The 72,089-nt window shown below is 44.2% G+C and overlaps 4 protein-coding genes across 4 annotated transcripts; 1 reads left to right on the top strand and 3 right to left on the bottom strand.

Annotated features, from left to right (window-relative positions):
* Positions 1-746: 746 nt before the first annotated feature.
* On the bottom strand, positions 747-2,672 carry LOC147967691 (uncharacterized). Its single transcript, XM_087522509.1, has 5 exons — positions 2,514-2,672; positions 1,989-2,144; positions 1,803-1,832; positions 1,644-1,713; positions 747-1,280 (listed from the first exon to the last, which is right to left on the bottom strand). Exons 1-5 carry the CDS (start codon positions 2,670-2,672, stop codon positions 1,141-1,143), a joined length of 555 nt encoding a protein of 184 aa, XP_087378635.1. The 3' UTR covers positions 747-1,140.
* Positions 2,673-33,609: 30,937 nt separating this feature from the next.
* On the bottom strand, positions 33,610-34,337 carry LOC147967690 (pectinesterase inhibitor 8-like). Its single transcript, XM_087522508.1, has one exon. The coding sequence runs from the start codon at positions 34,251-34,253 to the stop codon at positions 33,726-33,728; it is 528 nt and encodes a 175-aa protein (XP_087378634.1). The 5' UTR covers positions 34,254-34,337; the 3' UTR covers positions 33,610-33,725.
* A 581-nt stretch (positions 34,338-34,918) lies between these two features.
* Positions 34,919-36,233, top strand: LOC147967689 (glutathione S-transferase 4-like). The gene is made up of 3 exons (XM_087525350.1): positions 34,919-35,135; positions 35,286-35,334; positions 35,493-36,233. The coding sequence occupies exons 1-3, from the start codon at positions 34,986-34,988 to the stop codon at positions 35,960-35,962; spliced, it is 669 nt and encodes a 222-aa protein (XP_087381476.1). The 5' UTR covers positions 34,919-34,985; the 3' UTR covers positions 35,963-36,233.
* Positions 36,234-47,210: 10,977 nt separating this feature from the next.
* Positions 47,211-49,136, bottom strand: LOC147967688 (uncharacterized). Its single transcript, XM_087522507.1, has 5 exons — positions 48,978-49,136; positions 48,453-48,608; positions 48,267-48,296; positions 48,108-48,177; positions 47,211-47,744 (listed from the first exon to the last, which is right to left on the bottom strand). Exons 1-5 carry the CDS (start codon positions 49,134-49,136, stop codon positions 47,605-47,607), a joined length of 555 nt encoding a protein of 184 aa, XP_087378633.1. The 3' UTR covers positions 47,211-47,604.
* Between the last annotated feature and the right edge of the window lie 22,953 nt (positions 49,137-72,089).

Below are 72,089 nucleotides of genomic sequence, written 5' to 3'. Positions count from 1 at the left end.
AAGATGTTAGAAGATATTACAAACCTCATGTACTGCATTATCAAGAAGTTAAGATATAGTTGCACGACAATAGAGAAGTTATTAGATAAATATTTTGCATGGTGGCATACATATCTTGAAGACCAAACAGAAAGAAGAAAAGTCATGAGTACATCATACCTTTACTGGATTGATATTCATAATTATTTCAGTGATGAACTAAGCTTTAATTAAATATTATATATTTTTGTCTTTCGCCAAAACCTAAAATAATATAACCTTCGTAAAAGGTACCCTAAACCTCTACCATATATACCAACCCAAAGTAATAGAAGTGCCTATGAAATAGTTTTGACCAACAGAATCAAACAATAGCAACCGAGGCCTGACCCACCGGCAAAGATGAGAGGACGGAAACATGGACAGAATAAAAGCGAACGGTTACAAGGTGGGAACTGGGTGCTACCTGCTCGGATGGGGAGCGATTTGGCACTGCGGCTGCAGACGAAGAGGAGGCATGTGGACGGCGAGCTTGGCGCGCCTGACGCTGACTCGGATCGGCATAGTAAACTAACCCTACATCCAGTTTATAGAAAAGAAAAGGCATCATGCATGTATTGACCAGAGCAAATTGGGTCAAGATTAAATTTAGGTAAATATATAAATTTGGCAATGCTGAATACCTCGAAGGAAAAATGACTTGGCAAATCTGATCAATAGAATAAAGCAAAATCATAAGAAAATTTGCTGGATAGAGCTGTTGTATGCAGTGTTGACACGCTCGGCTACGTATGTTGCATGTTCCCCTTGCTTATCATGTATGGCTTTGCTACCCTACACGAATTATGACTCCTCTGGCAGTATAGAACTTGCAAGCTAATTATTTCTACCATTATGTGCCTCCTAATGATCCATGAACCAATGAAATATATATAGCCCTCCGGTGGCACTTGGAGATTCAAAGATACACATGTGGCCACTCCAAAGAGTAATAGGTTTGTGATTCAAAATAATTGTTGATCGATTGAAGCATAAACTTGGTACAGAAAAGAAAAATGATTAAATTGTCTATCTGAACCATATGATCATTGCAACTCAAAAGGATGCAGCATTGCCGATGAAAATAAAATACACAAACCTGATTGATAATCAGCTGTTGAGTCATTGGCGCTCAGATCGCTCGCCGCCGCTAGCACGCTTGATTTCGCAGCTTGTGAAGAACGATGCAAATGTTATAACAACAATTGAAACTATTGGCCTAAGAACAGTCACAGTCACGACCTTTGAGCTCCTCAATGAAGCTGTTACAGAAGAAGTCAATCGTACTGGATAGTGTTCCTTTCTTTTCAGAAAATAAAATAAGCTGACTGTTCCTATCAGTAATCAAATACTTGAACAATCTATCTGGCATAAGATCATTTTCTGTGGTAGCACTCCAGGGAATCTGAGGATTCCACGGCAACCCTTCTGGATGGGCAGCCTACAAAGCTCCAGAGTTTCGACATGCCTGCATCATTTGAAATGCACCAGAGCACAATCTGATCCAGTACAATTGTGGACTTGTGGTACAAGCTAATAGATACCACTCATTCATATTTATAACATCTGCTGACATCATAAAGGACACAAAAAGTGGAATGAGATGAGGCCAGAGTTAAGCTTACAGCTGCTTTCGAAGGTCCAAGGACGCCGACATTCAGGATCTCCCCGTGAAAGAAGTTGGTGGAGAGGTTCCTACATTTGTCAGGTAAAGATTTACATTAGATTCGTGCCAACGGAAAGCTGTATGCAATGCCAAGGGAATCACACCAGCGACAGCTTACAGGAACCAGATGAGTTAGGCTTAGTTGTACCTGCATAGATTATAAATTAAGGGCCACATGTTCAGTACAGGGGTTATGTTTTTTAGCACAACATTCTAATTTGTAACTGAAAAAAATATTCATCAATCATTCATGAAACCTTAACACTACAGCAACTCCACGACTATCCTTTTAGAAAAGATACACCTTGCGCAATTGAAGCGTCAGATTCTCAAGAACCGGTGAATGTTCAAACATAGAAACAAGTGGACGGAGGTCTGGTTGCACACACCACTCATTCAGCAACAGTCTTGAACTTACTATAATGTCGGGCACCATCTCAAATCCCTTTCTAAAAATAAACTGAACAAAGTGCACATCAGTAGCGGTTCAGGGTACAGTGTAGAGAGCTAGAAGGGGCGGTGGATCTGAAAATTTGAAGAATAGATGTAGAGACCTGTACATAGTTTCTGAAGCTGAAGAAATTGTACAGAGAAAGGTATGAAACAGTGAAGCAGACGGCAAGCCACCATGTGAGGCCACGCCTTGTTCCTTTCCCCGTTGGTCTCGCTCCCTTGAGGATCAGAGGTTATTCAAAAAAATAAGAAAGGAACCACAACACTTACACAATACTGCATAGATGGGCAGAAAGAGAAAGAGTGATAGAGATCAGGGGCAAGGGGGAGAAGGATTCAGAGAAATTTACGTTGGCATCACGGACGAACCTGCCACCTCGACCCGGCTCCCCCGTCCGCCCTCAGCAGCAACAACAGACCGAGCGGATCCCTGCACCACCGCCTCAGCCCGTCGCCTTGAAGCATTGCCTGCCCCACCGCCATCGCCAGGAGATGCCGCTGCCACGTTCTCCTCTGGCCAAATGCGTTGTCGCATCCCACGCTGAACAAGTTTCAACCAAAAAAGGAAATGAAGATAGCGAATGTATCTTTCCAACTCACAGCCACCCAATTATATATATGGTTTCATGGTTCGTTCTTATACTCTCTTCAGTAGTTCTGCTTAATGCTTTTGTAACTCAAAGTCTCTCTGACTCTTCAAAATCAAGCAAGAACCGGAAGATGCTAGCAGAGAATTTCATCCAACATTATGCTCTACTTAGCCTGACATACACTGCTGAAATTTGGAACAATAATTCAAACACAAGTCTGCAGCATGAAGAGTTCAACTTGTACTCAAGCGAGAAGGTTAATTCTACCACAGACCAAATGTTCACTGCAGCTCCCAGAGCCCCACGATCAACTAAACCAGCCAATCATACAGAAACTGGGTAGGGTTATGTAGCAATCTCCTAAGAAATTCTACTCACTAACTGAGGAGATAACTTGGCCTAGGAGAATCTAGCGGCTAATTCAGTAACGAGAGGCGGACCTGGAATTAGGTAGTTGCTACGCGGAGGGTCTTGACGTACTCCTCGTTGTCGGAGTCGAACAAATCTCTCGCCTCCTCTTCCTCCTGGTCCCTGTACCGCCACGGGCACGACGCCGAACGAGTTCGTACTCCCCGCCGCCCCTGTCGGCGGTGCCGTCCTCGTCCTCATCGCTGCCGGCGGGGCTGCTGTTGCGGCCGCTGGAGGGGCGCTGGAGGAGGAGACGGCGGCGGAGGACGAGGAGGATGAGGATGGGGAGGAGGAGCCGGACGAGGCGCCACCTCCACCCTCGGCCTGGCTTCGGCGCCGTTGGATCTGGAGGGATGGGAGGAAGGAGCGGGGCGTGGGGAGATCGTTGATCTGCCACCCGCCGCCGGTGCTCGCCGGAATCGGCCGTCGTGAGTGGTGATGGCGGCGGCGGCGAGCCGCGGTGGGAGAGAAGAGAGGAGACTTGCGTTTGCGTATGAGAGCACGAATTGACGAGAGGAGCCACATTTTTTATTTTTTTTCCTTCGGCACAGTAAAATCTACGTGGCATAGGTGAGGAGGCGCCCTTACTGCGACTGTTAAAGGGTTTAATTGGAGGCACACATGAGGTGACCAATTGATTTGGTACTTTTTTGTATCCCCATATTATTATCTGTACCTATGTCATGTTTTATCTATTATGTTGGATCATTGAGCATTGAGTTTACATTCTATATTTATTGAGAATTTTAACTTTATTTTGTTTGTTTTGCATGTGGTATTTTTCCAAAAATGTTATGAGATATTCCGGGTAGTTATAATACCCAAAAAATCCATGTTACCAAGAAAAATTTGGCCCGGGATTTTCTCTTTTTCTGGCTCCGCCACTGAGCTTAGGTGTGGTGTTCATGCTACGCTTGTTGTTCGCGGCGAGTAGTAGTCTTCTTATACTTACAATTCTGCCTTCTTTAAAGCTAAGATGCACATAGACGTACTCCTAAAAAAAATTGCGCGCGGTAAAGGGCCTTGAGGGCCAGCCCGATAAGCAAATGCAATAAAAGGCTAGGGTGCAGCGTCCATGGACGGCAATGGTTCTTGACCCGGCGTTCTCAAGGGCATGAGTGCCCACACAAAGGTACAACTGAGTTTACTCTGATGCCAAAATGTCAGTGCTCAATCTCAAGAATAACCTAATATAAAAAATCAAGAATAATTTGGAATTAAACCTTCGACAAGGAAGAAAACTGTTGTGATTTTATCATGAAAATGAAACGTTGCGATGACTAGCACCATAAAAATATACTAGCATAGCCTGTGCGGCAGCACGCCGCACCCGTCAATATATTGTATTTATACATATCATAAAGGGCATTGTTATATTTGTAACGATAGAATCGTCCGTGGTTAGAACACAGAAATAGTACATACGATGAGTCCATCAATAAAAACGGAAAAGGGGTACATTTATTGCAGCTATACATGATACATATTGATGAACGGAAAGGTACACGCTGATACAGTATTAATAAGGTCTACTTATTGGCACCCTATACAGTCTGTTCTATGGAACATACCGTATAGGGCGATGCAACTACATGAAAGTAAATGATTGCAGACCACCCTAGTTAAATCATCCTAGTGTAGCCCCTGCAGGATTAGTGCATGTAATGAAGTGGTAAATGGCTTTTGCAAATTCATGCACCCGTCCAACGGGTGGCTTTGCTCCTGTGTATGTAACGATGGGATCCTTGCTGTGAGAATGTTGGGGGTACATTAGGTACCACATTGCGGAAATGTTGCATATTTTCACTAAGATCATTGTTTGTCTCGCAAATTCATGTTGCTGGGTACATACTTGCTGGCGAGCCATGTTGAACTGCCATTGCTTGGTTCATGCTTTTTTTGTGTTGTAAAAAGCCTTTCCTTCACCACTTAAGTGTGTAGTAGTTGTAGCCACGCCATATTGATATGTTATGATGTAATTTTTTGTATAACCAAAGGTTCTCAAATAAATTGTTTTCTTCAAAACAGTTTAGAGAAAAATAAATTGTTTTCTTCAAAACAATTAATGTAAATGAAATGATTAAAAGGTAGGACTTTATCGCATGGGCCGGCTAGGGTGATCTTTCAGAAAAATATCCATATTGATGGTGATCCATTATTCATTGCCAGGCTAAGTTGGCTTACGTGAAATATTGACAGGAGGCGAGACCCACTTCTTTAGTGTGAACTTACTGTTATTTTCCTTATGTAATTTTTTTGTTTCGTTTATAGGAATATTATGTTGCTATCTGTAAGAAACGGAAAGATCAGTTACCTTTTTACGTTCTTCTCATGTAACGACGATCGTCTTCCACCTGGACGAAATAAAAACATTCCATGTCTCAAGTATGGAAAAATGACATACAAACTTTATGTCCTAATCGCTGGCAGACCAATCTGTGTAAAATAGTATGGCCAACATAAGCCTACAGGGATAAATATCAGATTGCCAAACCAAGAAGGTAACTTGAAAGTAACAAAAAGAAGCACTCACCAGCAAGTCGTGGATTTCAGCGGTCTCTGAAAATCTGCACTATCTGCAAAGCATGATAACAGATGACAGTTTCAGAATCTGTAGATGTTCACTCTAACATTTCGTTGCCCTTATACTTAGCCTGTAACACTGGTATTTTCTTAGAGATTTGGTATCTTTATGTCACAAACAGTAATGATATGTCAATTTTCTTTCAGAATATCTGATCGCCAATTGATCTCCAAAGATCATTCATTGTACACTCATCATTAGGGCAACCTACCTCTGATGAATGCATGTGCCAAATACCAAGAGCAACAGTATACAACAACTCGGTTGGGATCCCTGCAATGCAGCTGCTTTTCAAGAAATGCCCAATAAATGGAAAACCAAACTGGTTTCTTCAGGCAAATTGCCACAAGATGCTCTATGTCTCCAAAAGCAAAATCATATGGTGAACAAAATATGGGCCGTATGCATCTTTTGGATGCAGAGGCTGGGTGATAACCTCCTTTTCGAAAAAAATATGGTGACAAAAATATAACACCAACTACCTTCACATAACAGAGATCACTGAACTTTGTTTCTCTAGAAGCTTTGATTCAACATATAGAGGTGGAAAATGTTCAGAATAACTTACACAGTTGTCTTGAAAAAGGTCCCTTGGGGATTCTTGATTAGAGCTGAGCTAACCATAGCCCAAAGTCGTATCTCTTTGGTTAATAAAATCCAAAAGGTTTATCAGTACAGTAACAAATAACAATAGTTCAACTGGAAAGGAGGTATAAACTTCCACGTCTTATAACTTACGTCAGCAATGAAGATGGTGGACTTCTTTTACCGGCTACTCATAATCAAAGAGAACAGCTCAACTTGTTAATGGTAGTGGATCAAGTGATAAAAATTTAACCATAAAAACAAAGGTGAGTGAATTGGACAGCATAAAATTCAGATACCTGCACGCTGAATCCATGGTGAGGAAGATTCAGAGAATGTTGATCTAAAACTGGAGCTCAACTCTACGAAAATTAACAACTTGTGTTGAACCTGAAAGTAAACAAAAGACATAACACATAGTCAGTGCCACAGCGATCGAATATGTAATTCCTACAGGCCAACACTTCTGCTTGATTATCCAGAGCTTGGTTCAACACCTCCACACCTGTGGTGATACATGTCGTTATTTTCTGGAGGGAACGCTGTACTCCCAACTGACCATGCAAGCAAAATAACAATACGTACGATAGGTTATTACAGTACTACCTCAGACCTCTAGGTAGGTGTAGATGAAACATTCTGTAAAAATCATCAAACTGTCGATGGGCATTCAACATTAAATATAAATGAGTCCCAAGCCTGAGGGATTAAAGATGGATAACAAAAAGTAATACTATAATATAGCAGGGAAAAGACAAATGGCTAAACCAACAAATTCCACAGCGAGCTTAGAAGATAACCGCTACACTTCCGACAATTCATGCAGCATCAATACGCTGAATGTCTGGCGTAAGAAAAACTGATCAACAAAGCAAACCAGCCAGACGAATAAACATGAAGGCTCATTGTAAGTGCATCTAGTGCCACCCCTAGTTGGTTTTGGAGTATTGACGACAAACCTAGTTGAGGGACTAATGTGTTTGTGAGAATTGCAGGACAACACAGGTAGAAGTCCCTCATTGATTCGGTTTTCCTACCAGAGATGACCCCTAAAAATGTATGAAGACATTGAAGTCAAAGGTGGTATGTGAAGACATTCACATTGAAGACTATGACAAGAGAAGACATCGCGTGAAGACTATGGAGCACGAAGACTTAGCAGTTTCGTCGTTCTGTGTTTTTCTTTGTTGAGTCATAGGAACCACCGTACTGTTAAGTGGGGTCCAAGAGAACCAGTCAGAATGACTGAAGTGATGCTTAACCAAAATCCTATGTCTTCTAGTGAAGACTATGAGAGCAAATCTTGTCCAGAGTTGGATAAGTCAGCTTTGCTTGTAGCCCAAGTAAAGTTGTCGTGTGTGTTTGAAATCTGACCATTGGAACATGTGTCAGTTCCTTAGTGACCCAGGGTCATTTCGGACAAATCAGGTCGGGTTGCCTAGTGGCTATAAATAGCCCACCCCCTACAACCATAAACGGTTGGCTGCTCAGAGTTAAAGCACGGCTTTTGTCGTTTGAGAGCAACCCACCTCGAAGCCTTTGAGAGAGAATTCCTTGAGAAGATAAAGCCCTAACCATCCAGAGCCAAAGAGTGTTAGGCATCACTTAAGTCTTCCTGTCTGTGTGATCTGAAGACTTATTACACTTGAGGACTGTGAATCCTCCAGCCGGTTAGGCATCGCGTTCTGAGCATCCAAGATTCATTGTGGATCGCCGGTGAACGAAGTCTGTGAAGGTTTGGAAGTCTACCTTGAAGACTTACCAGAGTGATTGGGCGAGGTCTGTGTGACCTTAACTCATGGGGAATACGGTGAGGACTAAGTGTCCTGAGCTGCGGTTCAGGACTAGGTGTCCGGGACTGTGTGTCCTCAGCTTTAAATACGTATCCGCCCTAACCAGACGTACAACTGTCATCGCAGTTGGAACTGGTCTACCAAACCTTTGTCTTCATCCCGCACACTGGTTCTATCCTTCCCATCTCTTTATTTACAGTTGGCTCTTGTGAAGTCAGTGCCTATTTGCATTATCCATTTGTCTTCACTGTGTACCTGATCTTTACTGCCTAGCTGCTATTAGTCATTGTGCTTTCACTTCATCGAATACTTGACTATGGTCTGCCTAGTGTAGTCTACCTTCCGCTGCATGGTAATAGGTTCATTTCTATCATTTGTCTTCAAAACTTCCATGTTTTGAAGACTTCCATAAAAATCGCCTATTCACCCCCCTCTAGTCGATATAACACATTTTCAATTGGTATCAGAGCGAGGTACTCCCTTATTCTGTGTGATTTTGGTTTAGCCGCATGGAGTTTTAGTTATGTCGACCACAGGAATGAAGACTGTGTCATGCCCCATCTTTGACGGTCATGAGTATCCCAAGTGGAAGGCCATGATGAAGAAGCGCCTCATGGCGACAAACAGCGAGCTGTGGACCGTCACTGAGATTGGCCTGACCGATCTGTGCAAGATGGTGGAAGCTGATGACATTCGCAAGTACACTCTTCTCAACCTCACGGCGAAGGACGTCATCTGCTCCTGTCTGTCTCAAAATCAGTTTAGGAATATCATGCATCTCGATCATGCGAAGCTTATCTGGGACCGTCTCTCTGAGGTCTATGAAGGTCATCGAACTCGTCATGATCCTTGGTTGAGGACTTTAAGGAATCTCTCAAAGCGATGACATTCGAACCAGAATCATCATCTTCTGCATCATGCCTTATGGCAAAAGATGCTAAGGTAATTGAATGCTATCTATCTGAATCCAGTGATGATGAATCTGGTGATGAATTTGAACCCAGCTATGCAAAACTTGCTTCCCTTGCCACTAAACAACAGAAAGCTATGGAATATATTCTAAAACTGTTAGACAAAAGCGATGACCTGTTGGACGCTGAAATGACTCGATCTCAGTCCTTAATTGAAGACATAAAAAATCTTCATGTTAAGTATGAGGAACTTGAAAGGCGTCATGAAACGCTCTCAACAACTCATGAAAAGCTTTCCTATGATTATCTTCAAAGGAAACAAGATCTTGAGAAATTGAGAGCGGTTCATGAAGATCTTCAAAAGGAAAACGAGTCACTTCGCGCCAAACAGATCAGTTCAGCTCAGGAAGGATTTGAACCACCATGTCTTAAATGCATTGAGCGTGATAACGCTACTTCTGTTGCTGAATGTTCTACTATTGCTACTATTGCAATATCTTCAACTGTTGATGTGGTAACTAACCCCTCTGCTGAGGATACCACTGCTATTGCTGATGAGAATGGTAGGTTGAAGACACTGCTTGAAACAGGGATTTACAAAAGTCTCAAAGGGCATCAGACACTATGTGATGTCCTCAAAAGGCAGATTCTGAACCGAAACCCTAGGAAAGAGGGTGTTGGGTTTGAAAGGAAAATGAATGCTGATGGCTCTTACTGGAAACCTGAGCAGTACCCCAAAATCACATGGGTTGCTGCAAAGGAACCTTCAGCGGATCCATCCACCCTATCTGGCTTCATTTGTGCTAATCCCATTGTTATTGATGAATCCTTTGATGCAAACTATAAACTGTTTAAGAATCAGAATGGTGAAGTGTTTGCCAGGTATATTGGTACTAACTGCAGGAATGGACCGCCTATGAAGAAGATCTGGGTGCCGAAAAGGTGTTTGGAGAATCTTCCTGTGAATGTCATCATGACACCACAGGTGAAGAAGACAAACCCCAGACCACAGGCTTCATATGGTCCAAAGGCTTCATACAGACAGAGGACTCACCTGAGTCGCACTAACGCAAATATTTTGCAGGGAAACCATACTCAGGCCTGTGAATATGAGCATGTTTCATCAAACGCCATGTTCATAAGACCAAGAACTATTCTGCTTATTCTTATGAGTACTATTGTCCACCTGCAAGACTTTTTGTTAGGGCTCCAAAGCTAAAGTTCTCAGATGCTGCACTTAGACTCATTGCTTCGAAGCCACCCTTGAAGATGTGGGTGGCTAAGAAAGCTTAACTCTCTTTTGCAGGGAAAGGTCTCCAGCCGAAAACCAAAATCGTCTGACACTATTGCTGGGGACCATAAACATCTTGTAGGGCGCAAGATCAAATGCCCAAATGGTCTTATTATGTACTTTGTTCCTGAACCGCTTGCTACTTGCCCTATCAGTCCCAATCTCGATCTAAGCTTTAATAATCCACTGGTTCGTCAAATGTTTTTGCTTCACAATTCTCTTCGTAAAGCCTATCCCCCTAACTGCACTGTAGGGTACGACACCAGCTGCTTCAGAATGGATTATTGATAGTGGGTGTACAAATCACATGACTGGCAAGCGAAGCCTTCTCATGGACTCAACTTTACGTCCATCTGACAAAAGTCACATCACATTTGCTGACACTGGTAAAAGCAAGGTATTGGGTCTAGGTAGAGTTGCAATCTCAAAGGATCAACACATGGATAAAGTCATGCTTGTTGAATCCCTTGGTTTCACCTTAATGTCTGTCTCAATGCTTTGCGATTTAAACATGATTGTGATGTTTGGAAAATATCATTGCCTTGTACTAATGGAATCTGACAAGTCTCTAGTGTTTGAAGGGTATCGGAAAGATGATTTGTACGTGGTAGATTTCTCAGCAGGACCACAACTTGCAGTATGTCTTCTAGCAAAAGCTTCTGAATGCCGGCTCTGGCATCAGAGGCTAGGACATGCTGGCATGAGGAACCTCCACACCCTTGCAAGGAAGAAGCATGTCATAGGCATCGAGGGCCTCAAGTTCAAGAAGGATCACTTATGCGGTGCCTGTGAAGCAGGAAAGATGACGAGGGCCAAGCATCCCTCGAAGACAATAATGACAACGACCCAACCCTTCGAACTGCTCCACATGATCTTTTCGGTCCCACTCATTTCTCAACTCTTACTACTACTTCTTGTCTCTATGGCTTTGTCATTGTTGATGATTATTCAAGATATACTTGGGTGCATATAATCCTCTACAAGACTGAAGTGCAGGATGTCTTCAGACGCTTCGCCAGTCGAGCAATGAACAACTATGGCGCCAAGATAAAGCACATCAGAAGTGACAATGGCACTGAATTCAAGAACAATGGCCTAGATACATATCTTGATACCTTAGGCATCACACATGAATTCTCAGCTCCGTACACGCCATAGCAGAATGGCGTCGTCGAACGCAAGAATAAACACTTATTGAGATGGCCCGGACGACGCTTGATGAATACAAGACTCCAAGAAAATTATGGCCGGAAGCCATTGATACTGCATGCCATATCATCAACCGTGTTTATCTTCACAAGCTTCTGAACAAGACATCCTATGAGCTCCTTACTGGCAAGAAGCCAAATGTCAGTTACTTCAGAGTATTTGGCTCCAGGTGCTGGACCAAGGATCCACATCACACTTCAAAATTTGCACCAAAAGCACATGAGGGTTTTATGCTTGGATATGGAAAGGATTCGCACTCCTACAGAGTCTTCAACCTTTTTCACTATAAAGTGGTTGAAACAGTGGATGTGCGGTTTGATGAGACGAACGGCTCACAAAGAGAGCACCTGCCAAATGTGCTAGATGAAGTTCCATCCAGTGAATCAATCAAACTTATGGGAACTGGAGAAATCATACCGTCTGAAGCTCAGTCTGAAGAGAAACTTATCATCTCCGCACCTAATCAACCTGAAGACAATGCTCAGCCTGAAGACAATCCCTCTAACGATGACAATGATCAGCAAGAGAAAAATCTTCGTCCTGTACATCCTCGTGTTGTAAATGAAGTACAGATTGAGAGAATAATTGATAGCATCAATGCACCAGGTCCACTCACTCGTTTAAGGGCAACACAGCTAGCAAATTTCTATGGGCACTTCGCATTCGTCTCAATATCTGAACCCAAAAAAGTTGAAGAAGTCTTCATGGAACCTGAATGGATTCAAGCTATGCAAGAAGAGCTTCAATAGTTTGAGCTGAATAATATATGGGAACTGGTTAAGTGTAACGCCCTCGATGCGGCTATAGCTCCCACGTGTCGAGGCACGACTTAGAGACATAACCGCATTGAAAGCAATGTCGCAAGTCAGGCAATCATTACAACATCCCATGTAATACATAATAAAAGAGGGAAATAACATAGTTGGCTTACACTCGCCACGTCACATCAGAGTACATAAATAACATCCATCAAACAATCACTCATGGCCCGACTACGGCGCCAAAATAGAAAAGAACCCAACATACGACGAGGCCCTGAATCGAACCCCAACTAGGCACCACTACTGATCATCGGGAAAGGAAACATAATAACGCTGAGAGTCCTCGTCGAACTCCCACTTGAACTCGTACTCGTCACCTGGAGCGAAATCACCTGGTCCTGCATCTGGAATTATAGTATCTGTGAGCCACAGGGACTCAGCAATCTCGCACCCTCGCGATCAAAACTATTTAAGCTTATAGGAATGGATAAGGCAAAAATATGTGGAGCTGCAGCAAGCGACTGGCATATGTGGTGGCTAACTTATCCGCAAAAGAGAGCGAGAAGAGGAGGCAAGGCGCGAGCGAGAATCTAGAGGAACAACCTGCGCAAGCATTACTCCAACACCGTGTCCACTTCCCGGACTCCTCCGAGAAGAGGCCATCACGGCAACACACTCAGTTGATTCATTTTAATTAATTAACGTTTAAGTTATCTACAACCGGACATTAACAAATTCCCATCTGCCCATAACCGTGGGCACGGCTTTCGAAAGTTCAATCCCTGCAGGGGGTCCCAACTTAGCCCATGACAAGCTCTCATGGTCAACGAAGGAATAGACCTCCACCCGAGACACACCGATCAGACTCGGTAACCCGGTACAACAAGACAATTCGACAGGTTAAAACAAGACCAGCAACACCGCCCGAATGTGCCGACAAATCCCGATAGGAGCTGCACATATCTCTTTCTCAGGGCACACTCAGATTGTCTTAGGTACGGGTAGGCCAGCCCAGAGTTGCCCCTGGTGGCCACCGGTAGCTGACAGGTGGACCAACACTCAGAGGAGCACTGGCCCGGGGGGGTTAAAATAAGATGACCCTTGAGTCTGCAGAACCCAAGGGAAAGAAAAGGGCTAGGTGGAAAATGGTAAAACCAAGGTTGGGCATTGCTGGAAAAGCTTTAATCAAGGCGAAATACCAAGGGGTTCCCATTATAACCCAACCGCGTAAGGAACACAAAATCCGGGAACATAACACCGATATGACGGAAATTAGGGCGGCAAGAGTGGAACAAAACACTAGGCGAGAGGCCGAGCCTTCCACCCTTTACCAAGCATATAGATGCATTAAGATAACATAGCAATATAATGATATCCCAACAAGTAAAATAAATGTTCCAACAAGGAACGGCTCCAATCTTCACCTGCAACTAGCAACGCTATAAGAGGAGCTGAGCAAAGCGATAACATAGCCAATCAACGATTTGCTAGGACAAGGTGGGTTAGAGGTTGACATGGCAATTGGGAGGCTGACAAGCAAAAGGTAGGCATCGTAGCATTGGCATAGCAAGAGCGAGCAAACTAGCATAGCAAAGATAGTAGTGATTTCGAGGGTATGATCATCTTGCCTGCACAGTTGTCAGAGTTGACTGGATCCTCACAAGCAAACTCAACGGGCTCCTCGGTAGAGAACTCGTCTCCCGGCTCTACCCAACAAGACAAACAAGCAACAAGGATACAATCAACCACGTGCAAGACCAAGCAATATGATGAAATGATGATATGCTAAGCGGGATGCGATGCGGGATGCAAAATGCAAGATATGACAGGAAATGCATGAAGCTGGCCTCAACTTGTAATTCCAAGGGTGCCACTAGATAGAGGGGATGAAATCGCTTGAAAACGATATAAAGATCATTGGAATCGGAGTTACGGTTTGAAAATGGCAAGCGTTTTAAGATATGACACCGGTCTGCGATTTACAGCAAGTAGGCATCAAAATGCAACGAAATGAACATGCTACAGCCACCAATCATGACAACAAAATACATGGAAGGGATGCACACAAGATGCTTAACAAAATACTAGCACTGAGCCACGGCCAATTCATCCATTAAAAGGTTCAAACAAGCATGGAAAAAACGCAAATGCAAAACAGATTCCAGACTTAGTGAAATTAACACTTGTCTGAAATTTCAGATCACGATGCTCTCTTCGGAGCAGCAAAACAACATGATACACGACCTGAACATGACAAGTAAGAACACGGCATGGAGATACTCAACAAGCTTAACAAAAGACCCAAAGTGACCTGGGGCCAAAATGGTTCACAAAATATATTAACGGGCACACGAACATAGCATAAAACACAATCAGTTTTCAGACTTAGTGAAAACTGAGACATGCTGAAATATAACTCACGAAGGCATGTAAACGAGCTCGATGCACTCACCATGGTGCAAGTCACAGCAAGGTAAGCATACATACATTAAGAAGGCACAAAATAAAAGCTATACATGGCAATAACAATGGCATAGCATGCACGGATCAACTATAACAACGCCGGCAAAATCGCAAATGAGTTGACGATCTGCCCAGATTCACCACGAAGCAAAAGTAGAGCTCGATTGACTCAAGCTATGGTGCTCCATAATTGCAAACAAAGACATGGATGGAAAGAGCATAACATTATTAACAAAACTCCTTTACTGATAATCCTCAAAAGAGGCACGGATCACTAGGAAACAAGCTGAACATATGGCATCATGAACTAAAATATCCCAGACTTAGTGAATACAACTAAGTCCCTGAAAACAGATTTCCCGGGTGCCTCTCTTTGCAAGCTTGCACAAGTCACCACACACATCCTAAAAATGCATGGGTTGCACCTCTGGAAAGAAGACAAAATTCTTAACAAAACATATTAAGGACTCACAGGCATAGCATGCACACAATAATCATGGCAAAAATGACAAAAGTCTAAGATGAACTAGCAGATCTGACAATTAACTCACGAAGCCTCCTTCTAACAGTATTTTGGGCGCCAAGATGAACTCAAATGAAAATGATGCAATGGAATGAAATGATGTACTCATCGAGGCGAACATTTTGATATACTATATGTCCAAATCGGAGCCACGGATGCAAAGTTACGGGCGGTCAAAGTATGCATAAAAAACTACGGTTAGGGACGAAAGTCAACCGAGATATTTTTGGATCTAGATCCAGATCGCACGGGAACCGAGGCCGCCGGAGTTACTGTAGCTTGAGGTCGCCGGAAATGGAGATCTTCGCCGGGGGACTTGCCGGAGCTCGGGGACGGCGGCGCCGGCCGGTTGAGGGGGCGGCGGAGCCGGCCGGAGCGAGGCGGCGGCCGTGCGTGGCGGAGCGGCGAGGTTCGGCTCGGCCGGCGGCGCGAAGGCCCGCGGTGGCGCGGCGACGAACTCCGGTAGGGGCGCGGCGGCCCGTGGCGGCGCCGGCCACCGGCGTCGGAGAAGGCGGCGGCGGACGAAGAAGGAGGCGGCGGGGAGTCTTCGGGCTCGCGGGGGCCCCTCCTGGGCCTCCCGGGCCGGGACGGCGGCGGCGGCGGTGCCCACGTGGCAAGGCGGGATTGGCGGCGGAGGAATGTCCGGCCGGGTCGGACGTGTCCGGCTCGGCGCGGAGATGTTTTTTTTAGAACTAGGGTTCGAGGGGGAAGACGAGATCCGAAAATGGAGGGGGGTATATATAGGCATAAGTAGAGCTAGGAGAGTCCAAATGAGGTGTGGTTTTCGGCCAAGCGATCGTGATCGAACGCTCTAGGACATGGAGCAGAGTTTGGTGGGTTTTGGTCCAAATTTGAGGGGTGTTGGGCTGCAACACACACGAGGCCTTTTCGGTCCCTCGGTTAACCGTTGGAGTATCAAACGAAGTCCAAATGACACGAAACTTGACAGGCGGTCTACCAGCAGTAAACCAAGGCCGCTTGGCAAGTCTCGGTCCAATCCGGAAATGTTTAATCCCCACACACGAAAGAAAGCTAGAAATGACCACCGGAGGAGAACGAAGCGCCGGAATGCAAAACGGACAACGGGGAAAATGCTCGAATGCATAAGATGAACACGTATGCAAATGCAATGCACATGATGACATGATATGAGATGCATGAGAACGAAAACAACACACGGAGACAAAACCCGAACCCGAGGAAATAAATATAACTTAACGCCAGAAACGGCAAGAGTTGGAGTATAAATTGGAAAAGTTACATCCGGGGCGTTACATTAAGCGTCCTGATCCTCGCAAGCACAATATAATAGGCACCAAATGGATATATCGCAACAAACAGGATGAGCATGGTCAAGTTGTTAGAAACAAAGCTCGTCTCGTTGCTCAAGGGTACACTCAAGTTGAAGGGATTGACTTCGATGAAACATTTGCTCCTGTGGCTAGACTTGAAGCCATACGCATACTGCTGGCCTATGCAAATCATCATAACATACTTCTATATCAAATGGATGTGAAGAGCTCTTTTCTCAATGGCAATATTGAAGAAGAAGTGTATGTTGCACAACCGCCTGGCTTTGAAGATCCAAAACATCCTGACATGGTGTACAAGCTCAACAAGGCACTGTATGGCCTCAAACAAGCCCCTCGGGCTTGGTATGACACACTCAAAGACTTCCTGAAGAGCAAAGGCTTCAAATCTGGTTCCCTCGAGCCCACTCTCTTCACGAAGACATATGATGGTGAACTATTTGTGTGCCAAATATATGTGGATGACATTATCTTCGGCTGCACCAATCAGAAATACAGTGAAGAGTTTGGATATATGATGCAAGAGCAATATCAGATGTCCATGATGGGTGAGCTGAAGTTCTTCCTTGGTCTTCAAATACGTCAGCAATGCAACGGCATCTTCATATCTCAAGAGAAGTACCTCAAAGATTGCCTGAAGAAATTTGGTATGCAAGATTGCAAAGGCTTCACGACGCCAATGCCAGCCAAACATCATCTGGGTCCCGGCGATAATGGTAAAGAGTTCGATCAAAAGGTATACCGCTCCATGATTGGTTCTTTGCTTTATCTATGTGCATCTAGGCCAGATATTATGCTTAGTGTTTGCATGTGTGCTCGATTCCAAGCGGCACCAAAGGAATCACATCACTTAGCTGTGAAGCGAATTCTTTGATATTTGGCTTACACCCCAACACTAGGATTATGGTATCCAAAGGGTTCAGAGTTTGATCTGGTTGGATTCTCGGATGCTGACTATGCTGGTGACAAGGTGGATCGCAAGTCTACATCAGGCACATGTCATTTTCTGGGATGATCACTTGTATGTTGGTCTTCAAAGAAGCAGAACTGTGTATCTCTCTCCACTGCTGAATCTGAATACATTGCTGCTGGATCTTGCTGCGCTCAGCTTCTGTGGATGAAGCAAACACTCAAAGACTATGACATTCATGTAAAGCAAGTGCCACTCTACTGCGACAACGAAAGCGCCATCAAGATTGCCAACAACCCAGTTCAGCACTCGAAGACAAAGCACATTGAAATTCGTCATCACTTTCTCAGAGATCATGTTGTGAAGGAAGATATTGATATCATACACGTCAACACTGAAGAGCAATTGGCAGATATCTTCACCAAGCCCTTGGATGAGAAGAGATTTCGCAAGTTACGGTGTGAGATAAATATCTTGGAATCCTCAAATGTCCTGTGATCAGGCACACATCCTAACACTTATGCATATTGATGACTTAGATGTGCAACACACGAAGTAAAGTATATCTTCAATCAATGAAGACATACATTCTAAGTGTGAATACATTAATGTGGAATTTGAGTTCGGAGTGCCACGATAATTGTGTGTCGTGTCTGGGTCTAATACTTCCTATACGGTGGGTAACGCCACCACCAAATTCTTCTGTTCGAAGTGTTTCACCCATGCGTTGCATTTGCTATGTCTTCACATTTGGTTTGGCTTCAATCTCAACCTGTCTTCATGATTATCTTCACTATGTTGATTACATATATATACTAGTGTTCTATCCTCTACAGCATTCACTTATAGCTATGTCTTCTTGTTGAATCTTTTGAACTAAGTGAATGTGATCGGACCCTAACCTCTCTATGCTTTCTATCTCAAACTCTATCTCTCCAAGTCATATGCATTCTCTTGAAACTGTCGAATGTCTTCTCTGCATCCTTGTCAGCAAAAGATACAGAGACAAACATTAAGTCCGCTTTCAATGCTAATTCCTTCACCTGAAACCCGGAGAAGTGGGAACGACCACCCGACAATCCAGACGTGCGTAGGAACGTGGAACAACCTCCGATATGTTGCATGATGGCCACGTGTCCTTCAGATGTGAATCGCCAGGGGCACCTGTGTAATAACATTGTGTCGTCCCTGTCCCTATAAATACACGTCTCACCACAGTCATTATCCTTTCTTCCACTCTCGCACAAACCCTAGCGCCACCGCTAGCCCTCGACGACGCCGGCGGCGAAGCTCTAAGCTGCCGCGACCTCTCCGACGCCGTCTTCACGCCGGCCGCGGACATCGTCTTCTCCGCCGTCGCCGTAGGTGTCCTCCGTCGCCAAGTTAGGGCATGGACGATCGAACTGCTCGGCCTCCTCTTCCACTCTGTCTAGCAGTTCTTCGTGTGGTAAATAAAACTTCCTTTTTACGACCCCTTTGATCCTATAGATTTATCACTTTCTATCACAAGCAGTTTCTGTTCACACAAGTTGGATCTATTTCATACTGCATCTCATAATATGCCTAGTATGTTCACTTATGCTTCACAAAGTAGTTAGATTCCTCACTTGTACTGATCCGTGGATTCGTACAAATCTAGAACCAACTCCTTATCTATGAGTGAATGCCTTTGCACGATGAGGTCAATGTCTTCTAAACTGATTTATCTTCAAAATCTTCTGAGAATGCATATTATTTTATTCAGCTATAAGACATTCGGATGGACTATGCCACTCTTAGGGCGACTCGGGCGGAGCCAAGAAACCTAGCCGCCGCCGCCGCGAACTCCCTCCTCCTCTCCCTCCGCCGCCACCTGGGGATGCCGCCAGGCTAAGCCCGGGGGCCGACGGTGGTGGCGGGGGATCTCCTCTCTCACGCGTCTCCGGGTTGGGGTGGGACCCCTAGGCGTGTGGCGGCGTGGCCGATCTAGGTTCTGCGGCGTGGCAGATGGCTGCGGTAGGTGGCGGGCGGCCGGCCCGTCCTCGGATGGCGGCGGCTAGGCGCGGCGGGCGGCCCAGCCACGGATGGCGGCGTGGGCTACGGGCGTAGTGGTCGGCCTTTTCGTGTGGCGACGGGGGCCAGCAAGGTCGCGGTGTCGTGCATACCTCCTTCAGATCGGCGGCGGCGGCGTGGAGGGTCTGGTGATCTCGTCGGCGGCACCTCCAGTCAGATTTGTTCTGACCGATCCGACCGGTGGTGGTGGTCATCTCTTTAGTCATAGGTGGTCGGCCTGAGGCTGGGTGTTCGGATCTCCGGATCCGTGATCCATTACTGGCTGCGAGTCGGGGATACAAAGTTGCCGGTGAAAACCGAGCCGACAGCAGACGATGGCAGCGTTCTACGTTGTTATCTTGATGAAGGCATCGTTGTGTGACTTATGTCGACCCACTCGTACTGCTCTGGGGGAAACCCTAGGGTCTGGTCTTCCAGATCGGCCGATGGCGGCACTATGGTGACGTTTCTCTCTTGGGAGCATCGTTTGTGGAGCAGTGCTGGTGGTCAGAGGCAGGAGATGGAGCGGCTTTGTCTTGCACGGAGTTTCGGTGGAGATGTCAAGTCATGCCTGGCCGACAGGTGCTACGCTTTGTCATGCCTGGTCGGCAGGTGCTACGCTTTGTCATGCCTGGTCGGCAGGTGCTACGCACGACAGATCATCCAGAGACTTCAAGCTGTGTCAGCTGGTGGTACTTGGCGACATGGTGCTGAGGTGTACCTACGGCGACCGCGATGTGCTCAGCATTTCGCGCGCGGGGTGGTGGTGCCGTTGGGCGTCGTGGTGGCGTTGACGGCAGTTAGACCGGGCAAGGATAATGCGGCAGTACATCTCTGAAGATGGAGTAGTGGCAGTTGGCGGCGGCGGCCTCTGAGAGCGCGTCGGACCGATGTGTGCCCCATACCCGGCATGTGGTTTGGTTGGGGTCTCAGGTCTTAGATGTTAGGCTTGGCTGCAAGGTCTGTGGTATTAGGCCCGGACTATCAGCATCCTTTCATCAGCTGGATAGGAGTAGCGATAGTTGTCGTCTGGACGGTGGCTTCAGACTTACTGTTATATTTTTTATAAGGTATTTTGTGAATAATAATATGGCTGCATGCATCACTCAGATGCAGAGGCTGGGGTGATCCTCCTTCTCTAAAAAAATGCCACTCCTAAATTTTTGTGTGTGAAGATTGAATATGTAGATTGACAGTAAAATTTCTCCAGGATCTCTTGCTAATGAAGCTCTTCACATGCCTGTATGACTGTACCTGATCATTTTGCGTGCATATACATTGAGGCGTTTCTATTTGTTTCTATCGACATAGTGTAGCTTGAGATATAGCTGCATGTTAAGTTGGTCACTATGATGTTTTCCCAAAATTCACATGGTAGTACCACGCCTTAGTTTAGGTGGATGCATAAATATGTTGTTTCAGGCGTGACAAATCTAACTATCTAAGAACGCGAGATAATTCCCATGCTTTCGATATGGGGTGAAAATCTAAAATATCATTTTGTAGATAGTATTCTTCCACGGATTCCTTCTTTGGAAAATACGTGATGCTTCTTTTCTGGCGATCTCATATTCTTCCCCTTTAATTACTATATATGTTCCCCGCAAAAAAAAAATACTATATATGTTAGCTAGTCCGTCCAACATTAATCATCTTTACTACTATTATTAAATAAGCAAACATATTCATCCCTATGCGTCCCCGTCTAATGTACACACAACAACCCGAAGCAATTAGAACCATCCAATCAGACTCACACAGTTAGATCTAACCGTCGAGATAACAATATCCCTCACGAGAAGTGCGTTTAGCAATTCAAATCAGCGGACGAAAACTCTGCCTGTGAACGAAAAGCCCCCCAATCAGCGCCTCACGACCCATCCTATCCCTATTCCTACGTGCTCTCCAACCCCAGGCCCGACCTCCGCGGTGACTTCGACATCGACCAACCGCCCATCGCCCTATGCCTCCCCCGCCTGCTCAACGCTCCAGGAGCTCGGCCGCCGCCGCCACGAACGCCGATAAGTATAGTCCGCCGTGCACCGTGGCCGTGGCCTTGATCTCCTCGATCTGGTCGCGCGTTAGCGTGAAGGACGTGATCAACGGAGACGGGGATGGAGGCCCCTGCGCTGTCACTACGCCGACGCCTCGAAGATTGGCGTGCAGTTGGCTGGGTCGGCGCGGGAGATCCCATCGGCGGCAAGGGACGCGCGCGCCGGCAGTGCGGCGGCCTGGTCCGAGTAGAGGCGTAGGCGGGCGAGCGCCTTCTTGTGAAGGAGTGGATGGCTGGAGAACGGCCTGCTCTGTTCTTCAATCGCGTTCCGGTGAAGGAATCGATCGCCAAGAATGAAGTGCTATGTTCTTCAATTTTGTACCTAATTCTGAAGTTTGCTTTCTTCAATCTTGTACATAATTCTAAAGTTTGATTTTCTCTTGCTATCTTCCCCATTAACCGCTCACTGGAATTGATGGAATTAGGAACATCATATTGCTTTCAAGTTGATCAACCTCTGCCCTTTACTCATGGAAGAAGCAACCGAATGAGGACAACCTGCTCTCTTTCTCAATCTGGTGCGTAAGTCTGAATTTTCCCTTTCTCATGCCATCTTCCCATGAATAGATCACTAGAACTGGCAGAATTTTGAAGGCTGCTTTCAACTTGATCAAACTTTCCCCTTTTTGAAGGCTGCTTGGGTGGCAGAGAGGAGTGAAGAGGAGTGGAGTGAAGTGGCTAGGTGGTCCGGTGAACCAATGGGGAGAAATATATGTGGGATCAGGTGGACCGGCGTGGGCACGGACCGACGTGACGGACGCACCCGGGCGTTCCATATCCGCCCATATTTGAACTGGATATGAGAGGTGCCGTCAACCCAGACATTTGAGGTCCGTTTGAGGCGTCAGTCTGGATCGTATTTTCGTGACCGGATAGTGATCGGGGCGTTCGTCCGAGCATTTGAGGCGGTTTTGGAGCGCCCTGCTCTAGATGCTCTAATAGCATGCCGTCGTGTCCTAACTATCTGGTTATTGAAAGAGATCATGACCAATTGTAAGATTTGCAATGCTTGCTGCCTCAGTAGTTGTAGCAGCATTATTATTATCGTCACTGCATATAACTGATCGAGCTCAATGCTCATGACATAGAAGATCGGTTTGAACTAAAAAATCCAAAAGGTCCATTACGAGGACGGAGAAGAACGACCAGTTGTGATCAGATCAGCATCAAGAATCAAATATAACCTCCAATGCCACTGACTGGGTCCTCGTCAGTCGTCACAAACCAATGCTGTGACATAGCAATTGGATGTTAGCTCGATATAAACTCAGCTGAAAGCAGAAGGCGGAAAAAAATAATTAAAACTTGCACCAGCTGGGAATCGAACCCGGGTCTACCGTGGCAGGGTACTATTCTACCACTAGACCATTGACTGTTAATTTTAAGTACCAGCTTAATATAATTACTACATCCAAGTAACAAATACAGAGGCCTCAATGTTACAGCACCGAAAATTTTATACACTAGCAACCACACTGCTCGCGGGAAGTTTATACGAGTGTCCTATTTTTTTACCATATATTTGTTTTTTAATGTGAAATTAATAAATATAAAGGGAACGTAGAAATATGTGGTACTCCCTACGGATGGGAATATAAGTCGGCATAGGTCTTCGGTTTTAATAGCAAAAATTGTGGTGTATGACATACAAAATATTCTTAAAATTACAATGAAGTTTCTAAATATATTTTTTTATGACATGTTTCCTATGACTTAAATTCCCGTGCCAGACTTATATTCCCATCCGGAGGGACTATGCACATATGGAAATTTTAGGTGCAAATGCCAGAGAGTTTCACCCCCTTTCTCAAAAATGATAAGATAAAATGCTAATGTACGGTCACTAATCTAAAAACGGTTTTACATGTTACTATAACTTATTGTGGATGATGGCCAAAAACCAAACCCGTGCCGACAAATATTCCCATTTGAAAGGAGTCCTATTGGGGCGCGCGAGATCATATTGTACCACTATATTAAAAACATCTACCGGGCAACCAAGATCATACTACCAGGGATAGAACACGAGATCATATTGTACCACTAGTCATGTAGTCACGGTTCGTCATGGTTCCCTCGAATGGTTTGTATGAGCATTGCAGGTGCAACTCCTCCAAGGAATCCACATGTGCAGGGAGTAGCGTCACTCACCGGATTGCTAGATCCAAACGGGCAACCTCAGGGCATAGGGAGTGGCAACAACGGTTGGGTGTGGCAAAACTAAAAACACTATGTCGTGTGAGTCACTCTCCTTTATATAAAACTCCCTAACGGGATTCTACACTAGAGGCTCGTTAAAGCTATAAACCCAATCTAATTTGGATCTTAATTTGAATTAGCAGGCTCCATTCCTTTAAGAGTGTGACCTTATAGATTCAAGTACACATGGACACGACCCGAGTAGATGTTGGTAGTGGATCCTAGTAGAACGTGTCGACCCCATGGCCCAGGTTGACCCCTAAGAAGCTCCACCACTGGTGGTGAGAAAATCTAATTAGCATTCTATAAAACACATCAGCTGCCATATTAAAGAGAAGACGGTAAACAAGATCTCCCTACCTGACCCCTCTTGAGGCTACAAAATACTCATTGTTTATATCATTGATTCTAACTCCTACAGAGGCATTCTACAATAGAAAACGAATTAAGTTTGTAATCTGATATTTTTCTTTCGCTTAGATGTCTTCTGTATCGTCTATCTCATACCCCATCCAATGGCCCAACTTTGCTAGCTTCGAATATCCTGAAATTGCTCCTAACCGCCATCCCGAAATAACATGGTTTTCATTTATGGTTGGAACGAAAGTCATGTTCCCATAGCCGGAAAATCCTCTTTGCCATCCTCGTCCATGGCGATGACACCTTCCTCCACCTGCCCGTGTGGTGCTCTTCCCCACCCATGCCGACGACCTCCCCTACATGAGTGGCGTCATCCCAACCAGTTGATGCCCTCCTCTACCATGGAGACGACCTGCCCTACACAAGCGGCACCTTCTCAACCAGTCGGCGACGACCCTCCACCTTCTGATGACACCCTTCTTCACTTGCATTTCCCTCATCCTTCAGCGCCCTACCATCTGCAGTGACAATAGCCATGTCTTATTTCTCCAAGTTTTGGTGGTCCGGCGGATACAACAAGTTCAGCTGCTCCAATTTTATATCAATCCAATGTGCTAGGTCGGTGCAAGATGCAAATTTGAAGTGCTCCAACATGGTTTGTAGGAGAGTTTTGCTCATATGTTCTTCTAGATTTAGACGTTTGCTTTGCGGCTTTTTCCTATTATTAATGCTTCATTGGTTTCTCAAATGTGCTTCTATGTACATATGTATTGTTGCAAGCCAATAAATTTGTGAACTCAGAATAAGTGTGCATCTTATGCTTTCTAATGTAGATATTTTGTGACAATACCTATGCCAAATATGTTGTTGTAAATTTTCTTTACATATTGGCTATTGGATGGAAGCAAATTTGTAGCATGTATGAAACATGTCATGTGCATATATGAATCATTGTAATATATGCCCATTTCTTGGGAAGATGTTATATATGAATTGACGAAGCACAATCATTTCAACCAGTAGTAGTACCATCGGAACATCACTCAGTTACGATGGAAGCAAATTCTTGAGTCAAACGAAGTAAAATTGAGTGCACTTGGTAAAATATAAAATGTTATATTCAACACCAATTTCTCTGATGTCAAAGAAAAATTTAGTACCACTGGAAACATATTTTTTCATATGGAAGCAAATACTATTGTCGCGGACTGGGATCAGGTGACTTGCCTCCTGGCAGTCACGCTGTAACATGCAGCTGTAAATCCAACGTTCATTATTGATCCAACGTACAGCAACGGTTGAAGGCCAAAGACGGCCCAGACTTCAGCGATTTAAGCCACATGATTGGAACCCTGTCTGTCGTGTACAGGTTTTCAACACCTCTGCATGCATCTTCTAAACCTACGAATCTGCTATTAAGTCAACCATAAATTAATCTCTACAATAAAAGAACAAAAACTCAGCAAGATCAAGCACACAAAGCTACATATATTTTTCTTTTACCAAGCTACATAATTTTTTTTCCTTTACCATATAAATACATTTGCTATTAAAGACATCTCCGACGCCCACCCTTGAAACAGACAAGGGCCGGTTTGGATAAGTACGCAGACACTAATTCAGAATCAAATTCATTACATTTTTAATATATTTCTTTTTTTTGCGGTGACATTTTTGATATATTTCAACTAAAAAAACGCCTCAAAATTAAGCTAATCTAAATCTTCGCCAGCCGTCGTGAGCCCCCAAAAATGTCCGACAAGTCCTTGTTGTTCACCATCATGTGTCCGTGTCCATGTAGGGTGGCCGTGAGCCCTAGAAAGTGAAGGTGCAATAGTCGGCAAGAAAAAGTAGGACATGGGTCATGAGCGAACAACACGCAATGGTCCGGACATCCACAAAGCCCCCATTGTATGCCTCCAGTTTGCGGCGAAACAGATGACCGGACCGATCCACGCACGGATGAGATGCCGTGTTAGATAGAAAATTACATTCGGACCACTTGGTACAGACGGATGCAGGAGGTTTAATTGCCCGGGTTGAAGATGCCCTAAGCCAACTACGAACCAATCTCTACAAAAATCAAAAGAACAAAAACTCAGCTAGATCAAGCACGCACCGGTCTGCAATGGCAAGAGTAAACTGTACAGTTAGATCCCAGACTGCCTCCTTCGTCTCATGCGCCGAGTGCTCAATAGCAAGCCAGAGCGCCTGGCGTTCTTCCGCCGGAGACAGCGAGCGTTCGTCTCCATCATCGTGAGGGACCGGCGGTAGACCATGCGAGAAGAGACGCGTCATCGTCGGGTTCCGCCTCCATCCCAAGCGGCGGCGCGCGCACTGCTTCGCCGCGTGCACGCTGCCTCTCGCGGCCACGCCTTCGATTTCGAAGTGCGTGTGCGGGCCAATGGCGCAGGCACTAGCACCCACCGCTGCCCACGTGGAGGAGCGGCCGGCGTGGGGAGGAGATGGCGCGAGGCGGTGCGGACGGTGCTGTCCTGGCGTCGCTGCGCGCGGGCCGGGAAGTTCCAGCTCCAGCGTCCGCGCTGTGCCGACGCTCCTTATTCGGAGCTGCCGCCGGTCTTCACCTTCGACCGCTCCAGCGCAATGCGGAGGGCCATCTCCTCCTCGTAATCGAGCTCGGAGCCGGAGTCGATTTTTGTTTGACCGGTCAATGATCGGACGGCCTACCCGGGCGCTTGTCCATGGTTCGAGAGGTCCGATTGGGTTGATTTTTTTATCGGTTAGTGACCGGACAGGTTGCCCGGACGTTTGAGACGCGTATGAAAGCCCGGCTGTAGATGCTCTTAATTTCTACAAAAATCAATAGAACAAGAGGAGTTTTTGTTGTTTTGAATTTTATAAAGATTGATGTGTGCTTGATCTGGCTGAGTTTTTGTTCTTTCTTTTTGTAGAGATTGATTTATGGTTGCCTTAAAAGCAGATTCATAGGTTTAGACGGATGTCAGAGGTGTTGCAAACCAGTACAAAACAGACAGGATTCCAATCACGTGGCTTAAATCGCTGAAGTCTGGGCCGTCTTTTGCCTTCAACCGTTGCTGTACATTGGATTAAAATGAACGTTGGATTCACAGCCGCATGTTACAGTGTGACTGCCAAGAGGCAAGTCACCTGATCCCAGTCCTATTGTCGCACATGCAACAAGTATTTGTAGATGGAAGCAAATATTATTGTAGAACGTGGAACAAATAATTCTCACATGGAAGCAAATATCATTTGCACTAGAAATATATTTCGTAAATGATGGTACTTATGTTGCTATATATTGTTAGATGAAGTACATTTTAACTGTGCTTGAAGTCTATGGTGTTTGTAAAAAAATTCTTTGCATGGAAAGAAAAATAACTTTTTATTGGACAATCTTTTTGTTACATGGAAGCAAATTTATATTCTATTATAAGCAAAATTACAATAGCTTGGGAACAGAAATTTCACTAATATAATTCATTTTTTGTTCCAATTAATATGGATGGGACCACCTAATTAACTAATCCACCATGATTCTTGGATCCCTTTGTTTTAGGAAGCAATTAAATTACTTGGAAACTACCTAGAGGAGACCCCAGGTTCCACTACTGATCCAACAAGCTGAAGCATTATAATCTAATGGAGTTGGGCCGGTATGATGGAATGCTAGGGATCAATACTCTGATCCCTAGTGGTTCCCTTTAAATAACCCATTTGGGGCTAAAGCCCCTTTGAGTAAGCATTTTCAACAGAAAAACTTGACTAAATCTGTCATAATGTTTTTCATAATCAAGCTTAAAAACAAAGCCATGAGTTCTATTATCCTAGCATCATGAACAATTTCATGTGCAACAACTACATTTTAAACTATGTATCTACCTTTTAAGAAATCGGTCTGGTTTTGGGCACTAAGATCATCGCATATAGGGCTAAACCTATTGGTAGCACACTTAGAGCATCTCCAGCCGTTGTACCCCCCATGAGGCCTTTTTTCCGCCTCGTGGGGAGGCACCGGCGGACTTTTTGTTCTGGGAATGACAAATTTTCCAACTGTCCCCCCCACCCAACCGACGAACGCACCAGCGCAAATGACTCCTCCCAGATGGCCGCCGTCGCCGACATACTATGGCTGGAGGTAGGCCACCGTCATCTACGTCGACAACGACTACGGCCGCGGCAGCGTCAACACCCTCGGCGACGCGCTCGAGGCCTAGCGCGCCAAGGTCTCCTTCAAGGCGCCCTTCCCTCCGGACTTCGACGCAGCCTCCATCACCGACCTGCTCGTGCGGGTCACCATGATGTGGAGTTCCGCGTCTGCGTCGTCCACGTCAACCCGGACTCGACCCCACCCTGGCCGCGCGCACCCCTGGCGGCCACGCGCGCCCCGCCCCGCCGCGCTCGCCCCGCCTCATCGCTGGCCGGACCTGCCGCGCGAGCTCCGCCCCACCCTGGCCGCCGCGCCGGCCCCTGGCGCCCACGCGCGCCCCGCCCCGCCGCGCTCGCCCCGCCTCATCGCTGGCCGGACCTGCCGCGCGAGCTCCGCCCCACCCTGGCCGCCGCGGCGGCCCCTAGCGCCCACGCGCGCCCCGTCCCGCCGCGCTCGCCCCACCTCATCGCTGGTCGGGCCTGCCGCTGCTGCTTCTTGACCTCCAGCCGCCGCGTGAGCTCCGCCCCGGCCACGCACAGGGGAGGCACCAGCCGCGGGCGGCGACGCTGCGGGGAGGCACCTGGGCCGCGGGCGGAGTAGGGAGAGAGAAGCGGATGGGGAGAGAGAAGGTGGGGGTCGGGCTGAAAGCGACGAGGGAGGGGGAGATGTGGCTGCAGGTGGGCCTTTGCATGCATAAACAAACCGCTGACGCTCTCAGATGCCTCCCTGGGGGCTGGGTTTCGGGTGATACTGCCGGCGCTAAAATTGCATGAAACCGGCGAAAAAAGCGATCCTGGGGGCGTGAGTGCGAGATTTTTTTCACTGTCGGCGCTCTCAAAGTTAGAGAAAAGGGCCTCTTGGGGAGCCTAGTGGAGATGCTCTTAGAGAAGGTCTTAGAGATATAATTAATCAAAGCAATGTGTGTAAACAGAGATAAGTCAATCCTAGACAGGCCTAGTTCTCCCTTATCCTAGGTGGAGAACATGTCCATGAAGTCATGCTAAATTACATCAAAGAAATTTAATAGAGCCGGAAAGGAAATCCATCAGGCAAAGGTGCACCTTCTACACAGGAGCCAAAGTCAACACCCTTAACCTCAGGTTCAGTAAAGGATCATCTAAAGTACTATTATATTCAGGGGATATACATCCCAAAAATAGTCAGTAAATTCCAGGTCTAAGCAATCTTCTATATCAAATAAACCTTATAGTAATTGACAACAACTTTAATGATATCATGGGTATGATGAGAAAGTCTAAGGGAGCCATCTAGAGAGGTGATTTTTTTTTCTTCCTCCTCATCTGGTAAGAAAGAGCATGAAAATATGCAATGTTATGCTCACCCTCGAGAATATCTCTCTCCCTTGATCTTTATCTGGACTTGATCTCCTAACTATTCAGATATTCTGTAGTTCATCTACAATTTTGGACATATGTAGTTTAGATGATGGAGAAAAATGCTTGGTCTCAGAAATAATATCAAGTAATCCATATTTAGATGTGTGTGTGTGGGGGGGGGGGGGGACAAAGATAGGATCTCAAAAATAGTATCAAGTAAATCATATTCAACAACAAGTTGTTGCTTACACTTACTCTCGGCAACCTCTACATTAGCACTATCCTCTAACAGATTTATTATATTCCTAATTTTAGGTTGCCACTTAATAACAGGATGCCTGCAATTACAAGGAGAGTTCCAGTATTTGTCAACCACCTCCATAATCCCTTTAATTTCCAACCACCATTTCATTACTCTTATCAGAGGATGATTTTACTTAATTAAAATCATTGAATAGATCTACCCAGTGTTGATCCACCACTTCATTACTCTTATCAGAGGATAATCTAACATTCCAAACTAGTCCTACTACCATCAAATATCAATTTTCTTCTCCAATTTTCCTTTGTAGAAATTTGTAATCAAGACTCTTTAAGATTTACAAACTCGCTAGTGTGAGAGGGTTCATCATCACTACTCTCATAATGAGGGCCCATTCCAGCTTGCTCCTCCCCACGGTATGCAGAATAATAGGGTTTCCTATTCCACAAAATAATATCAAGAAAGGATCACGATACACAAGTCAAGAGATTCTTAAAAGCCTATTATTTTTCATTTAATAGTACAAGCACTTTGATCCCCTAGCTTGGTGATGACAAGCATTTTGATCCGACCAAAATGCTCCATGGTTGTGCCCCCAGCTCCCCTGGTCCTGACTACCGCCCTGCTGCGTGCCAGTGAGCGGCTCCGACCCTCGCCGTGCTGCTCCGTTGTGCCGGCCTGCCGCTGTTCACCGGTGCGCGCTATCCCCTGCTTCCCTGCCTAACTGGTTGTCTGAGTGCTGAGTCATGAGTGCCTTTTGCCTTACCTTGGTGTCTTTCCACTTGTACCGTGTTCTTCACTTTTATAGTATGTATGTGTATGAAGTAGACAAGTAGTGAACGAACCAAAATTGAATTGAAAAATGTGTGTGTGTGTGTGTGTGCACGCGCGCGCGCGTGCCAGTCGTATATGCATGTGCAGGGTATTGTTGAACCCATTTTAATGTATTTGCCACTTTCATTTCATGTTGTAGAAATAGAAGATGAAGATATATTTTTATTGATGCCCATAACGGGAGTGTTCGCACCTATCATTTCAGATCTTCAGACCGAGGGAAGCAAATAGTCGAGAGGACTGAATCAACACCACAAATTGAAACAATGGTAGAAATGTGACCACCACCTTTGACTTCAAGCAACCAACGTGCGATGTCAAACCGAGAGAGTAACAATATTAGTATGCCTGCTCCTGCCCGTGTTCAATTTTGTGAAGGTGAATAGATGATATATCATTTTCAATCATTTAGGTCTCTCAAAGGGGTTTTACCTCGCCGAAGTGGTAAGTTTTAAATTTGTATCGATGATAATCAGTCTACTTGATGCTTACACGTTTTCTTATGGAAGTATACTTTTACTGCCCTAAAGGTGTTGGTTCCTCTACCGCTGTTCAAGTTATCACTATTAGGGAAAAACTTATAGGCAGACGCTTACTAGTAGCGAGGGTTTATAACCCTCGCTACTGTTACTTACTAGTAGCGTGGGTTTTTACCCCTCGCTACTACTAAGTTGATAGTAGTAGCGCGGGTTTTTAACCCTCGCTACTACTAAGTGGTCTCTGCCGTGCGCCCCCGGAACATGCCATAGTAGTAGCGAGGGGTATAAACCTGCGCTACTACTAAGTTGATAGTAGTAGCGCGGGTTTATAACCCTCGCTACTACTAAGTGGTCTTTACCGTGCCCACCCGGGACATGCCATAGTAGTAGCGAGGGGTATAAACCCGCGCTACTACTATCGACCCACCAAGACATATGTACACATAGCGTGCCGAGGCCCAAATCCAAACCCACACTCTTCTGATTCCCCTTCTCCCCCCACTCACCATTCCCTTCCTCACCCACCACCACTGCCGGCCTCGCACCTCGGCGGCACTCAAAAATCTGGCGACCTCCTCTTCCCCTTCCCCTCCATCCTCGACGGCACTGCAGACCCCTCCCCTCCCCTTCCATGCTCCTTCTTCTCCGCTGGTGGAAGGAGACGGAAACCAGCAAAGCGTCATCCATGGCGGCGGCCAGATCCGCCATGGACGCAGCCACTTGCACCTCCTCACCGGGTCAAGGGTCCCATGACAAGCAGCAGCAGGTCATCGAGCTTCATCTAGGGTTTCGGGCGTCAGCTCCAACTCCGGCGGCCACCGGTGAGTTCCTCCTCCTACTTCTCTCTATCTCTCTATTCCTCTTTCTAATAATTTTCTCTTCTCTTGTAGCAGCAGTAGACGAGAGGTACGGGCACAAGTTGGGTGGGGAAGCACCATCACCACGGACAACTTCATCCCCTCCAGGACAAGTAGCAGCCATGGATGGAGAGGACGATGCCCAGCAAAAGCAGCCGCCATGGATGGAATTTTTTTTAATTCTCAATTAGTCAGTAGTAGCTCGGGGCCTTGAAACGCGCTACAACTAAGTAGTAGTAGCGCGGGTGGCAACCGCGCTACCACCCGCGCTACTGCTAAAAGTTAGTTGTAGCGCCCTAGCAGTAGCGCAGGCCTCCGCGCTACTGCTAGGCAATTACCCGCGCTACTACTAGGGTTTTCCCTAGTAGTGTATGGGAGGCACATATGAGGTAACCAATTGATTTGGTACTTTTTTGTATCCCCATATTATTATTTGTACCTATGTCATGTTTTATCTATTACGTTGAACCATTGAGCATTGAGTTTACATTCTAGATTTCTTGAGAATTTTAACTTTATTTTGTTTGTTTTGCATGTGGTGTTTTTTTCAGAAATGGTATGAGATATTGTTATAATGCCAAAAAATCCCATGTTACCAAGAAAATTTTGGCCTGGGATTTGCTTTATTTCTGGCTCCGCCACTGAGCCTGGGTGTTGTGTTCGTGCTATGCTCGTTGTTCGCAGTGAGTGGTAGTCATTTTAAACTTACGATTCCGCCTTCTCTAAAGATATGGTACACCTAACCGTGCTCTTGAAAAAAGATACTTATGCACGGTAAAGGGCCTCGAGGGCCAGCCCAATAAGCAAATGAAATAAAAGGCTGGGCTGCGTCCGTGGACGGTGATCGTTCTTGGCCCGGCGTTCTTGAGGGCATGAGAGCCCACACAAAAGTAGAACTAAGTTTACTCTAATGCCAAAATGTCAATGCTCAATCTCAAGAATAACCTAATCTAAAAAAACTCAAGAAGAATATGGAATTAAACCTTCGACAAGAAATTTGTTCTGATTTTATCATGAAAAATGAAACATTGTGATGACTAGCACCATATAAATATATTTTGGTTCCGTCCATATGCAGAATTATGTGGTACATTTAAGATCAAGAAGGACGCTACAGAAATAGACATTTTGGTATTTTTTATATATGTGCAATTATATGGTACATTTAAGATCAAGAACAACGCCAGAAATTGGGTCCCCACCAGCCGGAAACACTTAAGTGCCATTATGTTGAGAGAACGGTTTTTTTTTTTGGTCTTTGTTGGGTTTACCTCTTCTTTGTTCAACTCTTCTTATTTTAGTGACATAAAGTGTAGTACATTGAAAGGGTATGAGATAATTCTCTGGCTACGTTACAAGCAAAATAAATATTGCACATTGAAAGTGTATAAGACAATTCTTTGGCTACGTTACAAGAAAAATAAATATAGCACATTGAAAGGGTATAAGGCAATTCTTTGGCTGCGTTACAAGAAAAATAAATATAGCACATTGAAAGGGCATGTGATGGTTAATGCATGTTTTTTTAAGAGCAGAAAGCAAATCAAAATGCATTGAGAACTCTATTAGGCATGTAAATAAACCCACAACTAATAAAAACATGTTTTATTCCTTGCATGTACCTTACAAAGGTTCAGAGTAGTAATCGCTACAAGTTTGATCCGACCTCTAAACTCTCCCACGATTTGGATCCATGATGCTATTCATCACTTGATAAGGTTAGTGATGGCCGTGCAAACTATCGCTGTCTGCACGGAGTAGAGGCTACGTTGCTTGAGAGGTGACGGGACGGCGGCCTTCACAAAGGCATCATCGCACTGGTGCGCCAGGGAGACGGCCTTTGCGGCCTCCTCTTTCCCCGCGGCGTAATTCCGGCCGTTGATCTCGTCGTAGGCTCCAGCAAACGCGAACTTCATGTTGTCGTACAGCCCCTGGCATTGCCCAAGGGCGACCTTCGTCTTGGCATCCATGCTCGGCTTCGCTAGTAGGCGCTCGATGTCATGGATGGCACCATAGGCGTTGTTGACGCCCATGTTAGCGGCTATCTTGGCCAGGCCCCATGTGTCTGCGTCGGAGCTCTGGTAGTGCTTTCTCAATTTCGACACGCAGAAGTTGTAGTTGACATGCGCATCCTCGTCGGCCGCCGCCTTGCAGGTTGTTTCCACGGTCGCGTCGACACCGCACAACACGAGAAGGACGGCGGTTACGACCACAAGAGCTGCCGGTGGCCTCATGGATCTTGTTGGTTGTATGTGGATGGAGAGAGATGCTAATCTGGGGTAATTTTGTCTGCGCCGCACAATACTATATGGAGAAAGCGTACATGATGTCTATTTATAGGCAGAGGCACCCTGAGGATGAGTACAACTATTTACAGGTTACAGCTATATCTAGGATATTTTTATCAAATGCTAATGCTTGTTTCATTTAATTAGGCTAGTAATTAGGATATTAACTGTCAGTTACATCTTGCCTTTTCTTCTTCTAGAAACGTCAGTTACATTATTGTAAAAAAGGCTATGAGTTACTCAATTTTTCCATGGATGGGCTTAAGCCCGACCCAAAAATCCTACGCCTGATCCCGGCCCAAATAAAAATGGCAGTTTCCTATTATTAATTTAAAAAAAAAGTGCTTCGGCTTGTTCACGTGGTTGGCTTCCTCGAATAGATTTACTTGGCACGATGGACCAATTTTGCTCACCTACCAACCAATGGACTGCATTGCGCACGCAAGCAGTGACGATCGGCGTCGCCTAAAAAACAGAAGTTTGACTGCATACAGGGAACCCCAATACTCCTAGCTAGAATATTGTTTTGGATTTGGACTGCCGGCGTGCTAAATGAACAACAGTACTACTAGTGCTCGATGATGAAGTACATAAATGGACCCATAGTAGTGCACTGCAAACACAGAGGAAGAAGAAGAAGAAGAAGAAGAAGAAGAAGAAGAAGAAGAAGAAGAAGGGATGGCGCCTATGAAGGTGTACGGCTGGGCGGTGTCGCCATGGATGGCGCGGGTCCTCGTCTGCCTGGAGGAGGCCGGTGCCGAGTACGAGTTCGTGCCCATGAGCAGGAACGGCGGCGACCACCGGCTGCCGGAGCACCTCGCCAGAAACGTACGTGTGCTCTGCGCTTCTCCCTATCTGGTTCAGCTTTGCTACTTTAGTTCTGTATAGGAAGCAAGAAACAGAGAGATGATCAACTGCGTTTGCGTGGCCAAGGTCACCTACTACTACTAACACTGTTCCCGTCCAACAATTCTGCAGCCCTTCGGCGAGATCCCGGTGCTGGAGGACGGCGATCTGACGCTCTACCGTAAGCCTTCATGGTTTTTTTTTATTTTATTTGATTTTTTAACACTATTTTGTTTTGATTCAGTAGCTATGTTTTTCTATGAATTATTAAGAAATTTGGTGGGCGTGACAAAAAAACATGAGTGTTACTAATTTCTCTACGTGATTTTTTTTCATCAGAATCCCGTGCCATCGCAAGGCATATTCTGCGCAAATGCAAGCCCGAGTTTCTAGGAGCGGGCAGCCTCAAGGAGTCGGCGATGGTGGACGTATGGGTCGACGTGGATGCCCACCAGCTTGAGCCCGTACTCAAGCCCATCGTGTTTAACTGCATCATCAACCCGTTCGTTGGGAGGGACGTCGACCAGGGCCTCGTCGATGAGAGCGTCGAGAAGCTCAAGAAGCTGCTGGAGGTGTATGAGGCGAGGCTCTCAAGCAACAAGTACTTGGCCGGTGATTTCGTCAGCTTCGCCGACCTCACCCATTTCTCCTTCATGCGCTATTTCATGGCGACGGAGCATGCGGTTGTGCTCGATGTGTATCCGCACGTAAAGGCATGGTGGGAGGCGCTGCTGGCAAGGCCGTCGGTCAAGAAGGTGATAGCTGGCATGCCTCCGGACTTTGGATTCGGGAGCGGGAACATACCATGATAAGGCATATGCTTTGTGTGCTTGTGATGCTCTAATCATCTCTACCCAACCCACGAGCAATAAAGTAAGCAAAGTGTGGGTGTGGGTATGAAATAACTTGTTTCGGTGAATTGTTTCCTAATACCAATTAGAATTGATTCTCAAAAAAAGTAAGTTCAGGTCTATGCCCTCTATTTCTGTCAGCAGTACCATGGTTTTCACACCAATGTTGTTGCAAAGTCTCTACTATTACTTAAAAAGAATGTAAGGTTCCGTTTCACCTTTCTTCCCATCACTCCTTCGTCCAAACTTCCCCGTATAATAAGCAATCACCTTAATTTAACCTTCTGGATCAATTCTACTTTAATTTACTTGCCAAACTTCTTATCAAAACATAAGGTAAATCATGGGTAGAATTTGATTAACATTTATTTACACAATCGCATATCATGGACAGGTAAATCACTTCTGATCAAAATATAATGTAAATCATGGACATAATTTAATGAGCATTTATTTACACAATGGCATAATATGGGCAGGTAAACACAAGCTAATGTAATACAATATTTATATCCCGTTGCGACGCATGGGCGTTGTTCTAGTCAACTAAAGATATTCTGTGTGGTTTCTCTTTTCGATCAAAAAGTAACATGGGAATCATACCCACTTGACATATAGAAAAAGTAGAAACATACTATCTACCAAACTCATTGTAAGTGAGTACTTCGAGAAAACTCACGAACCTACATCCGCACAGAAGGTGGTGAAGCAGCCATGAATTTTCAATTATGTGAGAATAGGAACATTCGCCTACTTCATCAGCTTTACCTAAATGTAGGTATTCTTGACATAGTAGTAATCATCTGGCCCTTGTTCATACATCGGTCTTAGAGGATGGTGCTTCTAGAAGACAATGTCTCCCTTTTGGAAGATGACCCCCCCCCCCCCCCCCAAAAAAAAAGAAAAGTTACTTTTTAAGATCTTGCGCGTATTGCACCTAGCCAACAATAAGTGTTCTCCATAATAAAGGAATCAAATGGGAGGACAAACATCGGTCCGTAGGATACTTGTCGCCTTCACTGACACATGAGTACAGCCAAATGGTTAGTGTGGAAGAGGACTGGAGACAATGAATAGTGGCAATGCCATTCCACGGCGCATGCTCCGTAATTTGAAGACTACTGAGAGGTGAATCATGATTTTGGCAGGGTTATATTTGAATAAAGGCAATCATGAATCAAACCGGTTGCGCAAGAGTTAGTTCCAATGGACAAGAGTTGTGGCTGCATGCCCCCCTAATTTGATTTTTGATTTCCCCCAAAAAATTGCCATTGTTAGTTTATGATGTAACTGCCGCTTTATTTTTTGGAAATAACTGTAATTTAAGTTGATAAGTTAATTGACACGACATCATTTTGGCTTCACCAGGTGAATAGTAAAATGAGAAAATATATCCAATTTTTTTGGTATGGGCTAAAAATAATATTATATATACTAAATATGTTCATGTCTCCAACACGCGTGCAAATTTTCATGAGAAAACAACACATATTGTGATTTTTTGGGAGACTGGAACAAAATCTATGCTATGAGACCACAATGTTTGTTGTTTCCACATGAAAATTTGATTGGATGTCAAAGCAACAATGGATCTACTAGAGGGCAGGCGATGGGATTTATTTTGTAGAGAAATGATAACTCGAGAACATTCTCTGATTAGGAGGTCTTGAAAACACCTCCACAATCATTGGGTCCAAATCATGCAAATGGCAATCGTTGTAAAAAAATCATTGGTATTTGTGTGTGCTACATGGCAATTTTCACTTTCGGTCATGACAAGTTTTTTAACATTGGATGGCAATTTTCTGTTGTCATCAAAACTTTATTTCTCAAACAATGGCCATCTCGTTTATAATTTGAGGCAAAATAAAGTCTATCAAAACATTGTTTTAGTGTTAGCTTATCTGAGTCTTGGGACTCTAATGCCCCCGACATTGCCATGGCAACTTTCTTTTTTGAAAATAAGAGACTTTATTCCTCAATGGTAGCCATATCGCTTACAATGTCCAAGAGAATAAAGTCACCAATAGTATCCGAAGAGTAGGAGGATCTAGTAGCATTGTTGAGGAAATCGTTAACTGATAGCTGCTCGGTTGGCTAGCGAGTAGGGGATTGATCGGCTAATCGGCAAGTTAATCGACCATTTAATTAATTAATCGGACGATCTTTCGGTTTATCGGCTACTCGGTGACCCTATGAGTAGGGATTAATCGGCAAGTTAACTGGTTAATCGGATGAATTCTTGAACATGGTCTAGTACAATAAGAATGCTTAGCTAAACTTTTTGCTACCTCATTAGCTTCTCTAGAACAAAAGGCAAAGACAACACTAGTAAAATCTAGAGCCAAATTGTAAACGATATGGCCATACACTTTTGCTTTGTAGTTTTGTTTGGTCGTTCGTGACTGTCTTTGGACTTGCATGGCCGCGGTGGAGCTGGGCCCCAGGTACCCAGGGCCCAGGCCCGGGGCGTGGAATTTTTCCATAGTTACTATCTGTATACATTATTATATAGGCCCGGGGTATAGCCCAGTCAAAGGCAAGCCCAAACCCCATATGGGCTGGCTCGTTAGTCCCACTGATCCACACACTTCAACACAGAGGCACGCAACCAGACACTCAGATTTCCTATTTGACACATTTTGCATCAAAATGTTGATGTGTCGCAGAAGCATCGACTGAGACAGGCCGAGCCATTTAGAAGCAAGACGTGTCTTCCATTGATCCCGGTTTTGGGAATGTTCCAGAAGGTTTCAGCTGGATTTTTCCGGTTTTGGGAACCTTCTAAAAGGATCCTGAACCGGGTTTTTATTCAGTTTTTTTCGTTTCTCTATTTTTTCCTTCTTTTTCTGTTTCTTTTTTACTTTCTCACTTTTTTATTTTTCTTTTTTCCTTTCTTTTTCTTTTTTTCCTTTTTTCTGTTTCTCCTTTTCTTTTCTTTTCGTCAATTTTTATTTTCTTTCCTATATTTCTCTTTTCAACAAATGATTCAGAAAATTAAATAGTTTACACTTTTTAGATTTTATTGATTTTTTAAAATGTTCCTGTTTTGAAATGTTGTTCATAATATCCATAAAATTTTAGAACTTCTAATATTTGTTCACTTCTATTACAATTTTTTATAATTCCATAAGTTAAAAATGTTACATTGAAATAAAAAAATAAGAAAATGTTCTCTCTTTAAAAAAATCAATTTTTTTTAAATGTCATGCTTTGAAAACTTCTTCGCGGATTTTATAGATATTCGTAATTTCAAATTTTTCCCTGAATTCAAATTTTTCCATGTTTTGAATTTTGCCACGCATATTTATTTTTATGTTCACAAATTCAAAAAAAATCTAGAATTTAAACTAAGTTCCAGCTTTCCAAATTTGTTCACAAACTCGGAAAATGTACATGCAATTTCGACAAATATTCGTGTTTTTGAAAAAATTATTTGTAATTTCAAAAAATGTATTCATTTTCAATTTCTGTTCCTTTTTTCAGAAAATGTTTTGCGTCTTTTTAAAATTTCTTCCAAATGTCAAAAAAGATCACCTTTACTATTTTGATCCTTTTTTCAAAAAATATTTGAAAACCAAAAAATGTTCGTATTTCATGAAATGTTTGAGGTTTCAAAATTTTGTTCACAAATTTGATAATGTTTGCGTTACGGAAAGTTTAGTTTTTTCCAAAATAAAATCACGTTTTTGCGAATGTTCGATCCCTCAAAAAGAAAAGCACTAGCAGGAGGTCTTCGGTTAGATCCCTCAGTGGGACTTCAGTTTTTGTGAATCTTTTAAATTTTTGCCGCTGTCAATTGTTTCCTTAATTGTTGCGCTGCTAACCCATCACAAGATCTGTCTGTCGTACTGGCTAGCACAGCCCGCACATTACTACAAGTTGGCGGTTCGAATCCTAGCGTTCTTTTTCGCAGTTTTTCACCTCACGGACGCCAAATGGGCCGGCCCAGGTGATCCGCCCCTATGCGAAACGTGGATTCTTTGACGCAAAGAGCGTCACATAGGGAGAGCTCCTCCTTGGCGCCTTTAGCGCCCGTTACCCAAGCCAGCGCCCGCTGAGTCGCTTGCATGGGCCTGGCCCAGCAACGCTCGCTGGCTGCCGCTGCTCGTTCGCTGGCTGCTGCCGTCACTCGATCGTGGACTCCTGCCGTTCACTCGCTAGCTGTGTCGCTTGCTAAAAAAAGTTGCCTGCTCGATCACTTTTTTTGGCTTGCTAAAAAAATGCTACAGTACGTACTGGTTTTCTTGGAAAATGAACTGGTTTGCTACAGTATGTACTCTGGTCCTTTGAAAAAAGTTCATCGAATTCCGAAAAAGTTCACCGAATTTGAAAAAAAGTTCAACGAGTTCGAAAAAAGTTCATCAAATTCAGAAAAAGTTCACTGTATTCAGAAAAAAGTTCATAGAATTCAAAAAAAGTTCACAGAATTCAGAAAAAAATTCTTCGAATTCTGAAAAAGTTCACCAAATACGAAAAAAGTTCAACGAGTTCAAAAAAAAGTTCATCAAATTCGGAAAAAGTTCACCGTATTCAGAAAAAAGTTCACCGAATTCAAAAAAAGTTCACAGAATTCAGAAAAAATTTCATCGAATTCAGAAAAAGTTCACCAAATACGAAAAAAGTTCAACGAGTTCGAAAAAAAGTTCATCAAATTCGGAAAAAGTACACCGTATTCAGAAAAAAGTTCACCGAATTCAAAAAAAGTTCACAGAATTCAGAAAAAAGTTCACCGAATTTGGAAAAAGTTCATCGATTTCGGAAAAAGTTAATCAAATTTGAAAAAAGTTCATCGGATTTAAAAAACGTTCATCAAATTTTCAAAAAAATCATCAAATTCAAGAAATTGTCATCGATTTGCAGAAAATATTCGTGAAGGCAAAAAGTTTCGCGAATTTAAAAAAAGGAAAAGAAATAGAAAAGAAAAAGAAATAAAGGAAGGGAAAACAAGCAAACAATCACATGAAAGGATTTGGTGGGTTGGTCGTGGCGTCTTACTCTAAACTAACGGGCGCTTAAGGCACCAAATAGGAACCAGCCACATAGGTGCTCCCATAGACTCTACTAAAAAAAAAGGAGCTCCCATAGACACTAAGTTCCAGAAAGTCAGTTTGAGTGTTTTTTTTTACAAATAAGTCAGTTTGAGCATTAGCGGTACCTACCGGCAGATATCCATCCATTCATTGTTCGTCAAGATTAGTGTAACAGCTGGCCCACTCAGATGTATTATCACAGCCACTAACATGCATGTCAGGGAAGAACTATTAGGAGTACTTTTTTTCCGCATGCATGCAGCATCTCTTCTCTGTCTTCACCCCGAACAAATCGATGCACTTTTATTTCATCTTAGACAATTTAAACCACTCACATCTTTACAAATATAAGTTCGTTTGCAAAATAATTTATATATCTGAATTGTTAGCGCCAAGATCTTTAGAACTTGACCAATCTTGAATACATTTCAAACACGTTTAAATTTTGACGTTTCACATTTTGTATGTGAAACAAACCCATTTTCACTAAAAAAATGTGAAACAAACATTTTTTTTCACTAGAAATATGTGAAATCAGCCTATTTCACAAGAAACCTGATATGAAATGAGTGGAATATGTTAGATGAAATGAGTGAAGTCCATTTGAAAATGTGTGAAATCTATTTTAAAGTGAGAGAAATGTGTTAGTAAAGTGAGAGAAATATGTTAGTATAGAATCTTTTTTGAAATGAGTGAAATATGGTATCATAAAATATGTTAAATGTGTGAAATCTGATATAAAATCTTGTTTGAGATGAGTGAAATATGTTAGATGAAATGAGTGAAATCTATTTGAAAATGTGTGGAATCTGTTTTAAAATGAGACAAATATGTTATTATAAAATCTTTTTTTGAAATATGTTATCATAAAATGTGTGAAATGTGTGAAATCGATATTTTAAACTCATTCAAATATATTAAAAGTCGGTCTTGTTTTAAAGGTCTATTCGCCATGAATTCAAATATGTAAAAAGTTCAAAAATGAATTTTTGGTTAAAAAGTTATGAGCCATTCAAAATGGTATAAGAAAAATAAATGTAAGTCTTTTGTTGGGGCGGGGAATCTCTCATGCAGCGCATCTCTCCTTCTCATTCTCCCCAGACAAAAAAACTGCAGCTGTAGACCCTCTCAGTTTGTATTAATGTTTATTCGTTTGAGAAAAATATTGGCATCTTATACCCCGCAATTTTTCACTTTACACTCGGTTCTAACCCTTGCGCGGTCACGCTGCCGCTTCGCCGTCCAGGCTGCTGCTGTCTACCATCCGCCGGCCTTGGCTGTGGCGCCTTACACAGACCACCGACATCCCCCCCCAACTTCTCTGGGAAGCCCCCAGCTCCCCCTGGTCCTGGCTGCCGCCCTTCTGTGCGCCAGTGCGCGGCTCCGGCCCTTGCCGTGCTGCTCCGTTGTTGTCGGCTTGCCGCTGTTCACCGCTGCGCGCTGTCCCCTGCTTCCCTGCCTAACTGGTTGCCTGGTGCTGAGTCCTGAATGCCTTTTGCCTCACCTTGATGTCTTTCCTCTTGTACAGTGTTCTTCACTTTTGCGGTACTTCTGTGTATGAAGTAGACAAGTAGTGAACGAACTGAAATTGAATTGAAAGTATGTGTGTGTGTGTGTGCGCCAGTCGCATATGCATATGCAGGGTATTGTTGAACCCATTTTAATGTATTGTATTTTCCAATTTCATTTCATGTTGTAGAAATAGAAAATGAAGATATATTTTTATTGGTGCCCATAACGGGAGTGTTTGCACCTATCATTTAATATCGAGGGAATCAAACAGCCCAGGGGACTGAATCAACACCACAAATTGAAACAACGGTAGTGTAAAAATATTGGTATGCCTGCTCCTGCCCGTGTTCAATTTGGTGAAGGTGAATAGATGATATATCGTTTTCAGTCATTTAGGTCTCTCAAAGGGGTTTCGCCTCGTCGAAGTGGTGAGTTTTTAATTTGTATCAATGATAGTAATTAGTTCACTTGATGTTTATGCTTTTTCTTATGGGCGTATACTTTTACCGCCCTAAAGGTGTTGGTTCCTCTACCATTGATCAAGTTACTAGTAGTTGGGGCGCGCCCGTGGCGCGCCGCTTGAGGGGCATCTGGGTGGTGCCAGGTAGATGAACGCCCTTTTTTACTTTACTTTTTGGATCAAGATAGCAGCACATGTACATGCAATTCTTGATGGAACTTACTATATTGGAACATCATCTGAGGAAGAAACTGGAATGCCACGCCCACAATGATATAGGATCGACAGGAGCATGTTGCTATTTGGCAACATAAGATACATTAATAGAAATTGCACGCATGTCGGCCCCGACAGCGGTGGCAGGCCCTTGATGCCTCCCTCTAACCGTGCGGCTGACGATGCGGCGGCAGTAGCTCGCCGTCACGGACGGCGACGGCCCTCCGGGACACGATGTTGATGGAGGCGCGAGGGAGATGTTGAGCTTGGTTTAGAGGTCCCTGATGGCAGCCCTAGTCCTCTCGATGACAAACGGCTCCGCACCGTTGGCGTCCTGGTTCCTCGGCTTCCTTGCCTGCAAATGAATTCCACTTCATATATGTGGCATAACTGGTTCTGAGCTTCTAATGATTATATGAATTATGAGAGAAGCGAGTGTGCTCGATCAAATATACACGGACTTTCGGCTCACCTTGTGGCTTTGAAAGAGCTGGAATGGCTCCGGCGAAGCTTTACAGCGTCGTCACCCTCAACATCCCCTCCGAGAGCAGTTCGTTGAACTGTCTATGTACAAAATAGCAATGATCAATGCTACAGTCTACCTTCTACTTACGTTCTATGATGCTGTTTTCTCAAATCAGATATCAAAAGCATTAATCCTTACTCTTAGGCCATAGGAATGAGCCAACAATTAGAAACAAAAGGAAATACTGGTGAAGATAGAAAGCCTTCTTCCGGTTCTTTTTTGCAAGGACATTTCCTCAGCAAACATTTGTAACACTGGTTATAATTATTTCAGTTCTTAAAAAAGCATGGGACTAATAGGAGAAAATAGAGGAATATCAAGGTAAGATCCTAGGAAAGGATGCCTCAAATTAACTGAAGGCCCACTGAAATGAGTCAGATATATCATGCAATATGAAATAACATTCTTCAAATTGTGCGAAGGAACTACCTTTGTTGTCCCATTGGCTCGATAGACATCAAAGTAATGTGAACTAATTCAGTCTCCGTCTATTTACAACCTTATTATATCCTAAAAAAAGCAAAACTAATTATACCACCATAAGCTTTATACAAACCACATCAGACAGATATTAGATCAAAACGGACAAGAAAACATCAATGAAGTTTAAAGATTCCACCCTCTAGATCAACATTGAATTGTAGACTTGACAGCGAAATCAGTTATTTGTAGCTTCTTTCCACAAAGTTCGCAAAAGTTACAAAAAATAACCTTTTTTTAGCAGAACTCAAATAACCTTGTTGTTCAAATATGAGAAAAGTTATATCTTAATGATTAGCCAAAGTTTGTTTTCTTGAAAAGTGTATCAAACTTTTACGAGAAGGCTATACAATATTTTACTAAACTAAATTCTTTCAGGCTGGTTTTTGAAATCAAGGCATCCCTCATCAAGTCATATTTTTCTAGTACCTCCTACAAATTCTTCAAAGAATAGTACACCATTACATAGTAATCCAATGCCTAGAGTTAAACATAATCAACTTTGGCAGATACATACTTGAATGTGTACCATTGTTCCTGCCATCTTCTGTTAGTGCACATTGTGTTTGCTTGAACAACCAACTTCAGTTACAAGGATTATACAATAGTAGACTTATTTGTAAATCAAAAGTGCTAAGGAATAAACACTTCAACATAGTTCCTGATATTTATGTAGCTACATAAACCAGGAACATAAATTCCACACCAATTAAGTTGCTATTTGAAGATGTACACAAAGTGATAACAAGAGAACTTATATATGGACATGAAGAACAAAATCTGACTGAAACCAGTATATATTATCTCTCTGCCAATGTATAGCTGTTGTATTAGAAGGATCTGTTCGTTTGAATACAACAGGACATATTTTTAGCTATATAGAATCATGTATAATTGTAATAGTAGTATAAAGCTACAATGTTCTGTCTCCTATTGGCTCTTACATAGTTATAAACAGATTACTATATAATCATGTTACTGAAACAATACATAAGCAAATCCAATCTGCATGTCAAGTTTTCTCTAAGAATAAATTTAGGTATGCCATAATAAAACCAGAGTAGTGATTATTCAAGACAAAACTGGTAGTTCACTTGGTTTCCTATTTCCAGTTGTCTCTAGTAAGAGTTTTACTGCAAGCAAAAAGCTTGGAACAAATTTGAATCCTTAGATCCATAATTAAAATCTGCAAAACTGAAAATAAAAAACAGGCACCAATATCGAAAAACATGGAAACTGAGAAGTAGTTCTTATTCAAACCACCCTGTCAGAGAAATGACAAGTATTTAGAGGCACAAATAAAGGAAAGAAAAATATATTACTACTTAGTCTTCCAGGTGGTATCGCGGTACCTCTTCTCCCATTAAGAAAACAGAAGCATTGCCAGACATCTCATCAAGGGCGCAACTCAGTGCTTCACCCACAGTCATCTAAAGTGCAAACGAAGAGCTGCATAAATTTTCCAGACAAAATCTTAACATAAGCAGAGCAGAAAATTACTCGAGACAAACACAAAATTTCTAAACTGCGACAAGTAAAAGCACATTAACAAACTAATATGAGAAACATTTTCAGTGCCCAATCACATGACTAATTAGCTCAATGTCCAGTTCTTTCAATCTTATGAAATCAGAACAACCCACCTAGAGAAGTCCTTGCAGAAAAGGGAAGTCCTCCCGCCTAGCAACCTCGGTAAATATCTCCCCATCACTATCCATCAGAATTCTTAACCACCTTTACACTCATGTTTATTCATAAAATATTAGCACCAACGAATGTGAGGTCATACAAGTTGTTAATGTCTAATGTACCCACCAAATTTGCGACGGCACATGCTTGCAAATGACTTTCTCTACTTTACAGTACTAACATCAGAGAAGTGTTGTTCCATGTCGCCGCCATTAGTGATGAGGCATATGTTAGGAAGCGAAATTATTAACATGCTGATCAACAAAGCATTGTGTTACAATACACGAATACAACAAAATAAATAAATGTAGTAGTAGTATAGCATGTTTTTTAGGATTTAGCATGATTTTTCGTCAACAGAGTATAATACACGAAGTTACTAAAACATCGATCAACAGAGCATTGTGTTAGATAGCAGTATAGCATGGTTTTTCCAGAAACAGGAATGTGAAATTTCAAATTTTCAGCTTACAACAGAATACTCAGTGTTTCAGACATTTGGGTATTATCACACAATTTAAATTAGTGACTATCTAGTTCATAGAAGATGTTAGAAGATATTACAAACCTCATGTACTGCATTATCAAGAAGTTAAGATATAGTTGCACGACAATAGAGAAGTTATTAGATAAATATTTTGCATGGTGGCATACATATCTTGAAGACCAAACAGAAAGAAGAAAAGTCATGAGTACATCATACCTTTACTGGATTGATATTCATAATTATTTCAGTGATGAACTAAGCTTTAATTAAATATTATATATTTTTGTCTTTCGCCAAAACCTAAAATAATATAACCTTCGTAAAAGGTACCCTAAACCTCTACCATATATACCAACCCAAAGTAATAGAAGTGCCTATGAAATAGTTTTGACCAACAGAATCAAACAATAGCAACCGAGGCCTGACCCACCGGCAAAGATGAGAGGACGGAAACATGGACAGAATAAAAGCGAACGGTTACAAGGTGGGAACTGGGTGCTACCTGCTCGGATGGGGAGCGATTTGGCACTGCGGCTGCAGACGAAGAGGAGGCATGTGGACGGCGAGCTTGGCGCGCCTGACGCTGACTCGGATCGGCATAGTAAACTAACCCTACATCCAGTTTATAGAAAAGAAAAGGCATCATGCATGTATTGACCAGAGCAAATTGGGTCAAGATTAAATTTAGGTAAATATATAAATTTGGCAATGCTGAATACCTCGAAGGAAAAATGACTTGGCAAATCTGATCAATAGAATAAAGCAAAATCATAAGAAAATTTGCTGGATAGAGCTGTTGTATGCAGTGTTGACACGCTCGGCTACGTATGTTGCATGTTCCCCTTGCTTATCATGTATGGCTTTGCTACCCTACACGAATTATGACTCCTCTGGCAGTATAGAACTTGCAAGCTAATTATTTCTACCATTATGTGCCTCCTAATGATCCATGAACCAATGAAATATATATAGCCCTCCGGTGGCACTTGGAGATTCAAAGATACACATGTGGCCACTCCAAAGAGTAATAGGTTTGTGATTCAAAATAATTGTTGATCGATTGAAGCATAAACTTGGTACAGAAAAGAAAAATGATTAAATTGTCTATCTGAACCATATGATCATTGCAACTCAAAAGGATGCAGCATTGCCGATGAAAATAAAATACACAAACCTGATTGATAATCAGCTGTTGAGTCATTGGCGCTCAGATCGCTCGCCGCCGCTAGCACGCTTGATTTCGCAGCTTGTGAAGAACGATGCAAATGTTATAACAACAATTGAAACTATTGGCCTAAGAACAGTCACAGTCACGACCTTTGAGCTCCTCAATGAAGCTGTTACAGAAGAAGTCAATCGTACTGGATAGTGTTCCTTTCTTTTCAGAAAATAAAATAAGCTGACTGTTCCTATCAGTAATCAAATACTTGAACAATCTATCTGGCATAAGATCATTTTCTGTGGTAGCACTCCAGGGAATCTGAGGATTCCACGGCAACCCTTCTGGATGGGCAGCCTACAAAGCTCCAGAGTTTCGACATGCCTGCATCATTTGAAATGCACCAGAGCACAATCTGATCCAGTACAATTGTGGACTTGTGGTACAAGCTAATAGATACCACTCATTCATATTTATAACATCTGCTGACATCATAAAGGACACAAAAAGTGGAATGAGATGAGGCCAGAGTTAAGCTTACAGCTGCTTTCGAAGGTCCAAGGACGCCGACATTCAGGATCTCCCCGTGAAAGAAGTTGGTGGAGAGGTTCCTACATTTGTCAGGTAAAGATTTACATTAGATTCGTGCCAACGGAAAGCTGTATGCAATGCCAAGGGAATCACACCAGCGACAGCTTACAGGAACCAGATGAGTTAGGCTTAGTTGTACCTGCATAGATTATAAATTAAGGGCCACATGTTCAGTACAGGGGTTATGTTTTTTAGCACAACATTCTAATTTGTAACTGAAAAAAATATTCATCAATCATTCATGAAACCTTAACACTACAGCAACTCCACGACTATCCTTTTAGAAAAGATACACCTTGCGCAATTGAAGCGTCAGATTCTCAAGAACCGGTGAATGTTCAAACATAGAAACAAGTGGACGGAGGTCTGGTTGCACACACCACTCATTCAGCAACAGTCTTGAACTTACTATAATGTCGGGCACCATCTCAAATCCCTTTCTAAAAATAAACTGAACAAAGTGCACATCAGTAGCGGTTCAGGGTACAGTGTAGAGAGCTAGAAGGGGCGGTGGATCTGAAAATTTGAAGAATAGATGTAGAGACCTGTACATAGTTTCTGAAGCTGAAGAAATTGTACAGAGAAAGGTATGAAACAGTGAAGCAGACGGCAAGCCACCATGTGAGGCCACGCCTTGTTCCTTTCCCCGTTGGTCTCGCTCCCTTGAGGATCAGAGGTTATTCAAAAAAATAAGAAAGGAACCACAACACTTACACAATACTGCATAGATGGGCAGAAAGAGAAAGAGTGATAGAGATCAGGGGCAAGGGGGAGAAGGATTCAGAGAAATTTACGTTGGCATCACGGACGAACCTGCCACCTCGACCCGGCTCCCCCGTCCGCCCTCAGCAGCAACAACAGACCGAGCGGATCCCTGCACCACCGCCTCAGCCCGTCGCCTTGAAGCATTGCCTGCCCCACCGCCATCGCCAGGAGATGCCGCTGCCACGTTCTCCTCTGGCCAAATGCGTTGTCGCATCCCACGCTGAACAAGTTTCAACCAAAAAAGGAAATGAAGATAGCGAATGTATCTTTCCAACTCACAGCCACCCAATTATATATATGGTTTCATGGTTCGTTCTTATACTCTCTTCAGTAGTTCTGCTTAATGCTTTTGTAACTCAAAGTCTCTCTGACTCTTCAAAATCAAGCAAGAACCGGAAGATGCTAGCAGAGAATTTCATCCAACATTATGCTCTACTTAGCCTGACATACACTGCTGAAATTTGGAACAATAATTCAAACACAAGTCTGCAGCATGAAGAGTTCAACTTGTACTCAAGCGAGAAGGTTAATTCTACCACAGACCAAATGTTCACTGCAGCTCCCAGAGCCCCACGATCAACTAAACCAGCCAATCATACAGAAACTGGGTAGGGTTATGTAGCAATCTCCTAAGAAATTCTACTCACTAACTGAGGAGATAACTTGGCCTAGGAGAATCTAGCGGCTAATTCAGTAACGAGAGGCGGACCTGGAATTAGGTAGTTGCTACGCGGAGGGTCTTGACGTACTCCTCGTTGTCGGAGTCGAACAAATCTCTCGCCTCCTCTTCCTCCTGGTCCCTGTACCGCCACGGGCACGACGCCGAACGAGTTCGTACTCCCCGCCGCCCCTGTCGGCGGTGCCGTCCTCGTCCTCATCGCTGCCGGCGGGGCTGCTGTTGCGGCCGCTGGAGGGGCGCTGGAGGAGGAGACGGCGGCGGAGGACGAGGAGGATGAGGATGGGGAGGAGGAGCCGGACGAGGCGCCACCTCCACCCTCGGCCTGGCTTCGGCGCCGTTGGATCTGGAGGGATGGGAGGAAGGAGCGGGGCGTGGGGAGATCGTTGATCTGCCACCCGCCGCCGGTGCTCGCCGGAATCGGCCGTCGTGAGTGGTGATGGCGGCGGCGGCGAGCCGCGGTGGGAGAGAAGAGAGGAGACTTGCGTTTGCGTATGAGAGCACGAATTGACGAGAGGAGCCACATTTTTTATTTTTTTTCCTTCGGCACAGTAAAATCTACGTGGCATAGGTGAGGAGGCGCCCTTACTGCGACTGTTAAAGGGTTTAATTGGAGGCACACATGAGGTGACCAATTGATTTGGTACTTTTTTGTATCCCCATATTATTATCTGTACCTATGTCATGTTTTATCTATTATGTTGGATCATTGAGCATTGAGTTTACATTCTATATTTATTGAGAATTTTAACTTTATTTTGTTTGTTTTGCATGTGGTATTTTTCCAAAAATGTTATGAGATATTCCGGGTAGTTATAATACCCAAAAAATCCATGTTACCAAGAAAAATTTGGCCCGGGATTTTCTCTTTTTCTGGCTCCGCCACTGAGCTTAGGTGTGGTGTTCATGCTACGCTTGTTGTTCGCGGCGAGTAGTAGTCTTCTTATACTTACAATTCTGCCTTCTTTAAAGCTAAGATGCACATAGACGTACTCCTAAAAAAAATTGCGCGCGGTAAAGGGCCTTGAGGGCCAGCCCGATAAGCAAATGCAATAAAAGGCTAGGGTGCAGCGTCCATGGACGGCAATGGTTCTTGACCCGGCGTTCTCAAGGGCATGAGTGCCCACACAAAGGTACAACTGAGTTTACTCTGATGCCAAAATGTCAGTGCTCAATCTCAAGAATAACCTAATATAAAAAATCAAGAATAATTTGGAATTAAACCTTCGACAAGGAAGAAAACTGTTGTGATTTTATCATGAAAATGAAACGTTGCGATGACTAGCACCATAAAAATATACTAGCATAGCCTGTGCGGCAGCACGCCGCACCCGTCAATATATTGTATTTATACATATCATAAAGGGCATTGTTATATTTGTAACGATAGAATCGTCCGTGGTTAGAACACAGAAATAGTACATACGATGAGTCCATCAATAAAAACGGAAAAGGGGTACATTTATTGCAGCTATACATGATACATATTGATGAACGGAAAGGTACACGCTGATACAGTATTAATAAGGTCTACTTATTGGCACCCTATACAGTCTGTTCTATGGAACATACCGTATAGGGCGATGCAACTACATGAAAGTAAATGATTGCAGACCACCCTAGTTAAATCATCCTAGTGTAGCCCCTGCAGGATTAGTGCATGTAATGAAGTGGTAAATGGCTTTTGCAAATTCATGTACCCGTCCAACGGGTGGCTTTGCTCCTGTGTATGTAACGATGGGATCCTTGCTGTGAGAATGTTGGGGGTACATTAGGTACCACATTGCGGAAATGTTGCATATTTTCACTAAGATCATTGTTTGTCTCGCAAATTCATGTTGCTGGGTACATACTTGCTGGCGAGCCATGTTGAACTGCCATTGCTTGGTTCATGCTTTTTTTGTGTTGTAAAAAGCCTTTCCTTCACCACTTAAGTGTGTAGTAGTTGTAGCCACGCCATATTGATATGTTATGATGTAATTTTTTGTATAACCAAAGGTTCTCAAATAAATTGTTTTCTTCAAAACAGTTTAGAGAAAAATAAATTGTTTTCTTCAAAACAATTAATGTAAATGAAATGATTAAAAGGTAGGACTTTATCGCATGGGCCGGCTAGGGTGATCTTTCAGAAAAATATCCATATTGATGGTGATCCATTATTCATTGCCAGGCTAAGTTGGCTTACGTGAAATATTGACAGGAGGCGAGACCCACTTCTTTAGTGTGAACTTACTGTTATTTTCCTTATGTAATTTTTTTGTTTCGTTTATAGGAATATTATGTTGCTATCTGTAAGAAACGGAAAGATCAGTTACCTTTTTACGTTCTTCTCATGTAACGACGATCGTCTTCCACCTGGACGAAATAAAAACATTCCATGTCTCAAGTATGGAAAAATGACATACAAACTTTATGTCCTAATCGCTGGCAGACCAATCTGTGTAAAATAGTATGGCCAACATAAGCCTACAGGGATAAATATCAGATTGCCAAACCAAGAAGGTAACTTGAAAGTAACAAAAAGAAGCACTCACCAGCAAGTCGTGGATTTCAGCGGTCTCTGAAAATCTGCACTATCTGCAAAGCATGATAACAGATGACAGTTTCAGAATCTGTAGATGTTCACTCTAACATTTCGTTGCCCTTATACTTAGCCTGTAACACTGGTATTTTCTTAGAGATTTGGTATCTTTATGTCACAAACAGTAATGATATGTCAATTTTCTTTCAGAATATCTGATCGCCAATTGATCTCCAAAGATCATTCATTGTACACTCATCATTAGGGCAACCTACCTCTGATGAATGCATGTGCCAAATACCAAGAGCAACAGTATACAACAACTCGGTTGGGATCCCTGCAATGCAGCTGCTTTTCAAGAAATGCCCAATAAATGGAAAACCAAACTGGTTTCTTCAGGCAAATTGCCACAAGATGCTCTATGTCTCCAAAAGCAAAATCATATGGTGAACAAAATATGGGCCGTATGCATCTTTTGGATGCAGAGGCTGGGTGATAACCTCCTTTTCGAAAAAAATATGGTGACAAAAATATAACACCAACTACCTTCACATAACAGAGATCACTGAACTTTGTTTCTCTAGAAGCTTTGATTCAACATATAGAGGTGGAAAATGTTCAGAATAACTTACACAGTTGTCTTGAAAAAGGTCCCTTGGGGATTCTTGATTAGAGCTGAGCTAACCATAGCCCAAAGTCGTATCTCTTTGGTTAATAAAATCCAAAAGGTTTATCAGTACAGTAACAAATAACAATAGTTCAACTGGAAAGGAGGTATAAACTTCCACGTCTTATAACTTACGTCAGCAATGAAGATGGTGGACTTCTTTTACCGGCTACTCATAATCAAAGAGAACAGCTCAACTTGTTAATGGTAGTGGATCAAGTGATAAAAATTTAACCATAAAAACAAAGGTGAGTGAATTGGACAGCATAAAATTCAGATACCTGCACGCTGAATCCATGGTGAGGAAGATTCAGAGAATGTTGATCTAAAACTGGAGCTCAACTCTACGAAAATTAACAACTTGTGTTGAACCTGAAAGTAAACAAAAGACATAACACATAGTCAGTGCCACAGCGATCGAATATGTAATTCCTACAGGCCAACACTTCTGCTTGATTATCCAGAGCTTGGTTCAACACCTCCACACCTGTGGTGATACATGTCGTTATTTTCTGGAGGGAACGCTGTACTCCCAACTGACCATGCAAGCAAAATAACAATACGTACGATAGGTTATTACAGTACTACCTCAGACCTCTAGGTAGGTGTAGATGAAACATTCTGTAAAAATCATCAAACTGTCGATGGGCATTCAACATTAAATATAAATGAGTCCCAAGCCTGAGGGATTAAAGATGGATAACAAAAAGTAATACTATAATATAGCAGGGAAAAGACAAATGGCTAAACCAACAAATTCCACAGCGAGCTTAGAAGATAACCGCTACACTTCCGACAATTCATGCAGCATCAATACGCTGAATGTCTGGCGTAAGAAAAACTGATCAACAAAGCAAACCAGCCAGACGAATAAACATGAAGGCTCATTGTAAGTGCATCTAGTGCCACCCCTAGTTGGTTTTGGAGTATTGACGACAAACCTAGTTGAGGGACTAATGTGTTTGTGAGAATTGCAGGACAACACAGGTAGAAGTCCCTCATTGATTCGGTTTTCCTACCAGAGATGACCCCTAAAAATGTATGAAGACATTGAAGTCAAAGGTGGTATGTGAAGACATTCACATTGAAGACTATGACAAGAGAAGACATCGCGTGAAGACTATGGAGCACGAAGACTTAGCAGTTTCGTCGTTCTGTGTTTTTCTTTGTTGAGTCATAGGAACCACCGTACTGTTAAGTGGGGTCCAAGAGAACCAGTCAGAATGACTGAAGTGATGCTTAACCAAAATCCTATGTCTTCTAGTGAAGACTATGAGAGCAAATCTTGTCCAGAGTTGGATAAGTCAGCTTTGCTTGTAGCCCAAGTAAAGTTGTCGTGTGTGTTTGAAATCTGACCATTGGAACATGTGTCAGTTCCTTAGTGACCCAGGGTCATTTCGGACAAATCAGGTCGGGTTGCCTAGTGGCTATAAATAGCCCACCCCCTACAACCATAAACGGTTGGCTGCTCAGAGTTAAAGCACGGCTTTTGTCGTTTGAGAGCAACCCACCTCGAAGCCTTTGAGAGAGAATTCCTTGAGAAGATAAAGCCCTAACCATCCAGAGCCAAAGAGTGTTAGGCATCACTTAAGTCTTCCTGTCTGTGTGATCTGAAGACTTATTACACTTGAGGACTGTGAATCCTCCAGCCGGTTAGGCATCGCGTTCTGAGCATCCAAGATTCATTGTGGATCGCCGGTGAACGAAGTCTGTGAAGGTTTGGAAGTCTACCTTGAAGACTTACCAGAGTGATTGGGCGAGGTCTGTGTGACCTTAACTCATGGGGAATACGGTGAGGACTAAGTGTCCTGAGCTGCGGTTCAGGACTAGGTGTCCGGGACTGTGTGTCCTCAGCTTTAAATACGTATCCGCCCTAACCAGACGTACAACTGTCATCGCAGTTGGAACTGGTCTACCAAACCTTTGTCTTCATCCCGCACACTGGTTCTATCCTTCCCATCTCTTTATTTACAGTTGGCTCTTGTGAAGTCAGTGCCTATTTGCATTATCCATTTGTCTTCACTGTGTACCTGATCTTTACTGCCTAGCTGCTATTAGTCATTGTGCTTTCACTTCATCGAATACTTGACTATGGTCTGCCTAGTGTAGTCTACCTTCCGCTGCATGGTAATAGGTTCATTTCTATCATTTGTCTTCAAAACTTCCATGTTTTGAAGACTTCCATAAAAATCGCCTATTCACCCCCCTCTAGTCGATATAACACATTTTCAATTGGTATCAGAGCGAGGTACTCCCTTATTCTGTGTGATTTTGGTTTAGCCGCATGGAGTTTTAGTTATGTCGACCACAGGAATGAAGACTGTGTCATGCCCCATCTTTGACGGTCATGAGTATCCCAAGTGGAAGGCCATGATGAAGAAGCGCCTCATGGCGACAAACAGCGAGCTGTGGACCGTCACTGAGATTGGCCTGACCGATCTGTGCAAGATGGTGGAAGCTGATGACATTCGCAAGTACACTCTTCTCAACCTCACGGCGAAGGACGTCATCTGCTCCTGTCTGTCTCAAAATCAGTTTAGGAATATCATGCATCTCGATCATGCGAAGCTTATCTGGGACCGTCTCTCTGAGGTCTATGAAGGTCATCGAACTCGTCATGATCCTTGGTTGAGGACTTTAAGGAATCTCTCAAAGCGATGACATTCGAACCAGAATCATCATCTTCTGCATCATGCCTTATGGCAAAAGATGCTAAGGTAATTGAATGCTATCTATCTGAATCCAGTGATGATGAATCTGGTGATGAATTTGAACCCAGCTATGCAAAACTTGCTTCCCTTGCCACTAAACAACAGAAAGCTATGGAATATATTCTAAAACTGTTAGACAAAAGCGATGACCTGTTGGACGCTGAAATGACTCGATCTCAGTCCTTAATTGAAGACATAAAAAATCTTCATGTTAAGTATGAGGAACTTGAAAGGCGTCATGAAACGCTCTCAACAACTCATGAAAAGCTTTCCTATGATTATCTTCAAAGGAAACAAGATCTTGAGAAATTGAGAGCGGTTCATGAAGATCTTCAAAAGGAAAACGAGTCACTTCGCGCCAAACAGATCAGTTCAGCTCAGGAAGGATTTGAACCACCATGTCTTAAATGCATTGAGCGTGATAACGCTACTTCTGTTGCTGAATGTTCTACTATTGCTACTATTGCAATATCTTCAACTGTTGATGTGGTAACTAACCCCTCTGCTGAGGATACCACTGCTATTGCTGATGAGAATGGTAGGTTGAAGACACTGCTTGAAACAGGGATTTACAAAAGTCTCAAAGGGCATCAGACACTATGTGATGTCCTCAAAAGGCAGATTCTGAACCGAAACCCTAGGAAAGAGGGTGTTGGGTTTGAAAGGAAAATGAATGCTGATGGCTCTTACTGGAAACCTGAGCAGTACCCCAAAATCACATGGGTTGCTGCAAAGGAACCTTCAGCGGATCCATCCACCCTATCTGGCTTCATTTGTGCTAATCCCATTGTTATTGATGAATCCTTTGATGCAAACTATAAACTGTTTAAGAATCAGAATGGTGAAGTGTTTGCCAGGTATATTGGTACTAACTGCAGGAATGGACCGCCTATGAAGAAGATCTGGGTGCCGAAAAGGTGTTTGGAGAATCTTCCTGTGAATGTCATCATGACACCACAGGTGAAGAAGACAAACCCCAGACCACAGGCTTCATATGGTCCAAAGGCTTCATACAGACAGAGGACTCACCTGAGTCGCACTAACGCAAATATTTTGCAGGGAAACCATACTCAGGCCTGTGAATATGAGCATGTTTCATCAAACGCCATGTTCATAAGACCAAGAACTATTCTGCTTATTCTTATGAGTACTATTGTCCACCTGCAAGACTTTTTGTTAGGGCTCCAAAGCTAAAGTTCTCAGATGCTGCACTTAGACTCATTGCTTCGAAGCCACCCTTGAAGATGTGGGTGGCTAAGAAAGCTTAACTCTCTTTTGCAGGGAAAGGTCTCCAGCCGAAAACCAAAATCGTCTGACACTATTGCTGGGGACCATAAACATCTTGTAGGGCGCAAGATCAAATGCCCAAATGGTCTTATTATGTACTTTGTTCCTGAACCGCTTGCTACTTGCCCTATCAGTCCCAATCTCGATCTAAGCTTTAATAATCCACTGGTTCGTCAAATGTTTTTGCTTCACAATTCTCTTCGTAAAGCCTATCCCCCTAACTGCACTGTAGGGTACGACACCAGCTGCTTCAGAATGGATTATTGATAGTGGGTGTACAAATCACATGACTGGCAAGCGAAGCCTTCTCATGGACTCAACTTTACGTCCATCTGACAAAAGTCACATCACATTTGCTGACACTGGTAAAAGCAAGGTATTGGGTCTAGGTAGAGTTGCAATCTCAAAGGATCAACACATGGATAAAGTCATGCTTGTTGAATCCCTTGGTTTCACCTTAATGTCTGTCTCAATGCTTTGCGATTTAAACATGATTGTGATGTTTGGAAAATATCATTGCCTTGTACTAATGGAATCTGACAAGTCTCTAGTGTTTGAAGGGTATCGGAAAGATGATTTGTACGTGGTAGATTTCTCAGCAGGACCACAACTTGCAGTATGTCTTCTAGCAAAAGCTTCTGAATGCCGGCTCTGGCATCAGAGGCTAGGACATGCTGGCATGAGGAACCTCCACACCCTTGCAAGGAAGAAGCATGTCATAGGCATCGAGGGCCTCAAGTTCAAGAAGGATCACTTATGCGGTGCCTGTGAAGCAGGAAAGATGACGAGGGCCAAGCATCCCTCGAAGACAATAATGACAACGACCCAACCCTTCGAACTGCTCCACATGATCTTTTCGGTCCCACTCATTTCTCAACTCTTACTACTACTTCTTGTCTCTATGGCTTTGTCATTGTTGATGATTATTCAAGATATACTTGGGTGCATATAATCCTCTACAAGACTGAAGTGCAGGATGTCTTCAGACGCTTCGCCAGTCGAGCAATGAACAACTATGGCGCCAAGATAAAGCACATCAGAAGTGACAATGGCACTGAATTCAAGAACAATGGCCTAGATACATATCTTGATACCTTAGGCATCACACATGAATTCTCAGCTCCGTACACGCCATAGCAGAATGGCGTCGTCGAACGCAAGAATAAACACTTATTGAGATGGCCCGGACGACGCTTGATGAATACAAGACTCCAAGAAAATTATGGCCGGAAGCCATTGATACTGCATGCCATATCATCAACCGTGTTTATCTTCACAAGCTTCTGAACAAGACATCCTATGAGCTCCTTACTGGCAAGAAGCCAAATGTCAGTTACTTCAGAGTATTTGGCTCCAGGTGCTGGACCAAGGATCCACATCACACTTCAAAATTTGCACCAAAAGCACATGAGGGTTTTATGCTTGGATATGGAAAGGATTCGCACTCCTACAGAGTCTTCAACCTTTTTCACTATAAAGTGGTTGAAACAGTGGATGTGCGGTTTGATGAGACGAACGGCTCACAAAGAGAGCACCTGCCAAATGTGCTAGATGAAGTTCCATCCAGTGAATCAATCAAACTTATGGGAACTGGAGAAATCATACCGTCTGAAGCTCAGTCTGAAGAGAAACTTATCATCTCCGCACCTAATCAACCTGAAGACAATGCTCAGCCTGAAGACAATCCCTCTAACGATGACAATGATCAGCAAGAGAAAAATCTTCGTCCTGTACATCCTCGTGTTGTAAATGAAGTACAGATTGAGAGAATAATTGATAGCATCAATGCACCAGGTCCACTCACTCGTTTAAGGGCAACACAGCTAGCAAATTTCTATGGGCACTTCGCATTCGTCTCAATATCTGAACCCAAAAAAGTTGAAGAAGTCTTCATGGAACCTGAATGGATTCAAGCTATGCAAGAAGAGCTTCAATAGTTTGAGCTGAATAATATATGGGAACTGGTTAAGTGTAACGCCCTCGATGCGGCTATAGCTCCCACGTGTCGAGGCACGACTTAGAGACATAACCGCATTGAAAGCAATGTCGCAAGTCAGGCAATCATTACAACATCCCATGTAATACATAATAAAAGAGGGAAATAACATAGTTGGCTTACACTCGCCACGTCACATCAGAGTACATAAATAACATCCATCAAACAATCACTCATGGCCCGACTACGGCGCCAAAATAGAAAAGAACCCAACATACGACGAGGCCCTGAATCGAACCCCAACTAGGCACCACTACTGATCATCGGGAAAGGAAACATAATAACGCTGAGAGTCCTCGTCGAACTCCCACTTGAACTCGTACTCGTCACCTGGAGCGAAATCACCTGGTCCTGCATCTGGAATTATAGTATCTGTGAGCCACAGGGACTCAGCAATCTCGCACCCTCGCGATCAAAACTATTTAAGCTTATAGGAATGGATAAGGCAAAAATATGTGGAGCTGCAGCAAGCGACTGGCATATGTGGTGGCTAACTTATCCGCAAAAGAGAGCGAGAAGAGGAGGCAAGGCGCGAGCGAGAATCTAGAGGAACAACCTGCGCAAGCATTACTCCAACACCGTGTCCACTTCCCGGACTCCTCCGAGAAGAGGCCATCACGGCAACACACTCAGTTGATTCATTTTAATTAATTAACGTTTAAGTTATCTACAACCGGACATTAACAAATTCCCATCTGCCCATAACCGTGGGCACGGCTTTCGAAAGTTCAATCCCTGCAGGGGGTCCCAACTTAGCCCATGACAAGCTCTCATGGTCAACGAAGGAATAGACCTCCACCCGAGACACACCGATCAGACTCGGTAACCCGGTACAACAAGACAATTCGACAGGTTAAAACAAGACCAGCAACACCGCCCGAATGTGCCGACAAATCCCGATAGGAGCTGCACATATCTCTTTCTCAGGGCACACTCAGATTGTCTTAGGTACGGGTAGGCCAGCCCAGAGTTGCCCCTGGTGGCCACCGGTAGCTGACAGGTGGACCAACACTCAGAGGAGCACTGGCCCGGGGGGGTTAAAATAAGATGACCCTTGAGTCTGCAGAACCCAAGGGAAAGAAAAGGGCTAGGTGGAAAATGGTAAAACCAAGGTTGGGCATTGCTGGAAAAGCTTTAATCAAGGCGAAATACCAAGGGGTTCCCATTATAACCCAACCGCGTAAGGAACACAAAATCCGGGAACATAACACCGATATGACGGAAATTAGGGCGGCAAGAGTGGAACAAAACACTAGGCGAGAGGCCGAGCCTTCCACCCTTTACCAAGCATATAGATGCATTAAGATAACATAGCAATATAATGATATCCCAACAAGTAAAATAAATGTTCCAACAAGGAACGGCTCCAATCTTCACCTGCAACTAGCAACGCTATAAGAGGAGCTGAGCAAAGCGATAACATAGCCAATCAACGATTTGCTAGGACAAGGTGGGTTAGAGGTTGACATGGCAATTGGGAGGCTGACAAGCAAAAGGTAGGCATCGTAGCATTGGCATAGCAAGAGCGAGCAAACTAGCATAGCAAAGATAGTAGTGATTTCGAGGGTATGATCATCTTGCCTGCACAGTTGTCAGAGTTGACTGGATCCTCACAAGCAAACTCAACGGGCTCCTCGGTAGAGAACTCGTCTCCCGGCTCTACCCAACAAGACAAACAAGCAACAAGGATACAATCAACCACGTGCAAGACCAAGCAATATGATGAAATGATGATATGCTAAGCGGGATGCGATGCGGGATGCAAAATGCAAGATATGACAGGAAATGCATGAAGCTGGCCTCAACTTGTAATTCCAAGGGTGCCACTAGATAGAGGGGATGAAATCGCTTGAAAACGATATAAAGATCATTGGAATCGGAGTTACGGTTTGAAAATGGCAAGCGTTTTAAGATATGACACCGGTCTGCGATTTACAGCAAGTAGGCATCAAAATGCAACGAAATGAACATGCTACAGCCACCAATCATGACAACAAAATACATGGAAGGGATGCACACAAGATGCTTAACAAAAGACTAGCACTGAGCCACGGCCAATTCATCCATTAAAAGGTTCAAACAAGCATGGAAAAAACGCAAATGCAAAACAGATTCCAGACTTAGTGAAATTAACACTTGTCTGAAATTTCAGATCACGATGCTCTCTTCGGAGCAGCAAAACAACATGATACACGACCTGAACATGACAAGTAAGAACACGGCATGGAGATACTCAACAAGCTTAACAAAAGACCCAAAGTGACCTGGGGCCAAAATGGTTCACAAAATATATTAACGGGCACACGAACATAGCATAAAACACAATCAGTTTTCAGACTTAGTGAAAACTGAGACATGCTGAAATATAACTCACGAAGGCATGTAAACGAGCTCGATGCACTCACCATGGTGCAAGTCACAGCAAGGTAAGCATACATACATTAAGAAGGCACAAAATAAAAGCTATACATGGCAATAACAATGGCATAGCATGCACGGATCAACTATAACAACGCCGGCAAAATCGCAAATGAGTTGACGATCTGCCCAGATTCACCACGAAGCAAAAGTAGAGCTCGATTGACTCAAGCTATGGTGCTCCATAATTGCAAACAAAGACATGGATGGAAAGAGCATAACATTATTAACAAAACTCCTTTACTGATAATCCTCAAAAGAGGCACGGATCACTAGGAAACAAGCTGAACATATGGCATCATGAACTAAAATATCCCAGACTTAGTGAATACAACTAAGTCCCTGAAAACAGATTTCCCGGGTGCCTCTCTTTGCAAGCTTGCACAAGTCACCACACACATCCTAAAAATGCATGGGTTGCACCTCTGGAAAGAAGACAAAATTCTTAACAAAACATATTAAGGACTCACAGGCATAGCATGCACACAATAATCATGGCAAAAATGACAAAAGTCTAAGATGAACTAGCAGATCTGACAATTAACTCACGAAGCCTCCTTCTAACAGTATTTTGGGCGCCAAGATGAACTCAAATGAAAATGATGCAATGGAATGAAATGATGTACTCATCGAGGCGAACATTTTGATATACTATATGTCCAAATCGGAGCCACGGATGCAAAGTTACGGGCGGTCAAAGTATGCATAAAAAACTACGGTTAGGGACGAAAGTCAACCGAGATATTTTTGGATCTAGATCCAGATCGCACGGGAACCGAGGCCGCCGGAGTTACTGTAGCTTGAGGTCGCCGGAAATGGAGATCTTCGCCGGGGGACTTGCCGGAGCTCGGGGACGGCGGCGCCGGCCGGTTGAGGGGGCGGCGGAGCCGGCCGGAGCGAGGCGGCGGCCGTGCGTGGCGGAGCGGCGAGGTTCGGCTCGGCCGGCGGCGCGAAGGCCCGCGGTGGCGCGGCGACGAACTCCGGTAGGGGCGCGGCGGCCCGTGGCGGCGCCGGCCACCGGCGTCGGAGAAGGCGGCGGCGGACGAAGAAGGAGGCGGCGGGGAGTCTTCGGGCTCGCGGGGGCCCCTCCTGGGCCTCCCGGGCCGGGACGGCGGCGGCGGCGGTGCCCACGTGGCAAGGCGGGATTGGCGGCGGAGGAATGTCCGGCCGGGTCGGACGTGTCCGGCTCGGCGCGGAGATGTTTTTTTTAGAACTAGGGTTCGAGGGGGAAGACGAGATCCGAAAATGGAGGGGGGTATATATAGGCATAAGTAGAGCTAGGAGAGTCCAAATGAGGTGTGGTTTTCGGCCAAGCGATCGTGATCGAACGCTCTAGGACATGGAGCAGAGTTTGGTGGGTTTTGGTCCAAATTTGAGGGGTGTTGGGCTGCAACACACACGAGGCCTTTTCGGTCCCTCGGTTAACCGTTGGAGTATCAAACGAAGTCCAAATGACACGAAACTTGACAGGCGGTCTACCAGCAGTAAACCAAGGCCGCTTGGCAAGTCTCGGTCCAATCCGGAAATGTTTAATCCCCACACACGAAAGAAAGCTAGAAATGACCACCGGAGGAGAACGAAGCGCCGGAATGCAAAACGGACAACGGGGAAAATGCTCGAATGCATAAGATGAACACGTATGCAAATGCAATGCACATGATGACATGATATGAGATGCATGAGAACGAAAACAACACACGGAGACAAAACCCGAACCCGAGGAAATAAATATAACTTAACGCCAGAAACGGCAAGAGTTGGAGTATAAATTGGAAAAGTTACATCCGGGGCGTTACATTAAGCGTCCTGATCCTCGCAAGCACAATATAATAGGCACCAAATGGATATATCGCAACAAACAGGATGAGCATGGTCAAGTTGTTAGAAACAAAGCTCGTCTCGTTGCTCAAGGGTACACTCAAGTTGAAGGGATTGACTTCGATGAAACATTTGCTCCTGTGGCTAGACTTGAAGCCATACGCATACTGCTGGCCTATGCAAATCATCATAACATACTTCTATATCAAATGGATGTGAAGAGCTCTTTTCTCAATGGCAATATTGAAGAAGAAGTGTATGTTGCACAACCGCCTGGCTTTGAAGATCCAAAACATCCTGACATGGTGTACAAGCTCAACAAGGCACTGTATGGCCTCAAACAAGCCCCTCGGGCTTGGTATGACACACTCAAAGACTTCCTGAAGAGCAAAGGCTTCAAATCTGGTTCCCTCGAGCCCACTCTCTTCACGAAGACATATGATGGTGAACTATTTGTGTGCCAAATATATGTGGATGACATTATCTTCGGCTGCACCAATCAGAAATACAGTGAAGAGTTTGGATATATGATGCAAGAGCAATATCAGATGTCCATGATGGGTGAGCTGAAGTTCTTCCTTGGTCTTCAAATACGTCAGCAATGCAACGGCATCTTCATATCTCAAGAGAAGTACCTCAAAGATTGCCTGAAGAAATTTGGTATGCAAGATTGCAAAGGCTTCACGACGCCAATGCCAGCCAAACATCATCTGGGTCCCGGCGATAATGGTAAAGAGTTCGATCAAAAGGTATACCGCTCCATGATTGGTTCTTTGCTTTATCTATGTGCATCTAGGCCAGATATTATGCTTAGTGTTTGCATGTGTGCTCGATTCCAAGCGGCACCAAAGGAATCACATCACTTAGCTGTGAAGCGAATTCTTTGATATTTGGCTTACACCCCAACACTAGGATTATGGTATCCAAAGGGTTCAGAGTTTGATCTGGTTGGATTCTCGGATGCTGACTATGCTGGTGACAAGGTGGATCGCAAGTCTACATCAGGCACATGTCATTTTCTGGGATGATCACTTGTATGTTGGTCTTCAAAGAAGCAGAACTGTGTATCTCTCTCCACTGCTGAATCTGAATACATTGCTGCTGGATCTTGCTGCGCTCAGCTTCTGTGGATGAAGCAAACACTCAAAGACTATGACATTCATGTAAAGCAAGTGCCACTCTACTGCGACAACGAAAGCGCCATCAAGATTGCCAACAACCCAGTTCAGCACTCGAAGACAAAGCACATTGAAATTCGTCATCACTTTCTCAGAGATCATGTTGTGAAGGAAGATATTGATATCATACACGTCAACACTGAAGAGCAATTGGCAGATATCTTCACCAAGCCCTTGGATGAGAAGAGATTTCGCAAGTTACGGTGTGAGATAAATATCTTGGAATCCTCAAATGTCCTGTGATCAGGCACACATCCTAACACTTATGCATATTGATGACTTAGATGTGCAACACACGAAGTAAAGTATATCTTCAATCAATGAAGACATACATTCTAAGTGTGAATACATTAATGTGGAATTTGAGTTCGGAGTGCCACGATAATTGTGTGTCGTGTCTGGGTCTAATACTTCCTATACGGTGGGTAACGCCACCACCAAATTCTTCTGTTCGAAGTGTTTCACCCATGCGTTGCATTTGCTATGTCTTCACATTTGGTTTGGCTTCAATCTCAACCTGTCTTCATGATTATCTTCACTATGTTGATTACATATATATACTAGTGTTCTATCCTCTACAGCATTCACTTATAGCTATGTCTTCTTGTTGAATCTTTTGAACTAAGTGAATGTGATCGGACCCTAACCTCTCTATGCTTTCTATCTCAAACTCTATCTCTCCAAGTCATATGCATTCTCTTGAAACTGTCGAATGTCTTCTCTGCATCCTTGTCAGCAAAAGATACAGAGACAAACATTAAGTCCGCTTTCAATGCTAATTCCTTCACCTGAAACCCGGAGAAGTGGGAACGACCACCCGACAATCCAGACGTGCGTAGGAACGTGGAACAACCTCCGATATGTTGCATGATGGCCACGTGTCCTTCAGATGTGAATCGCCAGGGGCACCTGTGTAATAACATTGTGTCGTCCCTGTCCCTATAAATACACGTCTCACCACAGTCATTATCCTTTCTTCCACTCTCGCACAAACCCTAGCGCCACCGCTAGCCCTCGACGACGCCGGCGGCGAAGCTCTAAGCTGCCGCGACCTCTCCGACGCCGTCTTCACGCCGGCCGCGGACATCGTCTTCTCCGCCGTCGCCGTAGGTGTCCTCCGTCGCCAAGTTAGGGCATGGACGATCGAACTGCTCGGCCTCCTCTTCCACTCTGTCTAGCAGTTCTTCGTGTGGTAAATAAAACTTCCTTTTTACGACCCCTTTGATCCTATAGATTTATCACTTTCTATCACAAGCAGTTTCTGTTCACACAAGTTGGATCTATTTCATACTGCATCTCATAATATGCCTAGTATGTTCACTTATGCTTCACAAAGTAGTTAGATTCCTCACTTGTACTGATCCGTGGATTCGTACAAATCTAGAACCAACTCCTTATCTATGAGTGAATGCCTTTGCACGATGAGGTCAATGTCTTCTAAACTGATTTATCTTCAAAATCTTCTGAGAATGCATATTATTTTATTCAGCTATAAGACATTCGGATGGACTATGCCACTCTTAGGGCGACTCGGGCGGAGCCAAGAAACCTAGCCGCCGCCGCCGCGAACTCCCTCCTCCTCTCCCTCCGCCGCCACCTGGGGATGCCGCCAGGCTAAGCCCGGGGGCCGACGGTGGTGGCGGGGGATCTCCTCTCTCACGCGTCTCCGGGTTGGGGTGGGACCCCTAGGCGTGTGGCGGCGTGGCCGATCTAGGTTCTGCGGCGTGGCAGATGGCTGCGGTAGGTGGCGGGCGGCCGGCCCGTCCTCGGATGGCGGCGGCTAGGCGCGGCGGGCGGCCCAGCCACGGATGGCGGCGTGGGCTACGGGCGTAGTGGTCGGCCTTTTCGTGTGGCGACGGGGGCCAGCAAGGTCGCGGTGTCGTGCATACCTCCTTCAGATCGGCGGCGGCGGCGTGGAGGGTCTGGTGATCTCGTCGGCGGCACCTCCAGTCAGATTTGTTCTGACCGATCCGACCGGTGGTGGTGGTCATCTCTTTAGTCATAGGTGGTCGGCCTGAGGCTGGGTGTTCGGATCTCCGGATCCGTGATCCATTACTGGCTGCGAGTCGGGGATACAAAGTTGCCGGTGAAAACCGAGCCGACAGCAGACGATGGCAGCGTTCTACGTTGTTATCTTGATGAAGGCATCGTTGTGTGACTTATGTCGACCCACTCGTACTGCTCTGGGGGAAACCCTAGGGTCTGGTCTTCCAGATCGGCCGATGGCGGCACTATGGTGACGTTTCTCTCTTGGGAGCATCGTTTGTGGAGCAGTGCTGGTGGTCAGAGGCAGGAGATGGAGCGGCTTTGTCTTGCACGGAGTTTCGGTGGAGATGTCAAGTCATGCCTGGCCGACAGGTGCTACGCTTTGTCATGCCTGGTCGGCAGGTGCTACGCTTTGTCATGCCTGGTCGGCAGGTGCTACGCACGACAGATCATCCAGAGACTTCAAGCTGTGTCAGCTGGTGGTACTTGGCGACATGGTGCTGAGGTGTACCTACGGCGACCGCGATGTGCTCAGCATTTCGCGCGCGGGGTGGTGGTGCCGTTGGGCGTCGTGGTGGCGTTGACGGCAGTTAGACCGGGCAAGGATAATGCGGCAGTACATCTCTGAAGATGGAGTAGTGGCAGTTGGCGGCGGCGGCCTCTGAGAGCGCGTCGGACCGATGTGTGCCCCATACCCGGCATGTGGTTTGGTTGGGGTCTCAGGTCTTAGATGTTAGGCTTGGCTGCAAGGTCTGTGGTATTAGGCCCGGACTATCAGCATCCTTTCATCAGCTGGATAGGAGTAGCGATAGTTGTCGTCTGGACGGTGGCTTCAGACTTACTGTTATATTTTTTATAAGGTATTTTGTGAATAATAATATGGCTGCATGCATCACTCAGATGCAGAGGCTGGGGTGATCCTCCTTCTCTAAAAAAATGCCACTCCTAAATTTTTGTGTGTGAAGATTGAATATGTAGATTGACAGTAAAATTTCTCCAGGATCTCTTGCTAATGAAGCTCTTCACATGCCTGTATGACTGTACCTGATCATTTTGCGTGCATATACATTGAGGCGTTTCTATTTGTTTCTATCGACATAGTGTAGCTTGAGATATAGCTGCATGTTAAGTTGGTCACTATGATGTTTTCCCAAAATTCACATGGTAGTACCACGCCTTAGTTTAGGTGGATGCATAAATATGTTGTTTCAGGCGTGACAAATCTAACTATCTAAGAACGCGAGATAATTCCCATGCTTTCGATATGGGGTGAAAATCTAAAATATCATTTTGTAGATAGTATTCTTCCACGGATTCCTTCTTTGGAAAATACGTGATGCTTCTTTTCTGGCGATCTCATATTCTTCCCCTTTAATTACTATATATGTTCCCCGCAAAAAAAAAATACTATATATGTTAGCTAGTCCGTCCAACATTAATCATCTTTACTACTATTATTAAATAAGCAAACATATTCATCCCTATGCGTCCCCGTCTAATGTACACACAACAACCCGAAGCAATTAGAACCATCCAATCAGACTCACACAGTTAGATCTAACCGTCGAGATAACAATATCCCTCACGAGAAGTGCGTTTAGCAATTCAAATCAGCGGACGAAAACTCTGCCTGTGAACGAAAAGCCCCCCAATCAGCGCCTCACGACCCATCCTATCCCTATTCCTACGTGCTCTCCAACCCCAGGCCCGACCTCCGCGGTGACTTCGACATCGACCAACCGCCCATCGCCCTATGCCTCCCCCGCCTGCTCAACGCTCCAGGAGCTCGGCCGCCGCCGCCACGAACGCCGATAAGTATAGTCCGCCGTGCACCGTGGCCGTGGCCTTGATCTCCTCGATCTGGTCGCGCGTTAGCGTGAAGGACGTGATCAACGGAGACGGGGATGGAGGCCCCTGCGCTGTCACTACGCCGACGCCTCGAAGATTGGCGTGCAGTTGGCTGGGTCGGCGCGGGAGATCCCATCGGCGGCAAGGGACGCGCGCGCCGGCAGTGCGGCGGCCTGGTCCGAGTAGAGGCGTAGGCGGGCGAGCGCCTTCTTGTGAAGGAGTGGATGGCTGGAGAACGGCCTGCTCTGTTCTTCAATCGCGTTCCGGTGAAGGAATCGATCGCCAAGAATGAAGTGCTATGTTCTTCAATTTTGTACCTAATTCTGAAGTTTGCTTTCTTCAATCTTGTACATAATTCTAAAGTTTGATTTTCTCTTGCTATCTTCCCCATTAACCGCTCACTGGAATTGATGGAATTAGGAACATCATATTGCTTTCAAGTTGATCAACCTCTGCCCTTTACTCATGGAAGAAGCAACCGAATGAGGACAACCTGCTCTCTTTCTCAATCTGGTGCGTAAGTCTGAATTTTCCCTTTCTCATGCCATCTTCCCATGAATAGATCACTAGAACTGGCAGAATTTTGAAGGCTGCTTTCAACTTGATCAAACTTTCCCCTTTTTGAAGGCTGCTTGGGTGGCAGAGAGGAGTGAAGAGGAGTGGAGTGAAGTGGCTAGGTGGTCCGGTGAACCAATGGGGAGAAATATATGTGGGATCAGGTGGACCGGCGTGGGCACGGACCGACGTGACGGACGCACCCGGGCGTTCCATATCCGCCCATATTTGAACTGGATATGAGAGGTGCCGTCAACCCAGACATTTGAGGTCCGTTTGAGGCGTCAGTCTGGATCGTATTTTCGTGACCGGATAGTGATCGGGGCGTTCGTCCGAGCATTTGAGGCGGTTTTGGAGCGCCCTGCTCTAGATGCTCTAATAGCATGCCGTCGTGTCCTAACTATCTGGTTATTGAAAGAGATCATGACCAATTGTAAGATTTGCAATGCTTGCTGCCTCAGTAGTTGTAGCAGCATTATTATTATCGTCACTGCATATAACTGATCGAGCTCAATGCTCATGACATAGAAGATCGGTTTGAACTAAAAAATCCAAAAGGTCCATTACGAGGACGGAGAAGAACGACCAGTTGTGATCAGATCAGCATCAAGAATCAAATATAACCTCCAATGCCACTGACTGGGTCCTCGTCAGTCGTCACAAACCAATGCTGTGACATAGCAATTGGATGTTAGCTCGATATAAACTCAGCTGAAAGCAGAAGGCGGAAAAAAATAATTAAAACTTGCACCAGCTGGGAATCGAACCCGGGTCTACCGTGGCAGGGTACTATTCTACCACTAGACCATTGACTGTTAATTTTAAGTACCAGCTTAATATAATTACTACATCCAAGTAACAAATACAGAGGCCTCAATGTTACAGCACCGAAAATTTTATACACTAGCAACCACACTGCTCGCGGGAAGTTTATACGAGTGTCCTATTTTTTTACCATATATTTGTTTTTTAATGTGAAATTAATAAATATAAAGGGAACGTAGAAATATGTGGTACTCCCTACGGATGGGAATATAAGTCGGCATAGGTCTTCGGTTTTAATAGCAAAAATTGTGGTGTATGACATACAAAATATTCTTAAAATTACAATGAAGTTTCTAAATATATTTTTTTATGACATGTTTCCTATGACTTAAATTCCCGTGCCAGACTTATATTCCCATCCGGAGGGACTATGCACATATGGAAATTTTAGGTGCAAATGCCAGAGAGTTTCACCCCCTTTCTCAAAAATGATAAGATAAAATGCTAATGTACGGTCACTAATCTAAAAACGGTTTTACATGTTACTATAACTTATTGTGGATGATGGCCAAAAACCAAACCCGTGCCGACAAATATTCCCATTTGAAAGGAGTCCTATTGGGGCGCGCGAGATCATATTGTACCACTATATTAAAAACATCTACCGGGCAACCAAGATCATACTACCAGGGATAGAACACGAGATCATATTGTACCACTAGTCATGTAGTCACGGTTCGTCATGGTTCCCTCGAATGGTTTGTATGAGCATTGCAGGTGCAACTCCTCCAAGGAATCCACATGTGCAGGGAGTAGCGTCACTCACCGGATTGCTAGATCCAAACGGGCAACCTCAGGGCATAGGGAGTGGCAACAACGGTTGGGTGTGGCAAAACTAAAAACACTATGTCGTGTGAGTCACTCTCCTTTATATAAAACTCCCTAACGGGATTCTACACTAGAGGCTCGTTAAAGCTATAAACCCAATCTAATTTGGATCTTAATTTGAATTAGCAGGCTCCATTCCTTTAAGAGTGTGACCTTATAGATTCAAGTACACATGGACACGACCCGAGTAGATGTTGGTAGTGGATCCTAGTAGAACGTGTCGACCCCATGGCCCAGGTTGACCCCTAAGAAGCTCCACCACTGGTGGTGAGAAAATCTAATTAGCATTCTATAAAACACATCAGCTGCCATATTAAAGAGAAGACGGTAAACAAGATCTCCCTACCTGACCCCTCTTGAGGCTACAAAATACTCATTGTTTATATCATTGATTCTAACTCCTACAGAGGCATTCTACAATAGAAAACGAATTAAGTTTGTAATCTGATATTTTTCTTTCGCTTAGATGTCTTCTGTATCGTCTATCTCATACCCCATCCAATGGCCCAACTTTGCTAGCTTCGAATATCCTGAAATTGCTCCTAACCGCCATCCCGAAATAACATGGTTTTCATTTATGGTTGGAACGAAAGTCATGTTCCCATAGCCGGAAAATCCTCTTTGCCATCCTCGTCCATGGCGATGACACCTTCCTCCACCTGCCCGTGTGGTGCTCTTCCCCACCCATGCCGACGACCTCCCCTACATGAGTGGCGTCATCCCAACCAGTTGATGCCCTCCTCTACCATGGAGACGACCTGCCCTACACAAGCGGCACCTTCTCAACCAGTCGGCGACGACCCTCCACCTTCTGATGACACCCTTCTTCACTTGCATTTCCCTCATCCTTCAGCGCCCTACCATCTGCAGTGACAATAGCCATGTCTTATTTCTCCAAGTTTTGGTGGTCCGGCGGATACAACAAGTTCAGCTGCTCCAATTTTATATCAATCCAATGTGCTAGGTCGGTGCAAGATGCAAATTTGAAGTGCTCCAACATGGTTTGTAGGAGAGTTTTGCTCATATGTTCTTCTAGATTTAGACGTTTGCTTTGCGGCTTTTTCCTATTATTAATGCTTCATTGGTTTCTCAAATGTGCTTCTATGTACATATGTATTGTTGCAAGCCAATAAATTTGTGAACTCAGAATAAGTGTGCATCTTATGCTTTCTAATGTAGATATTTTGTGACAATACCTATGCCAAATATGTTGTTGTAAATTTTCTTTACATATTGGCTATTGGATGGAAGCAAATTTGTAGCATGTATGAAACATGTCATGTGCATATATGAATCATTGTAATATATGCCCATTTCTTGGGAAGATGTTATATATGAATTGACGAAGCACAATCATTTCAACCAGTAGTAGTACCATCGGAACATCACTCAGTTACGATGGAAGCAAATTCTTGAGTCAAACGAAGTAAAATTGAGTGCACTTGGTAAAATATAAAATGTTATATTCAACACCAATTTCTCTGATGTCAAAGAAAAATTTAGTACCACTGGAAACATATTTTTTCATATGGAAGCAAATACTATTGTCGCGGACTGGGATCAGGTGACTTGCCTCCTGGCAGTCACGCTGTAACATGCAGCTGTAAATCCAACGTTCATTATTGATCCAACGTACAGCAACGGTTGAAGGCCAAAGACGGCCCAGACTTCAGCGATTTAAGCCACATGATTGGAACCCTGTCTGTCGTGTACAGGTTTTCAACACCTCTGCATGCATCTTCTAAACCTACGAATCTGCTATTAAGTCAACCATAAATTAATCTCTACAATAAAAGAACAAAAACTCAGCAAGATCAAGCACACAAAGCTACATATATTTTTCTTTTACCAAG

This window comes from Triticum urartu, chromosome 5A (genome assembly GCF_056163025.1).
Source record: "Triticum urartu cultivar PI428250 chromosome 5A, HENAU_Tu73, whole genome shotgun sequence".
Taxonomy (NCBI): domain Eukaryota; kingdom Viridiplantae; phylum Streptophyta; class Magnoliopsida; order Poales; family Poaceae; genus Triticum; species Triticum urartu.
The sequence above is the reverse complement of the archived record's forward strand: the minus strand, read 5'-3'. Positions and strand labels throughout refer to the sequence as shown.

Coding starts and splice junctions, on each gene's coding strand:
- LOC147967689 (XM_087525350.1), top strand. CDS start 34,986: ATGGCGCCTATGAAGGTGTACGGCTGGGCGGTGTCGCCATGGATGGCG. Junction 35,136..35,285: donor CGGAGCACCTCGCCAGAAAC/GTACGTGTGCTC, acceptor ACAATTCTGCAG/CCCTTCGGCGAGATCCCGGT. Junction 35,335..35,492: donor CGGCGATCTGACGCTCTACC/GTAAGCCTTCAT, acceptor TTTTTTCATCAG/AATCCCGTGCCATCGCAAGG.
- LOC147967691 (XM_087522509.1), bottom strand. CDS start 2,672: ATGCGACAACGCATTTGGCCAGAGGAGAACGTGGCAGCGGCATCTCCT. Junction 2,145..2,513: donor GACGGGGGAGCCGGGTCGAG/GTGGCAGGTTCG, acceptor CACTTTGTTCAG/TTTATTTTTAGAAAGGGATT. Junction 1,281..1,643: donor TTGGACCTTCGAAAGCAGCT/GTAAGCTTAACT, acceptor CTTCTGTAACAG/CTTCATTGAGGAGCTCAAAG.
- LOC147967688 (XM_087522507.1), bottom strand. CDS start 49,136: ATGCGACAACGCATTTGGCCAGAGGAGAACGTGGCAGCGGCATCTCCT. Junction 48,609..48,977: donor GACGGGGGAGCCGGGTCGAG/GTGGCAGGTTCG, acceptor CACTTTGTTCAG/TTTATTTTTAGAAAGGGATT. Junction 48,178..48,266: donor GCCTAACTCATCTGGTTCCT/GTAAGCTGTCGC, acceptor TGACAAATGTAG/GAACCTCTCCACCAACTTCT.
- LOC147967690 (XM_087522508.1), bottom strand. CDS start 34,253: ATGAGGCCACCGGCAGCTCTTGTGGTCGTAACCGCCGTCCTTCTCGTG.